A 72,089-nucleotide genomic window follows, 5' to 3' on the forward strand; every position below is an offset into this window, starting at 1 on the left:
CACAACATATTACTCAAACGACTGGAGAACTGGACAGGTCTTTCAGGAACTGTACTAAACTGGTTCAAAACATACGTAGAAAACAGGAAATACTTTGTATCAATAGGTAACTTCACATCTGAGCAGACAAGTATCACATGTGGAGTTCCCCAAGGTTCCATCTTGGGACCCCTTCTGTTTAACATCTACATGCTCCCACTGGCACAGATTATAAACAACAACAAAATAAACTATCACAGCTATGCAGATGACACACAAATATATATCACAATGTCACCAGGAGACCGAGGCCCTGTACAGGCTCTTGGTAAATGCATTGAGGAAATCAATGACTGGTTGTGCCACAATTTTCTCCAGCTAAACAAAAACAAAACTGAGGTAATAGTCTTTGGCGCCAAAGAAAAACGATTACAGGTCACCAGAGAACTTCAATCTATACATCTAAAAACCACAAACCAGGCGAGAAATTTGGGTGTAGTGATGGATGCAGACCTAAACTTAGAAAAACACATTAAGACAATAACAAAATCAGCTTACTATCACCTCAAGAATATATCAAGGATAAAAGATCTGATGTCTCAACAGGACCTGGAAAAACTAGTCCATGCATTCATCTTTAGTAGGCTTGATTACTGTAACAGCATCTTTACAGGTCTACCTAAAAAATCAGTCAGACAACTACAGCTCATTCAGAACTCTGCTGCTCGAGTCCTCACTAAGACCAAAAAAGTGGACCACATCAGTCCAGCTCTGAGGTCCTTACACTGGCTGCCTGTCCGTCAGAGGATAGACTTTAAAGTTCTGATGCTGGCCTATAAAGCTCTGAATGGTTTAGGACCAAAATACATCAATGACCTCCTGACCCAGTATGAACCATCCAGATCCCTCAGGTCATCTGGATCCGGTCTTTTATCAGTTCCCAGAGTCAGAACCAGACACGGAGAAGCTGCATTCAGCTTTTATGCTCCTTATATCTGGAACAAACTCCCAGAAAGCCTCAGATCAGCTGAAACACTCAGTTTATTTAAATCCAGGTTGAAGACTCACCTGTTCTCAGCTGCATTTGAATAAAGCACCAAATCCACACTTTAAGCTTAAATTTCAAAACTTACATTTAACTACTGATTTTATCTACTGTTCTGATTTTATCTGTTTTGATTTTATATACTGTTTTGTTTGTTTGTTTGTTTGTTAATTAGTTAGTTAGTTTATTTGCTTGTTTTAATCAATTTTAAATCATGCTTTTTATTTGTTCTTGTTTCTAATGTCTCTGTAAAGCACTTTGAATCACCTTGTTGTTGAATTGTGCTATACAAAAAAACTTGCCTTGCCTTGCCTTACTGCTCTAACTGCATTGAACTGAACTGAAGGATGTTTAGACCTGCAGCTGAAGATGAGGCACTGAAATGGTTTATTATGAGAAACACGGAAAGGTCACTAGGCTAATCGGTCACTAACTAACATTTCCTTATGTTAAACCCAAATAATTGTTTCAATTTAATAATTATATAGACTATCTCAGGGGTCCCCTATTAAAATAGCTGGAGGTCCACTACTTCCGCCATCCAATCAATCTGGGGTCCAAACATTTTAAATGAACCGACAAAAATATTTTTGTTCATTTTTGCTTAACATTTAATTAATAATATAGACATTTGTCTTGTAACTACTGATCAATTATTCATATGCCAATTAAATCATTTGCTGAACAGAAAAGAAGAGACCATGTACTATTTAACACTACTGGCTTGGACAACTGAAGGAACTCTAAATATAACCAGAGCAAAGCATGGGAAGAATGACAATAAGAACAATAAAATGTAAGTAGAGGAAAGAAATTACAATGAAATTGTGGAAAATTTAGTACAGATTCAAGAGAAATTAAATTTTCTGTTACAGTACACTTAAACTTAGGTGTCAGAAGGATGAAAATTTCCATAACACATTTGGGAGCTTTGAATCTTACTAAGACGATCAAGTAAAGAAGTACAGTTGTAGCTGATCAATTTGGATAAACTCCAACACCACAAACACTGAGAGAAGGTTGTGAGACTTAAATTAGCATAGGTATCATTAGAGGCCAAATACAATTTTTATTCCAGTGTGTGCTTTTTAATACTGCAAGGATTTTTAGACATGCGAGCCAAAAGTACTGACGCATTTTGGAGCCAGCTTCGTGTAGCTATTTAAGGAATGTTTGGAACCTTTCTTTGGCCTGAGGGTTGCTGCTTGATCACACCTTATATTGCCTCAATCCCCAGTGTATTTGATCTTCTATTTCCTGTAGCGCCACCTTTTTAAAAAATTATTTATAGCTACAAACAAGACCTACCACAAATCGTTTTACTTCCTTAACACAAATGAATAAGCCATGGCTTTAGTGTAATGTTACCAAAGCAGTGACTCATTTTCTGCTCAAACCTGCCACAGTTTCCCTGTGGTATTAACATTAAGTAGAGTCTTGAAGCGAAATGTGTTAAAGCTCTTCTTTCTTCTTCAAGATTATTTGCCGCACCATTTCAGCAATTTTAGGGCGAATTTCTTTGACAGAGACTTTTGGTCCCCATGCATCCACCACTTTGCCGTTAACGTCAATTAGATACTTCCAGAAATTCCAGTCAGGCTCCTTTCCAGATGCCTCTGTAAAAGATTAAATGACATAGATGTATGAATAACAGGTTCGTGTAAGCTTGTAACCTTTTAAAAAAAACATTATTTGTTTTAAGTTTTGCTTCAAAGGTTTCTATTTTTCCCCTCTCTTTTTTCTACACCGCACACGACTGCTCTCTCATAACCCCCCCCCAAAGAGGCAGTTACTCACCAAGAAGGTACTTGTAGACATTGTTGGCTCCAGTGCCAACAACAGCAATTTTGCTGAACAGAGGAAAGGAGACTGCGTAGACTCTGCGCACAAAGCTGTCAATCTCCTTGTCACTGCCAGGCTCCTGCTGTCCAAATTGGTTACAGGGGAAGGCTAGCACATTGAAGTGATATGGACCAAAGTCCCGCTGGAGCTGCTGCAGTTGATTGTAGTGTTCCTCAGTGAAGCCACATTCACTAGCTACGTTTACCACCAGGGAAACCTAAAGCCACCAGAAAACACTGTAAAAACACCACAAAAGCTTTCCTAGCTTAATATGTGTCAGTATATATGTTTCTTTAAACATGCATAATTAAATGAACTACTTGCAGTTTTATTTGCATGTAGTTCACATAAAGTTGGCAACCACTGGATTGAATCACCCCACTGTACAGTATATGTTGGATCTATAAAGCTATATGTGTTAGTTAAAGGTTGCCATTGACCAATTTTACAAGGCTGCTGAGGATGACACATTCAGTGAAGAGGCCACCTGCTATAACTGAAACAGATATGGATATTTTTTCATTAATTTATGTTAAATAACGGTTACTTTCACTGAGACCATATCTGATGTAAAATTGTTTGTTTAGTTGTCTCTTTTTAGACTATTTTTGTCTTTATTGCACTGTGACAGTGAAGATGGACAGCAAAGTGGAGAAGGCACTAGGGCTGGGCGATATGACCCAAAATTCATATCTTGATATTTTTTAGCTGGATGGCGATATACAATATATATCTCGATATTTTTTTAAGCCATAAGGTAAGAACAAAAAGAGAGTTCTTAGTCAAAGCTGTGTCCCAGATGTCACACAGGCACTTTTATTAACATACAGCGTAGATGTACATGAAGAAATTACTCAAAAATAAATTATCAGCATTTATTATATAATAATGCTCCATAAATAAAAGAAAACAATGATGTTTTTGTGCATAACAAAAAGCTCACAATTGTGCAGTCAAAATGTAAACTAAAAGACGCTGAGCATAACAAAGACAGATTTCACAGCTGCTCTTTTCCCAAGTTGTACTGCGTGACTGACAGCCTGGAGTTTGAAATCTGCTTTGTAACCGTGTCTCTTAACAGGTGCCATTTATGGTGCTTATACACACACAATACGGTAATATTACGTTGAAGCACAGTACGTATCACTCCGCGAGGCTCCGGAATACGGTAGCCTACTGCTCCGACAATCCATCAAGCGGTGCAGCTCCGTAGCTTTCCAAAGTGGAACTAAAACATTTCTTGACAGATTGCTGAGCGCCGTGTACCACATAAAATCGGTTCGCGGTCAGTAGGCACAACCAGAATTCATACATACAGAAAATGAAAGGATTTTAGGCCATGCATGTCGTTAGCGCGGTTAGCTCGCTAACACGTTGACGCCGTCCAGCCTCACACACGGGGCGATCCGCGGTAACTCGTTAACGGAGATTTGCCGTGTCCAGCTTGCCGTTGCCTGCAGGTGAAGCGATGGGGGAGGGGGGAGTTGTGTTCAGTGAAGGAGAGGCGAGGCCGAGTAACGTTGCAGAGAGACAAAAGTGGACGAAAGAAAGGCAAACTTGCGACTCCACGAGTATAATTATAACATAACATATACTATATCGATATAAACGATATTGTCACATCTTATATCTCGTACGAAAATATATCGATTTTTTTTTTTTTAAACTTGATATATCGCCCAGTCCTAGAAGGCTCACAGGCCAGACAAAGACTCCCCAGCCACAGCCCTAAAACATGACTGATCTAGAGCAGCGGACCCCAACCCTTGGGCCACGGACCAGTACCGGACCATGAGTTGTTTGGTTCCGGACTTGAGGCTTGGGTGTGAATTTTTTTTATGGTTTTTTTTGGTCTTTATCATTGTTTTTTATTGTTTTTATTGTTAACTCTGTTTCCCTGGGTGTTTTCCCGTGTGTTAAGAATTAATTTTTTTTTTTTTGGTACTGCTACTGGTTTTATTTTGTTGTATTTATCCACGACATCTTGCAGTCCGTGAAAATATTGTCGGACATAAACCATCGCGCAAAAAAGGTTGGGGACTGCTGCTCTAGAGGAGATCTACACGGAGGAATAAGCCACAATAGCAGCAACAGTGTGTGAAAACCTTGAAGACTTGCAGAAAACATTTGGCCTCTGTCATTGCAAACAAAGGGTATGTAACAAAGTATTGAGATGAACTTTTATTATTGACCAAATACTTATTTTCCACCACAATCTGCAAAGAAATTCTTTAAAAATCATACAATGTGATTTTCTGGATATTTTTTTCTCATTTTGTCTGTCATAGTTGAGGTATATCTATGATGAAAATTACAGGCCTCTGTCATCTTTTATATATATACACACACACACACACACACATATTGCCCCACTGTGTACAGACAGACAGGCTCCTTCTTCAAAAAAAGCAAAAGTGAAGTCTGGCCGTCCCACTGATTGACTAATTATTTGAACCACAGATAACTGTGATTTAGGCCTTTACATGTTACAGACGCCATTCACAGATACAGAGACTAATAAGTATCCTAATACACATTAATACATGTCACAGCTTCATACTTTAACTCGCAGTTAAACTACAGAAGATCATCACTGCAGAAGTATGGCTTCCTGAGAAAGCAGTGTGTAATCTTATCATCTAGTGACATCTGGTGTCAAGATAATACAATTGCAAGTCTGACATATATGACATGGGATACTGAAAATATCCACATCTCTAATAAATTAAGCTCTTTATGTGTCTGGTACCATATCTCAAAGACAGTTAATATGATTAACTTCAAACTTAGTGGGTGTAATGCTGAGAAGGTAGCGTATGGGGTCATTGGATGACTCCCATTTTTTGAATTAAAGTTACTGGTAGGGCTGCTGTTTTGGCAGTCCTTGATGCCTTTTATACAGTGGCCCTGAGAGGTCAAGAAAACACCAGCAAATAGAAATGCACCCCAAAATCACACAAAGCACAACTCTAGTTAAAATAAAACAAAACAAACAAAAAACTCGAACAAAATACAAGAAACCACAGTTACACTACAGTATGATCAAGGACTATAATCAGCATGCTGGAATCTGCGACAGTGGAGTGGGAGTTCATCCACAGAATGTGGATCTCACTGAAGAAGCAGCTGGTGTTGATTTATTAGTCACAAAGTACAAAGTCACAAAGTGCCGATATCTTATTTTTATAACTTAATAATAATGTGTGACACACATGCATATAGAATGAGAAGAGGGTGTGAAAAGAGTGAGGTGAGGTGAGGTAGGATGGAGGAGGGGAGACGGAAAACACAATAACCCATTAAATGAGAGTGACTCTGTTCGACTGTTTTCAACTATGGGATGTGCACAAGGACATCAAGGGAAAATGGTTCAAACAAGTCCTTGACATTATACTGCTGCAGATGTTATGTAGAAGTGCTTACCCTAATTATTAGGGTTATTTTTCTAATATTAAATGGTCTTTGCCTTGTAATATAAAGTGTCTTGAGGTGGCTTTTGTTGTGATTTAACACTATAAATACAACTGAACTGAAACTGAATATAACATTTTGAAGTGAGATGCAGTGAATAACTATCATGCTGTGCTACTGTTGTCTTCAACTGGTTCAAAGATCACCCATTTTTTGGACTCACTGAAAAAGAATGCAGGTTTAAAAGCATTTCCCACTGGCTTCACTTTTTAGACTATAGCTTTGCTTGTCTTTGGTATCCAGTACGTATTACTGAACATCTTTGAATGTCAGTGTGTGAGCAAGTGTCTTATCTTAATGGTTGTTTGTCTAATCTACAAGGCAGCACAGCAGGTCCAGCAAAGTTCTCATGTGTAATGGAACACCAGTTTTCAGTCTTGCTTTTACATTTAATTATTCCTTGCTGACATGAAATGTAAATTGGAACTTTACGTACACTCAACCCATTTAGGCACTGTACTAGTTACAGTAACTCTTCCTTAAAAAGTGCACCGCTACAGCTCTGTGGTGTACAAACTGTGTTCATTCACCTGTAGTGTGTGAAAGATTTATAGTCTAATTTGTCTGTTTGTGTTTATGGTTAAAACAAAATCCAGAGAGTCTTTCACCTTATTACAAAAAGGATATCTTTTTGAAAGATACCGTCTATAATAATCATTTAAAGCTCCATGATTAAGAATTTGGAAGCAAATAAAGTCAAAGACAGCTAAGTCAAAAAAGATGCAGTTTGTCTTATTATTATCATTTTATATGACGGATCTGATGACGGATAGAGTGAAGATAGAGTGAAGTCTTCAGACAGATTAGGGCTAACGCGGTCTGGTGATCCGTAACTTGTTTGAATGAAATCTCAGCACTTTCTGCAGCTTCAGGGGCTGCAGGCCTGCCACGTAGGCTATCCGGGCTACGTGACGGGACATCCCCACCAGCAGCCCACAATCAAACTGATTCTCATCACTGCTGTGTTAGTTATATCTACAAACAACATTTCATGGAGAGAAGTAAAAGAAAGAAAGAAGCCAACATTCCCATGCAACATTCATTCAAGCAAAGGGCTGGCGTGCCGAGAAACTGCGCTCTAACATCTGTAGTTTAAGCTGCTGTGAGTCGTACTTACCGAACCCCGATATTTCTCCAGAGATACCAGCTTACCCCTGCTATTCACAACTTTAAAAGTATAAAAGTCTTTCTGTTTGCTTTCAGCGAGGCTGAAGAAAGTCAGTAACACTGTGAGCACTGCAGGAAACATCTTTGCAGTCAAACCACCAGCGGAACCAAGATAAACTCCTGCAGTCTTTCTCCGTCCGCCCCGCAGTCACCAGCAGTCTGCGCACCTCCTCTGCACTCAAGCTACACACAGCGATCAGCGTTTCCTGGGCAGGAAGCGCTTAACAAAAATAAAAGTCTTATTGGTCTTCGGTTGTATTCGGTATGAGCAGAAACTAGCAATTTAGCCTGTAAACTCGTGAGGAAAGTGTGTCTTGATGTCTCAGAATAACGGACCTGAGGCCCAGTTTAGGGTGCATTCCAGTTTTATTCAGGAAGGTTCCGTGAGAGCAGTGACCCAGAAGTATCTGTGTGGCGCCTTGGAGCAGTTCTAATTGTCCAAATACTACCAAATACTAAGGAAATAGTTGCTTTATCGCCACTTTTAGTATAAACTGGGATCATCCTTTATGAAAAGAGAGGAAAAAATGCCATTTCATAATTCATAGCAATGGACCATACATTCCTCCAACAAAGTTGACAAAGTGACACAGATCATTATCATTTATAGCTATATTTTACAATTCTGACTCGTGCCCAGTTGTTACCTTGCATGAAAAACACAGATTTTCATGAACTCTCGGTGTAGATCATGAACTGCGTGAACTGAGAAGTGTATTAAAAGCTCTGTAAGATTAAGGTTTGTCATATATATATATATATATATATATATATATATATATATATATATATTTTTTTTTTTTTTACATATGTGTGTGTGTGTGTGTGTGTGTGTGTGTGTGTGTGTGTGATTTTGTGTTTTTCTTTGTGTCAGTTGGGATAATGAATGGAGGGAATTTTATTTTAGCCACAGACATCCTGAAGTAGGATGTCTATGGCTGTGATACAATGTAGCTATTTTATTTTAGAGGCTATGGGACAGGTTTATTAAGCAAAGCAAATGACTGTGATGCTGCAATCACAGTGTGATCTATTAACAGTGTTCTTTAATTTATATATAAAGACCAGCCAGTGCATTTCAGCAATTAGTAACCAGCATTATACCAAGAGCAGCGCAAATTATTGACTCAGAAACCTGCTAACCTGATGAGGGAGGATTAGGGCAAGTATGACGTAGGCCTATCAACAAAAATAATATAGCATAAGTTCAGCATTTACTCTTTAGGTGTTTCTTGCTGAAAACAGAGCAAAAATTCAGATGATTGAGAGGAGGATGAATGAGAATTTATATGTTTCTGATTCAGGGATAACTATTCTAAGGGAAATTGCTGGGCACTGTGCTTTAGGTACTTAAGTGAAGGGCAGTTATCCAGAGGAAAACTGCATTATTATATACTATTCCACCATATGAGCATGTGAAACTCAAATTGCACTTCTTTTCCTTATAGATCTTGGATCCAGATCTGGGATCTCCTTCCAGGTCTGGACAAGTGCATCAGCTAGACCAGGTCCTGGACAGTCTGACGTGTAACCAGGTGGAGTGAGATGGACCTAAACACAATGTGCCAGAGTTGTTCTATCGGTGTTCTATTAGGTCAGGCAAGCTTTGGTGCCTGTAAATGGAATCAATTCCTTGATCCACCAGAAACTATTTGCATACTCTTGCCATGTGATGCCAAGCACCAAGAGAAACTAAGATTCAGTGTACCAATGTAGGGTTTGACACTGGGTTCAAGGATTTCATCCAGATACCAAATAGCAGTCATTTGGTATCTGGCATGTAGAGTTCTATGTGTCCCTCCATGGATATGTCAGTGACCCACTACCAAACTGATCATGCTGAATGATGCTACAAGCAACATAACACTCTTCACAGCTTCTCCAGACACTAATATATATATATATATATATATATATATATATATATATATATATATATATATATATATATATATATATATATATATATATATATATATAGATATAGCGAGAGAGGGGGGGAGAGGGAGAGAGAGAAAGGGTGTTGTATACAAAACAAGGACCTTCCTAGTAGTACATGAACGCGGCACGAAACACGCCCCTCTTCATCATCACTGGCACTCCCACAATGCAGCGGGGTAATGTATTAACATGGCGTCAATGCTTGCTGTTTTGACCAGGGCCGTGGGATTTGAAAACATTATGTAGACCAGAACCATGGAGATAGCTAAACAATAATTTCGAATCAACTTAAGAGTTCGAAAGTAAGTCAGTGCGTGCTCTGTTGTGTTGCAATGGTTTAAGCGTCTCCTTTGTGTTTTTTATGACTTGCGGCTGTGTAGTAAGTGAGTACCAGTATTATTTATTTCCCGTAGCTAGCTCAGGCGGACGACCGGGCATCGCAGCTAACCTCAGTAACATTACGGAGAGGGCTAACAACGTACTCTGCAGAGCAAAGCAACCCCAGGAAGTAAGCGTGAAGCATTCCCATAACGTAAGACGGTACATTTAACCTTTAATGGTAAGCTTTTTAAGTTAATTCTATTTTAACGCATTTTTTTTCTCTGCCTGATGGCATCTTCCTCCCTTATTTGTTGCTCGGAAGTTTAGCTAACTGTGTGTGTTAGCTTTCGGTGTTGTGTTTAAGTTTGTTTTTCTCTAAACTGAAACACACGGAAGCCCCAGTGAGTAGTAATGTCTGCAACCCCCAACCTGTGGTTTACTGTAAAACGAAATTAATCTCCAACTGCGATAGTGGAGGTGGATTTCCAGGAACAGACCTGGGGGGAAAGCAATCAGGGTGGTAAACTGTCTATTTGGCATTTGTGTTTGATCTAAAAACGCTAGTTTGATTACGTTGGAACTACGATGCTAACTTTTGTTTGATTAATTTCGGCATTTTATAGACAAATTGGTCTGTTGCTTTATGACGAATGAAAATGATCATTAGCAGCAGTGTGGATCTCTGTGCTAAACGATTTTTGTTTTAACTGAGAATATTACAAACGAGCTTTATAAATTGTACTGTATGTGCACATCTGTCATAGTTTTTGTTTAGTGTGCTCACAAGATATTTTAGTTTGATTTCATAAAAACTTATTGATGTGCTCACTTGGTAACTTGGCTCTGGGATTTTCTGTGTTCAGCGTGGACAATGCATAATAAAAATGATCTGTTTGAACTCTAAAGACAAAGTTAAAGTTGCTCTGTAACGCCCCCCGCTCATCTTTATTACTTTTAAACAATGATAAATCCTTTAAACAAAATAGTAAAAGGTAAAGATCTGACCCAAAATTAACTCAACACTTCCTTATTTATTTATAACTTGATTATTCACCTTTTTAATGAGTCAAAGTCAACTCTTTTAAAAAATAAAGGGAAAAAATCTGTTATTAAAAAAAAAGTTTTAAATAAACAAACTAACAATTATGAACTAAAGATTTTTCTCTAAGTTACTCATTCAAAGTTTACATATGCATTCGGCTGAATTGTTAAAACAATGCACAACACATTATTTCACTGCAGATACAATTTATTTTTTCTTCTTTTCCTAGACTTTGGGTGGCCTGCCTCCCTGGCCATCTTCAGTGTGGTGTTGACTCCACCAGGAATAAGAGCAGAAGAAACAAAGGGATGGATGAGTCCTTGACTCCAGTAAAGACAGTCAAACAGTCTCAGCTCAGAGGAGCTAAAGCTTTATCCACTGAGAAATCAAATAAAGAGACTCTTGTGCAGAGAGAGGGTCATAAGTCTGCAAGCCGCAGCAAAGAAAACAGCACGACTGCCAAGGATGAACATAATATAGGCAGCCAGGTTAGCCGTGGGCAGGGCAAGACTTCTACAGATACTCCCCAGGACAAGAGAAGAGGTCGGCCATCCAGATTGAGTAGGCTGACTGGAAGAACGGGTTCTGGGGAGAGAGGCAAAGGAAAAGGGGCAAGCTTACAGCAGCACCTGGTGCCACAGGCTTCTGAGTCCAGAACATCTCTTTCTGCAGACAGCAGCCCCTCAGCAAACAAAGAGAGCAGGTCTTCTGTAGTGCCTGTTACCCCTGACAAAGGGCTTACAGAGCAGGCTAGGAGCTCTACTAGAGCCCTGGCAAAAGAAAAATCCCAAGGTGGGTTGTAAAGCATTTTTCCTGAAATGAAGAAGTCTTCTTCATCAAATAGAGCTCCAGTAAAGTGCTTTGTGTTTGCTGTTTTTTTTAGTGTTGAAAGCCGCAACACTGATGAATCAGTCTGTGCAAGAGGGCCCAGAGGTGAGGCCCACTGTGGAGGAAGGACCTCTCACAGAGCAACAGCTGGGCCTCCGACAGGCAGAGGAGCGTCTCCGCAGAGACTACATCTACCGACTGCTGAAAGTGAGAAAACCACTCAGTATAACCTTTGTATACCAAATTTTAATAATATGTATGTAATAGGTCCAGAGTTGCTAAATTACTTGACAGTGCAATAATTTTTTTTAATTTGCATTTTTCCACATGTGGCTTTTTAAAATTTTTATACATCTTAATTAGAATGTGTTCATAACTTTATTTTTGAGATACATCGATTTTTATGATACACTTATTTTCATAAACAGCAGCACAAATGAAAATATCCAAATGGAATGGCTCTTCTGTAAATAAAGGGTTAACTAAAGCTTGAGGACATTTTGGCAGTAAGGTCTTGCCTTTACATTGGAATAAATCAGCTTACAATTTAGCTATAAAGCAGATTGCTACTGTACTATAATAATTATCTAATTGTCTAGTTAAATTAAACATGGGAAAAAATAGTAGCACACAGGCAGATCATGTGTTAAATCTCATTTTCATTTTTGGTGCTAACCTAAATGTGATCATTCTAATTAAACATTGATGCACTGATCATTGATGGCTAATCATTTCTGTCTCATATAAATGGGGAAAAAAGACTAAAAGGCTCATTCTAATAGAAAAGTCTGAGTAAACTCAAGATTGAGCTCAGTTTAAACTGGACGCATTATCGTATTTTTCTACCATTTGGACCATGGTGAAGCCCCTCAGTTCATCTAATTGGCTGCTCCTCTTTAAAATACAAACCAAACCCAAACTGTTCACTGTCTCTAAGATCATACTTAGCAAAGACGGCCTGAAACACATTCTAGAGTAGTCGGAAGGTTTTGGCTGATGGGAATTTCCTGTACATAAGCTGAGCTTATTTTTATGAAGCCCTGATAATGTTTGATATGAACATTCAGTTTTTAAACAGGATGTATAACAGGATCTGTTCTTCCTAATTTTCGCTATTTCATTCTTCTGTTACCTTGAGTCATTTTCAGAATGTGTGTTTTTGGTTTTTTTTGTACTGGGCACTTTTTTTTTTTTTTTTTAAATCTCCACCCAGCATGGCAAGGTGAGATCCACTGTTTAATTATAAGCTGGAGGATCCAAATAACAAATCCCCCACATGTAGAGAACATAAATTGATTGCCTATGTCTTTGTTTTTACAGCAGTCCCCTGAGTACCCAAACTACCAGTACATATGCAAGCTGTGCTCTGTGCACATTGAGAACATTCAAGGAGCACACAAACACATCAAGGAAAAGAGACACAAAAAAAACATAATGGTAAGTACTTGTGATATACTGGTGTTTATCTGAGTGGACTGATAGGAAGATTTTAAAATAGTTTACACATTCTGCTTGTGACATGTTAGGAGAAACAAGAGGAAAACGAGCTGCGTGCCCTGCCACCTCCTTCTGCTGCTCAGCTGTGGGCTGTCAATGCCGCTGTCCTAGAAACTGCCAGGCAGCAAGGGATATCAGATGAAGACTTTGAGATTCGAAAGACAGTGGTCAGCAGGATGGAGATCATTATACAGAAACACCTCACAGGTTGTATGATGTGATCGCATCCAGTCAATTCCTTGATTTTATCTTTATTGACAGTTGGCAGTCTTTCTGTGAGAGTTATTCTGCGTAGACTATAGATCTGCCTGACGTTGATTCTTTGGTTTCCAGCTTGTTCACTCCGTCTCTATGGTTCGTGTCTTACCCGTTTTGCCTTCAAGACAAGTGATATCAACATTGATGTCACCTACCCTCCCTCAGTAAGTCTGCTGCTAATAGTTTGCAATCCATTTACTCTTAACACAAAAGCACAATGACAGCAGTGACCTTTTCTTATGTCTGTTCAGATGACACAACCTGAAGTCTTAATTCAGGTGCTGGAAATCCTCAAAAACAGTCGTAAGTTTTCTCAGTTGCATTTTATATTAAGTTGATGTGCTGGTTATTAAGCTGTATATAACTCCAGATTAGCTGAATGCTGTTTCGGGTCCCCCCCCCCCCCCCATCTGCATTTTTTGTTTTCAATTTGGCTGAAACCCATCATTTAAAAAAACAAAACAAACAGTAATTGATTGTTTTCTCCCTAGCCGAGTTTTCTGAGGTGGAGTCAGACTTCCATGCCAAAGTACCTATCGTGTTCTGTCGGGATGTTAGCAGGTGAGCATTAGCAGGATCTCTTTTTGTCCCTCCATGTTGTATGTCTATGACACAGCATTATCTTCAGTGACAGAATAAGTTAAATGTAAGGCTAGGGAGTATAGGGCTGCTCGATTATGGCAAAAATGATAATCACGATTATTTTCACTGAAATTGAGATCTCGATTATTTGACAATATTTATTTAACCCTTTAAGACCTACTGTAGAACCAAGTCTGCCAGAGCTTATATTATTATTTTTTTTTACATGTTGTAGTGCCATTTGTGGGAACATTTCAAGTTGCTATACATCAATACAACTGTTAATGCATACATATTATTAAAATATGGGCTATAAGTCCATAGTAACTACATTAATTGCAAAAAAAAGTTCAATAAACTACAAAAAAAATTTAAAATCGTTTTTGTTTTGTTTTTTTACATATATTTCTACTTGGAGAAATATAAGAGGTTTATCCCTCAAAAGTTTAAATACAAAAAAGTTGCAAAAAATAGTTTACAACAACAGGAAATTTATTTTGAGTGTCTTCATAGTTTTATTTTGGAGATACAGCAATTTTTATATACTGCAGGAAAAACAAAAAAACAATCCTATGATGCAAATTTGCAAAGAAAACAGCACGTGCATTAAAATAAACTATTTCCAGCAGTGCAATTCGAGTTCTAAGCATCCCAGCAACTATTCAGAAAAGTCAAACATGACTTATAAAAACACCAGTATAGGCTTTTAAGGCCTACAAGTAAAAAAACTACATTTTCCGCGAAAATGACGCCACTTCCGGTTTTGGGCAGGAAATGGCGGACATGCGAACTACCTGTTTCAATGTGCGAAGTGTTACGAACAGCTGATCGGATCGGCAAAGCCTGTTGTGGAATATTATGTTTTTGTTCCTGCAAGCGCTTTTTATGCAATTTTTATACACACAGGCTTAAATACAGTCCCGATCAAAAGTTTAAGACTACCTCAAAAATGGCAAATCATATTTTGCATGGTTGGGTCTTAACAAGGTTCCAAGTAGAGCTCCAACATGCAACAAGAAGAAATGGGAGAGAGAGATAAAAAAAAAAAATTTTTAGAGCATGCAATTTATTGAAAACGCTTAAACTAAAAAAGGCAGTTTTACACCTGATCAAAAGTTTAGGACCACATGCCTTTAAATGGCCAAATCTGTGCAAAAATATGGAGTCATTGTCTGTCAGGTAGTCACTGATGGCAAAGACAAAAAAAAATGTTCCACTTTTCTAATGTAGTCGGGTTGTTGAACTGCATAAGCAGGGTCTTTCACAGCACGCCATCGCTGCTGACGTGGGGCTCAATAAAACAGTCATTTGGAATTTCTTAAATCAGCGGTCCCCAACCTTTTTTGCGCCACGGACCGGTTTATGCCCGACAATATTTTCATGGACCGACCTTTAAGGTGTCGCGAATAAATACAACAAAATAAAACTAGTACCGGTACCGAAAACAAGAAAATTTATTCATAACACACATGAAAAGACCAAGGAAAACAGAGTAAACGATAACAAAATAACGCTGAAAACCGATAAAAACCCCGAAAACTATACATTTCACACCTGAGCCTCAACTCTCGTGGCCCGGTACCAAACGACTCACGGACCGGTACCGGTCCGAGGCCCGGGGGTTGGGGACCGCTGTCTTAAATGATCCTGAGGATTATGGAACAAAAACATCAGGTGGAAGACCCCCCCACCCCCCCCCCCCCCCAAAAAAAAAAAAAAAAAAAATTCACCAGCAGTGAGCCTGATGATCCTGTTGGCTGTCCTTGAAGAAACTGGACGATCCTCGATCAGCGTTACTGGGGCTGCAGTCGGCACCGGTGTTACTGGTGCTGACTGGAGCCCCATAACTATCAGACGGCATCTGAGACTGAAGGGCTTCAAAAACAAAAAATGTCTTCAGGGACCTCATCTCCTTGAACGCCACAGAACTGGCCATTTGGACTTTCCAAGAGAGCACCAAACATAGAATTTTTAAAGGTGGAAGAAAGTTTAAGTGTTTGATGCGAAAAAAAAAAAATTAACCTTCATGGTCTGATGGATCCCACTTGCAATGTTTTCTATGCACCACAGTGGAGGGGGGGCCATAATGGAATGGGATGCCTTTTCCTTCAGTGGAGCAATTGAGGGTTCTGGAGGTGCAGGAATGTCAAACGGCTGTTGGCTATGTCCAGATGTTTCAGAGAGCATCTTTCGTGACTGAGGGCCCTCCTCTGTGTGGTTACGACTGGGTTTTTCAACAGGACAATGCTACAGTACACAATGCCCGCAGGACAAGGGACTTCTTCCAGGAGAATCACAGGTTTTTTGGAGGTGTGGTCCTAAACTCGAACAGCTGTAAAACATCCTGTTTGAGTTCAAGCATTGTTTTAATCTCCCAAGACCCGAACTCTTTCATGGCTTGCATTTTTAATTTTTCTTTGATATTTGGGCTGATTGTTTTTACATTCATCCGGTCCCAAAGAATTACGAGATTGTTTTTTTGTTTACCTAGTTTTATGTTTCTGAGAAAAATGAGAGCCACATTCGTTTTAAATTTTGATAGAACAGTGGCAGTATAATGTCCTCGTAAGTGGATATCAGGCCCTTGTAGAAAAAAAATTAAGTATTTTGGTCTAGACAACCCAAAATGTGATGTCCACATATGTGGATGCCAGGTCCTAGGAGGCTTAAAAAACAAATGTTTTGCTCACTCCCATTTCTTCTTGTTGAATGTTAAGGGTCTACTTGGAACCTTGTTAAGATCAAACTATACAGTAAATTACTTTTTTTTTGCTTGCTATTTTTCAAGTGGTCTTAAACTTTGGATCAGCACTGTATACACATCCAGCCCAGTAACATTTAGATAAATGTCGCTTTAACAAGTTGCACCTTGACCAGATGGTTTTGGTAGCCATCAACAAGCATCTGAGATAATTTTGACTCTATATTTGACTGTTCTCCTTGGCAGAATTGGTACCTGGCTTTTAAGCACAGCTGTAGGTAAATAAAAGCAATCCCAAATCATAAGCAATGCTTCACCGTGCCTGTGATGCACTTTTGATAGAAGTTTTTCCATTCCTCCCACTCACACTTACCTTTCAGAATTGTGTTTTTTTTTTTTTTTTTTTTATCAGATTGGAACACATTTTCTCTCATGCCTTTTGGAGAGTTGATGCATTTCTTTGTAAGCTGTAACCAGTTTTTTGTTTGCTTTTATCCACTTTGATGTATATGATATATCTAATGCTTTGTAAGTGGTTTTTAAAAAACAAAAAACTGACTAATACCTTTCGACCGCTAGACTTTGATGCTTTTTAGGCTCTTAGCAAACCATGACTTCTGCTGTAGCAGAAAACAGTGAAGATCGGGACAGCAGCTGAACTCTATTTGGGGTTAATCAGAGTCTCTTAATTGATGGCAGGCATGTTCCCAGGAAGTCTGTTGTAACACCTTTTGATTTATCACAGTATTAGTTTAAGGATGTGGACACTTATGCAACTAGCTTAATTTTTTTGAATATATTTTTTCCTAACAACTTTGTTTTTCAGTTGAATTGTAAAGGCTTCTAGGTCACATTAAGAATGGGAAAAGTGTATACACTGTTTATGTCCACTGTATATATTACAAAAATAAATATGAAAATTCTAAAGTAAGTTGTGAATTATCAAAATGTATTAAGTGCCCAGCCTATATAAAGCCTGTGTGTGGGAAATCACTGAGGCCTGCAGTCTGGTATTGTTTTTTGTTTTTTAATGTGACCTCTTTTTCAGATCATGAGCCAGTGAGACATTATGACAGTTAGAATTTGGTCCAGCTAATTGTCATCTTCCCCCACCTCTGTTTCTTCACAGCGGTCTGATGTGTAAAGTGAGTGCAGGAAATGATGTTGCTTGTCTTACGACCAATCATCTGGCAGCCCTGTCTAAACTGGAGCCCAGACTGATTTCACTGGTGTTGGCCTTCCGCTACTGGGCAAGGGTAAGCCTGTTTCGGACACTCAGAATGCATACACCTAATACATGTGTCCTTTGTTTAGTTCTCAGCATGTTGCAAAAGTATCTTTGTGTCATGATACTTGATAATTAATGTGTTTATGAAATGGCACAAAGGATATAGTGGATGTTTTGGATATGAAAACTGACGGACCAGAAATAATGATGATGTAATGGAAGTGGGTTTTTGTTTTTGTTTTTTTAAATCTCTTGTTAAAAGAGTTATTTTCAACCTCATTTGTGTGCAAATATAAAACTTATATGCCCAAATGGCAAACACAGATGATCTGTTGGTCTGTATGATGTATTGTTTGGACCAAATTTTGCTTTGATGTTTTGCTGAAAGCAAAAATAGATTTTTTTTTTCTTTTATGTATTTATCCACACAGTTGTGTCACATTGACTGTCAGGCTGAAGGTGGCATCCCTTCATACTCCTTTGCCCTCATGGTGATCTTCTTCCTGCAGCAGAGAAAAGACCCTATCCTCCCTGTCTACCTGGGCCCCTGGGTAAGTTACTGAGAAAGGGCCACTCTGTATCTGTGCTCCTTGGCAAATAACCAACGTTAAACAAAATTATTTTTAAATCCCTTTCTTTATATTTTAGAACCTGGAATAGAGTTGGGAGATATAGTCTCAAAATTGTATCTGAGATTTCTGAGAGTATTTCCATAAAGTTTGCGACAATGAGATTTTTGAGAGTATAGGGAAAAAAAATACAGAACAATGATTGGAGCATAAAGCTTCTGAGCAGCAGCAGTTATAAGTACAAGTGAATGAAGGGCATTTACCACCTTCATCTTCAGAGAGTTACTGTCGTTAGTGACACTTTACCTATTTCAAAGTGTGAACTGTATTGACGCAGCAGCATCAGCATTATAGTGCAGTAGTAGTGATGCAATATTATACCAAGTGACACAGCATACCTCAAATATGAACACAAAGGTAACCACCGTGGCGTTTTTCAATTCAGTTCAATTCAATTTTATTTATATAGCGCCAAATCACAACAACAGTTGCCTCAAGGCGCTTTACATTGTAAGGTAGACCAAACGATAATACATCAGAGAAAAACCCAACAATCAAATGACCCCCCTATGAGCAAGCACTTTGGCGACAGTGGGAAGGAAAAACTCCCTTTTAACAGGAAGAAACCTCCGGCAGAACCAGTCTCAGGGAGGGGCGGCCATCTGCTGCGACCGGTTGGGGTGAGAGAAGGAAGACAGGAAAGAAGACATGCTGTGGAAGAGAGACAGAGGTTAATAACAAGTACGATTCAATGCAGAGAGGTCTATTGACACATAGTGAGTGAAAAAGGTGACTGAAAAGGAGAAACTCAATGCATCATGGGAATCTCTCAGCAGCCTATGCCTGTTGCAGCAGAACTAAGGGAGGATTCAGGGTCACCTTATCCAGCCCAAACTATATGCTTTAGCAAAAAGGAAAGTTTTAAGCCTAATCTTAAAAGTAGAGATAGTGTCTGTCTCCCGAATCCAAACTGGAAGCTGGTTCCACAGAAGAGGGGCCTGAAAACTGAAGGCTCTCCCTCCAGCCTAGAAGTAATAGATTTTCAGTGGAAATCTTAAGTAAACATATAACTGCTTAACCTTTTAGTTAAGAACAGTTAAGAATAACTAAAGTAACTTAACTGTGTAATGCTTCAGAAGCCTGTACAGCAGTGTAATATATTAAAACTAGTGGTGCAACGGATCACGGTTGATCCGTAATCCGAACCGATCCCACTCCACGGTTCGGCACGCACGTGATCCGAAGATTCGAAAAAGAAGGAAAAAAGGTATGTGTATGGTGCGCGTGGTCAGTCTGTCAAGCGATATTTATGGTCAGCGCTAGCGGTCCAAGTGGAGGAGCAGAGGAGTTTGCGGTATTTAAGCAGCCCTTTGCTGCCCAATCCGACCGGGCTAAAGCTATTACAAAAGCTACTGGAGTGTTTAGCTGCAGACGGGAGGCCGTATTCCCTTGTGCAAAACAAGGGGTTTAAACTATGATGAACGTGCTTGAGCCACACTATGATATCCCGTTGCGCGTCCACTTCAGTGACAGGATCGTACCCAGGCATGTATGAGCAGGAAAAGTTTAACGTTATGGCTGAACTGTCCCAGGCATCTTTTGTTGCCCAACTACAAACGGGTGGACCTCCAGGTCAACGGAAAGCTACGTGACCGCTCATTATATCACAGCGGAGTGGTAGATATAAAGCCCTGTACTGCCCTATTTTGCACCTTAATTTGTTTTTATATAATTGCGTGGAATAAGTCTTGAGTTGAATGTTTTTAATAGGCAAAAAATACTTAAAAAGTTAATAGGTAAATGTTAAATTTTTTCTTTTTTGCTGATCTGAAAATTGATCCGATCCGTGACTTAAAACCGTGATCCGAACCGAACCGTGAGATTTTTGATCCGTTGCACCACTAATTAAAACTGAAAAATGTTCAGTCTTGGGTTCAGTTTTTTAACCCGCTGTGGTAAGCGGTAAACCCACCATGTAACCACATCAACAATTTCCATCCACTGTTTGCACTCTGCAAGTGCAACTTGCAAGTAAGGTTACAAATTAGAGAACACAAATGCATAGTGTTACTAGAGCAACAACAAATTTTGACATCATATGACACTTTCACATCATGTCAAAGTAGGGCTGCTCAATTAATCGAATTTTAATCACGATTACGATCTGGGCTTTCAACGATCATTAAAAATGAATGAGCCGATTATTAGCCCCTCCCTCATTTATCCGCGACACCTTAAAGGCCGGTCCGTGAAAATATTGTCGGGCATAAACCGGTTCGTGGCGCAAAAAAGGTTGGAGACCGCTGATTAAGAGGACCCGAGGGAAGCTCGGAAAGTTATTTGGAGAGGAGAGTGACTGCCGTTGGTTGAAAAGAGAGGTAAAAAAAAAACTTCAGTGGTGTTGCACACTATTTTATATTATTTTTTAAAGTCATTATTCAATACATTGTTATTGTTAACCCTTTAAATCTGGTCAGAGCAGCACACTCCGTTTTGCGTAACTATTTTTAAATCCCTGTAGAACCTGAACCGTGTAAGCTAGCGCAATAATTGGTTTTGCATATGAAACCAGAGGAGTTGTACTTACATCTTATGCCATCAGCTTGTCCTTGGTCACGGTTTCCTTCCACATAAAGCTTTGCAAAAATTGCATAAAAAGCGCTTGCAGGAACAAAAACATAATATTCCAGAAACACGCTTTGCCGATCCGATCAGCTGTTCGTAACACTTCCCACTTTGAAAAAGACGTCAGCGCGAACTATCACATGTCCGCCATTTCCTGGCCGAAACCGGAAGTGATGTCATTTTCGCGGAAAATGTAGTTTTTTACTCGTAGGCCTTAAAAACCTATACTGGAGTTTTTATAAGTAATGTTTGACTTTTCTGAATAGTTTCTGGGATGCTTAGAACTCGAATTGCACTGCTGGAAATAGTTTATTTTGATGCACGTGCTGTTTTCTTTGCAAATTTGCATCATAGGATTGTTTTTTCGTTTTTCCTGCAGTATATATAAAAATTGGTGTATCTCCAAAATAAAACTATGAAGACACTTAAAATTTCCTGTTGTTGTAAACTATTTTTTGCAACTTTTTTGTATTTAAAGTTTTGAGGGATAAGCCTCTTAAATTTCTCCAAGTAGAAATATATGTAAAAAAACAAAACAAAAACGATTTTCAATTTTTTTGTAGTTTATTGCACTTTTTTGCAATTAATGTAGTTACTATGGACTTAATGCATACATATTATTAAAATATGGGCTATAACAGTTGTATAGCAACTTGAAATGCTCCCACAAATGGCACTACAACATGTAAAAAAAATAATATAAGCTCTGGCGGACTTGGTTCGATAGTAGGTCTTAAAGGGTTAAATAAATATCGTCAAATAATCGAGATCTCAATTTCAGTGAAAATAATCGTGATTATCATTTTTGCCATAATCGAGCAGCCCTATGTCAAAGGTTTTACCAGTGGTAGCAGGGCCCAGACAGTGTAATGTTGACAGTGTCTGAGCATCTAATGGACAAAATGACCCACATTTTCTGTCTGTGTGTCTTCAGGATAGTTTGGTTAAAAAAAACAATCCCACATGGCTCGAGTCTCTATTTGGAAACTAGGTGTAAATACAAGACGTTGATGGAAAATTGTATCATTCTTGTCACGAATGGACACATTGATGCAAAAGTACAACACTAAAAATATCCCGTGTTGTTGCTTAGATTATCTCATCAGACTTTTTGAGCACTATGCTGTATGCTCTGCCTGTGTAATAACGAAAACTCTTCTGATGCTATAAATCATTAGTTTTCTTTAAAGATGCCTACCTATATTATATCTATGCATTTATCAGAAGGTAATGATAAACTCACTGTTTATGAAATGTTTAGCAGATCTTTTTTCCTGTTAGTTTTTAAAAAGATAAATTAAACAAATAAAATAGGTTTTATGAGACTTGTTGCAGTTTTCCACATGGTTACAAATGTGGATGACACAGGGTGAAGAACAGAAATGATTTCATTACAAACTTGATCTAATGTTGCTCACTGAGATTCATTGCTTTTAAATAGTGTAAGGTCTAAAAACATCCCCTGCAGAACAGGATATGAGAAGGTGTCAATTCTAGTGGCAGTAGCTTCTCTATGTGAGTGACGGAGCTACTTGTTGTGCTGGTTGAACAAGTAATGCCACTCTAATGATGCACACCTGCTACAATGACATTGAGTAACATACAGAGGTTTTATAGCTTTTTCACACTTAAGTTGTAATCTGTCAAATTTTAATTTGATCCGGCATCCAATCACCTGAATCACCCGAGAAGCTTCTTCAGTTCTAAAAGTAAAGAAGCTTCTCGAATGAGAGGTGAAACCTCTTCAAGGAAACTTGAAGTCCAGACATTTTACTTTTCAAGCTCCTTAGACAGGAAGAAGAGTAGTTCTTATATACCCGTCAAACCAAACTGTTTGTGGATCGTTTTGTGTAAACGGAAAAACATTTCTTGGAAAGGATGTTGGTTATGAATATTTTAAAAGTATTTTTGATGCTTTAAGCACATGATCTCTATAGCTCATGTTTCCAAAACTGGGCAGCTAACAATCTAGAGTGAGAAGTGGCATGGCAGGCTAGAAAAATATACATTTACATATACATTTAATCTGCAGTTAGGTGATCTTTTAAGGCTGCAAAGCTGCCATATTTCTGCTTTGCAGCCTTAAAAGATCTTAAAAGAAAGTGTTTTTTGGGGATTTAAACATACAGTACTGTGCAAAGGTTTTAGGCCACCTTTTATTTCTTTATATTTTGCTAGGAAATTGTAAAAAGATATAGTGATTTATTAAAATGTGCAAATATACAACATTAAAAAAACCCCTATAGTTTCTCTGTCTGAATTAGGTGATGAGTTTGGGGAAAAACTACAGGTTTACAATGGTTTGGTTGGTTTTCACATAGAGAAAAATTCAAGTGAACTCCGAGCCAATCAAAATGTGTCAGTCTGCTTATTAGGCAGATGTATCTGGGGTGGGAGCAATAAAAGTAATACAGGAAGAAAGTGCTGTGTGAGAAAAGTGAGAATTTACATTCATTTCACAGCTAGTTGCAAGACCTTACAGAGCTTTTACATTTATAGTAGAGATGGCACGATACCACTTTTTTATGTCCGATACCGATACCGATATCATAAATTTGGATATCTGCCGATACCGATATGAATCCGATATAGTGTTTTTTAATCAACAAAACTGTTTTTTAAATATCTTGCTGCATTTTGTAGAAGTTCATACTCAAGTTTAAAACAACAACTACACTAAAGCTATTCTGTGATACCTGTATGCAAAAAAAAAAATTTCATAGTTCAGCAATACTGATCAATCTAATAAACTTGAACCACCATTCTCCCTATTCTGGTATTTTAAAGAGTACTTAGCATAAATATTAAGCAACCTAACTAATAGCGTTCCAACTCCCAGCAACAACAAAAATAAATAAATAAAAAATAGGGAACCACCCTTCACGCGCCACCTCATGATGCTTAATCGACATAATCAACCTTAATTTGATGCAGTGTGAAAAAAATGCAGAGAAATCAATTATTTTTCAAGAAATATTAAATAGATTCAACATCTTTCTTCAACAAAATTGCAGACTGCACAGATGGTACCTTCCCAAAGGAAAAAGTACTATAGCTTACTAGGGTATGTGTGTATATATATATATATATATATATTAGGGGTGCAACGATACACAAAATTCACGGTTCGGTTCGATACTTTGGTGTCACGGTTCGATATTTTTTCGATACAAAAAAAATGTTCATGCCTTTTTAATTTGTCATTTATTAAAATTATAAATATATATTTTAACTCAAAAGTACAGTTTTTAAATTTAACCCTAACCCTTGTGCGTGTTTTTTATTTTGACAGCGAATGCGCACCTGCGGACCACTTATGTGCAGCCCTGGTTATTTAGCTCGTCATATCGCAGCCACAGAAATGATTTTGTCCATGAAACCATAAAGCTGCACTTTCTTTTTGCCTTATAGTCTGATTTGTCATAACTTCTCCTGCTGCTTTTACACACGCACTCACATAAGCTCAGCGATTCTCTGCGCGATCAACCTCTCACATGTTTAAGCTTGCTGCAGGAGATTTCACTTGTCATGTTTGCATAGTAAGCTAACGATTAATAAGACGATGTCAGAGGAATTGGTGCACAAATTATCATCACTCACAGATCAGTGCTGTCGCTCTCTATACACAGTTCGCACGATTGCAAAGTGAAAGCAAAAAAACAAGCACAAATTCAAACGCGACTTCAATATGTCACATATTGACAGTGGCTCACCGATGCCAATGACATAATTACCCAGCTACATTTCTGAAAGAATGCAAAAGCATTGACATATATTTTTCCTACAATAGCCTGACGGGCAGGGAAGAGATAGATTTTGGTAGCCCGACTGAAAAAATCGCTAGCTTCGGGACGTCGGGCTAGCGATATTGCAAGCCCTGTATCTGATTGAGGAATCACTCATCTTTGGAAAAGGGAGTTTATTACAGAGAAATGGCTCTTTCCAAAATAAAAGCTATACTATCCGCTTCTTCTGGGCTATATTCTCAGCAGCATAAGGAGAATCATGTGCTAACAGCTGTCTAAATGACTCGGCTAAAGTTAGTAGCATGCTTGCTTGTTGTTTTGGTCTTTGCACTAGGATGATGTCGGCGTAAATGTGCAGTCATATTCGTTGTGTTCCCACTAGTGCTTTCAGGTTAATCTCGTTGAAATGACCTTAACGCCACAACACGGCAAATCTCCGTTAACGAGCTACCGCCGATCGCCCCGTGCATGGGGCTAGACGGCCAACACGTTAACGAGCTAACTGCGCTAACACACTAGTTCACACCAATGTAATTGAGCATTGCATGGCACATCCAACATACTGTTTTACTTTAGTCCATGACTGGCTTACCTTCAGGGTCATACGTCACATGAAAACCAAAATAATTCCAAACGCCAGATCTGAATGAGAGTGGGGGAGGTCCATCTTGCTGAGAGCTTAACTTCTGTCTCGCTAGCTTGCCCTGTGCTCTTCCTCCTGACTATGCTGTCTGTGTGGAGCGCTCAGTGGATCTGCGCTCGACAGTGCAGCCTAGGCGGAGTAGTCGAACACAGATTCACTGAGCGCTCAACACAGACAGCATCGTCAGAAGGAAAATTGATAAAATAAATTACAAATGTTGTATTGTTCGATACATATGCGTACCGAACCGAAAGCACTGTATCGAACGGTTCAATATCGATACGAATATCGTTGCACCCCTAATATATATATATATATATTAGGGGTGCAACGATACACAAAATTCACGGTTCGGTTCGGTTCGATACTTTGGTGTCACGGTTCGATATTTTTTCGATACAAAAAAATGTTCATGCCTTTTTTAATTTGTAATTTATTAAGATTATAAATATTTATTTTAACTCAAAAATACAGTTTTTAAATGAAATGTTGCTGAAACAACAAAATAATAAAAGAATAAAAGAGTTTGGAAACGAGTTTATTTCAGAGAAATGTCCTTTTCCAAAATAAAAGCTATGCTATACCCTTCTTCTGGGGTAAATTCTCAGGAGCATATTGAACATATCAGGTCCCCATAAAATGAACCACTCTCTGATGGACCTCACCTCACACACATCTTCTGGAGTGCTAGCACTTAGCTGCATATACAACAAAAACAACTTAAATAAAAATGTATTGCACAGAAAGGCCTTCCTAAATATATTTTTAAACATTTGAAATGTTCTAAAAACAAGATATCAACCACATACAGTTCTGCATTGTTTGGGAATCCCTGATGGTATTTTCTATTCTTGGCAGAATATAAAACAAACACACCCAATCCCTGACATGAAAAAAATTTTTTAGAACCATGTTCTATAGTGTACAGAAAACACATGAAAACTTAAATCTGGTAAAGCTATACTTCACATATTTCTGTTGTGCAGACTTGGCACCATGTAAAACAAACAAACAAAAAAAACACCATGTAAAGAATAAAAAATAAATACAAATAAAAGCTATTCTATACCCTTCTTCTGGGGTATATTCTCAGCAGCATATATAACAAATCAGGTACCCATAAAATGAATCACTCTTTAATGGACCTCCCCTAACACTCATCTTCTGGAGTGCTAGCACTTAGCTGCTTATACAGCATAAACAACTTAAATAAACGGTCCTGTTAAATACAAACCAAAACATAGTTTACTCAATTTCCATGTTCTTCTTCAGAAAAATTAGGATGTCCACATGTTCTGCTGACAGTACAGATCTGCTTGCTGTGACAATGTCACCTGCTGTGGAAAACACCCTCTCACTTGGGACAGAGGTTCCAGGTACAACCAAGTAACACTGTGCCAACTTGGAAAGATGAGGGTACAAGCTGTGATGTTCCTTCCACCATCTCGGTGGGTTATCATCTGTGGGAATGCAGTCTGCTAACCTGTACAAGTTAATTTCCTCCTCTGCCACTTCGGCTGCAGACCTGGTCCTTGGCTCCTGTGACATGAACAGTTCTCCAAACAACTCCTTCATGGCTGACTTTTTCTCTGGTGGAGATGCTGATGGTGAATCTGAAGAGTTTGCTGCTTGAGTCTCTGCGGAGGTCGCAGTTTCTGTGGTGCCTGCGGCTTGGTCTTGAGGAAATATAAACAACCAAACTGTTAATTGTATTTGTTTAAATAATATTTATAAATGAAGCAGTAGCTAAATAAAATTTCAAAAATAAAAAAAAAGAACACCTACTTGTTCAATGCTCAAGACAAGTTCTGTGGCGAGTGCTCCATAGACTCTCAGCTGAGTGACATTATCCAAGTGTCGCAGGGACTTGAATCGAGGATCTAAAGCTGTGCACTTGTGTAGGTAATTCTGAAGGGCAGGATCAGCGTATCTCTTCTCCAGGTCCTCCCTGATGTTTTTTTTTTTTTACATCTCTCACTGCTGGGCTGTCATCACCAGACTGCGCCATAGAGTTCAGGATGTTCATTTTAAGTGGCAGGATCATGGATGCTGTTGGAGATGATGCTTCACACATCATGACTGTCACAGTTTTTAGGGTTTTCATGACTGTAACAAGATTTTCAGCCAGTGCATGTTCTTCCTGAGTTAGATTCTGAATGTTCTTCATACTCTTCTTCACAGTATTGTCGGCCATAGCAGCATACACTGCAGCTTGCTGTTCAAGGTATCTTTCCATCATATCATGAGAGGAGTTCCACCTAGTTGGAACATCTTGAATCAGTTTTTTTCCACTAAGCTGCAGCAGTTGCTGTTTTTTCATAAACACATTGCATCCTGTTGTGCTTCTGTGAAAGAAGGAGACAATTCTTCTCATCTTTGCTAGGAGATGGGAAACCTTCTGCACTGCCATTCCTTTCTGAGCAGCTATATTAATTGTATGTGCAAAACATCCGATTTGTGGCCCCAGCCCAGCAGCTGTGACAGCATTAACTATGTTCTTCGCATTGTCAGTAGTTACAGATATTGTCACATTTGGTCGCACTAACTTCCAGTCTTCCACAGCTTCAGAGAGACCTTTGGCTAAGTCGTCAGTGGCGTGACTTTCGACCAGGCGTGTCTGCAAAACACAGTTTTTCATCTGCCATTCCGGATCAATGTAATGCGCGGTGACAGTGAGGTAGCTCTGCGTAGCTCTTGACGTCCAGCCGTCTGAGGTCAGAGCAACAGCGGGTGCTGCTGACACTGCCGTCTCTAATTTAGCTTTTGTCTCCTTGTACAAAGCAGGAACTGCGATATCGGTGAAATGGGTTCGTGAAGGAATACTGTAACGGGGCTCAAGTACTCTCAGCATTTCCCGAAACCCGGTGTTTTCTACAACAGAAAAGGGTCGCATGTCGACAGCAATAAAAGTAGCAATTGCCCTGTCGATTTCTTTTGCCCTCTTAGAATCATGCGCTAACGGCTGTCTAAATGACTCCGACAAAGTTTGTAGCATGTGTGTTTGTTGTTGTTTTTGGCTGCCTTCACTCGTCTTTGCACTAGGGTGATGTCGGCGTAAATGTGCATTCATATTTGTTGTGTTCCCACCGATGTAATTAATCATGGCATGGCACATCCGACATACTGTTGTAGTTTTGTCCACAACGCGCTTACCATCAGGGTGATACTTCACACGAAAGCCAAAAAAGTTCCAAACGCCAGATTTCAATGACGGTGGAGGAGGTTCGACTTCAGGAGGCACTGAGGCAGTTGCCATGTTGCAATGAGCTTAGCTTCTGTCTCGCTAGCTTGATTGAATGCATGTGGTTGGAGCTCAGTGGATCTGTGCTCGACAGTGCAGCCTAGGCGGAGTAGTCGAACGCAGATTCACTGAGCGCTCAACACAGACAGCATCGTCAGAAGAAAAGTTGATAAAATAAATTAAAAAATATATATTGTTCGATACATATGCGTACCGAACCGAAAGCACTGTATCGAACGGTTCAATTTCGATACGAATATCGTTGCACCCCTAATGTATGTGTGTGTGTGTGTGTGTGTGTGTGTGTGTGTGTATATATATATATACATACATATGTATATATATACATGTGTATATATATACATATGTATATATGTGTATATATATGTGTATATGTATATGTATATATGTGTATATATATGTGTATATATATTAGACTTAATAGTTACTATATACAGTAATGGACTTCTACTCATTTTGCATCAAATTAAAACTTTGGGTGTCAGATAATTATTTATTAAAAGCTAGACATTTGAGAATGAGACAAATGAGAATAAGAAAGAAAAGTATGTCTTTGTGCCCCCTTTTCCCTGTTAATGCCCTATCGGCCCCCCTGGCTAAACTTTGCTAGATCCGCCCCTGCACAGTTACCAGCGTCAGCTACTAGAAAAAGATCCTCGAGTAGAAAGTAATATTAAATAAATTCTAACAACAGCTGATCAAGCTTAAACGTGCTGCTGTTGTTCAGCCGCTGGTTTCCTCTTTCTGGTGCAAAGTGGGCCAAAAGCAAACTAGAGACATGGACTCGCTACAGAAAAGCCGATCAGCTGATCATTAAGCAGTTTCATGATTGAAGTAGCAGCAAGAAGAGGCAGTCGCTCCATATATCACTTGTTAAGCTTAACGCAGGAATGCTTTACAAACATTCAGAGATGGACTTACACACTTGCTTTACTTCTCTCGGGATAACTTTGTCGGAGATGAAATGCCGGGTTGCTAGCGAAGCTCCAAATGCTATCCAGACCACCGACAGGTCCTGCATGCCACAGCCGCTCTATCACGTAATGCATACTGCTCCGACGTGCTAACGTTCTGAGGTGAGTTACGGCGTGTTGCAAGTTTTGTGAGGTGCTTTCGTGATATTTAATGGATCGGATTACATTTTTTATTTTTCTCCGATATCCGATCCAGTAATTTAGGTCAGTATCGGACCGATACCGATACGTAATATCGGATCGGTCCATCTCTAATTTATAGTGCAGAGCATTTTCCCACATTGAGAATAAACAGCATATTTTGCTACAGGACACTTTCTTAGCTCGGGCTGGGGTCACTTTCACGCCACAAACAAACCACTCAAGTTCATTTGGAACTGTAGTGAGATCACCCCCTCCAAAGTGTCTCTGTGCGGTTGCTTTGGTCGACACCCAAGTGTGATTACTGTGTTTACACCTAAACAAATACACCACACCAAGGGGAAAATGAACAGGGTTTGATTTAGGCTACGTCCACACTAATGCGTTTTCGTTTGGCCTCCTGTCCACACTGAGACGGCGTTTTCCTCAAGGAAAAACGCAGCGTTTTGAAAACGCTCTCGAAAACACATACATTTCAAAACGGAGCTGTCCCGCCGCAGTGTGGAGACTCGAAAACGCAGACTTTCTAAAACGATGACACATTTTAGTCATGTGATGCAGTCATGTGACCAATTAAACAAAGATAGCGGAGGGCATTATACAGCAGTTGTTTTCATTGCTCTCAATTTTGACAGTCCTAAAAATGATTAATATCAGCTTGTACATGCTCCAGATAGCTTTTCTTCAAATTCTTTAATTCTCACTTGCTTTGGCGCATGCGCATTATTGGAATATAAGCGTTTTGGGCCGTTTCAATGTGGACGCACAACTCTGTGAAAACGATGGAAAACGCTAGTGTGGACGCGAAGCGTTTTCAGGCGAAAACGCCGTTTTCAAATCTATCTGGGCTAGTGTGGATGTAGCCTTAAACTGACCAAACCGGTGTGAAAACATTCTAAGAGAAGCTTGCTTTGTTTTGCTACCTGTTATGATCCCACAGCACCTCAATAATGTTGGGATCTGGCTCTGTGGGGACATTCCATGACTGGCAGTGTTCCATTATGTGTTTTTCTATCTGTATGAATTGACTGCATTGGTTTTTTGTGTCATTATCATGCTGAAAATGAAATTGTTGCCAAACTCTTCCAGATGGTACTGAAATCTGACAGTATTTTTAGTGTTCATAATTCCATTAGTTTTGACAAAATTCAAACACCACTAGCTGGAATGCAGCCACAAATCATGACGGGGCCTCCGCTGTGTTTTACTGTAGACACTCCCGTGTTGACAATGATTTGAATCACAAATTTAAAAATCAGATTCATCACTCCATAAGACCACAGATTTTCAGTCAGGCTTCTGCCTTTTGACCTTCTTTGCGATGTATCAAAAGTACGACAGTAGTAAATATTAGTAAAAATATAGCTGTGATATCAGATTCTACAGGCTAAAATGGCTATTAAAAACAAGCTAGTGATCTCTTTGCTAACTGTTTTACTTTGCTTCTACTCTCTGTTATGTTTGGCTTTGCTTTTCTCCTGCAGATTGAAGGCTTTGATGTCAAACATGTGGATGAATATCATTTGACTGGAATTACAATGGACATGTATGTCCAGTGGGAGCATAGACCTCCGACCTCTACCGAAGGACGGGGAGAGAACAGAAACGAGGCCAGGGGAGAAGGCAGAGCCAAACCTCAACACCGCAATGATGCCCCTAACTCAGAGGGTTTGGTAAGATTTGTTTTACCTAACTCAGTGACAGTGTTGATACTCTCGCTTTTGCCCCTGGGCTTTGCACTAACCATAGCTGCTTTCACCTAAAGATCCGCCTAACCTTCAACGTGGGTAAAGATGTTGCGCTGGGCCAGTTATGGTTGGAGCTTTTACGTTTCTACACACTGGAATTTGCACTTGAAGAATATATCATCAGCATCCGCTTAAAGGACCTCCTCTCTAGGGAAGTGAAGAACTGGCCTCGTCGCAGGCTTGCTATCGAAGGTAAGAGATAGTTCTATTGCAAAACTCACTTTCCAAGCATAGAGAAATGGAGAAATTCATTCATTCTTATATTCCTAGATCCATTTGCCTTGAAGAGGAACGTTGCTCGAAGCTTGAACAGCCAGATGGTCTTTGAGTACATCCAAGAGCGTTTCAGAACAGCTTACAAGTACTTTGCTTGCCCTCAGAAAAAGGGCACCGGAGGACACCAAACAAAGAAGAAAGCAAGGGCACAGGGTGTAAAATTGGAAGAAGCTGGGAAGAAAGAGCCTTCATCTACAAACAAGGATGAGAATAACATCAAAGCAGAAAAAAGCCAGAGTGTTCAAAGAGGGCACCAGGGATCAAAGGAGGACGAAGAGCCTGACAGTGATGATGAAGATGGTTCAGATCCATCCAAAGAAAGAAATGAGAGCACTTTAGACACCCGCCTCATGGACATGCTTCTCAGTGAGGGAAACACACTTTCCTCCTCCCCCAATGGCCTGCTGGACAGTGACAGGGAAGAAGAAGAGGAAGAGGAGGATAACGGAGTTTCAGAGGATGACGGGCCTGTTGCACCAGATGATCTGCACTATGTGTTTGACAAGATGATTTTCACTTGTGGAAAGGTAAATAGTAATTAATGTCATCCATCCATTGGATAAATATTTGTAAATGCCTTAGCAAGGCACAACATTTTGTATGTAATGTAGTTTGAGATAAGGCTTCTGACCTGTTTATAATAGAGATCCATTAAACTTGTTGCTGTAGTATAGAAGAAGCATCATCTTAGATGCTCATGCTACATAACTGTGTGGTTTGCGTGTTCTCCCTGTAGCTTTGTGGGTTATTTTCCACTTACTCCGGCTTCCTCAAACACATGCATGCTAAGTTAATTAGTGATTGTGAATGAGAGTGTGAGCGGTTGTCTGTCTCAGTGTTAGCCTTGTGGTAGACTTGTCCCCACCTCTTTCCCTTTGACAGCTGGGAAAGCTTCAGAATAGGATAAGAAAGTGAATGAATCGATCGGTGGATGGATGAGTTGGTGGGTCAGTAGTTTTAAATTGGTTTATTTATTTGAAAATCATGTGAATGTAATAACTTGAGAACAAGGCAATGTAGGATTTTGAAGTTGATAACGTAGGTGTGTCTACTTAGAGGCTGAGGGGTAGCACTGGCAGTTTCAAGTATTTTTAAGATTGCGACAATATGACTTGCTTCAGTATTTAGACACATTAAAGCAAACATAAGGAAATATTTTCAAGCTTTGCAATATGTGACATTCGGAACTCTTACATAACATTAAAGCTGTTCCTGGACATCGTTAATTTTCCTGTTCCAGCCTCCAACTGTCGTATGCAGCATTTGCAAACGAGATGGTCACCTGAAGGACGAGTGCCCTGAAGACTTTAAGAAAATCGAGCTGAAGCCTCTGCCCCCTATGAATGACCGCTTCAGAGAGATCCTCGATGGCCTCTGCAAACTATGTTACTGTATGTAGCGAACATTGCACTTCTAACTTGTTTCACTTTAGCATTTTCCTGCAAGGAATCATTTTGCTTGTATAGCCATTATCTTTGAGTACTGTATTTTCACGACCATAAGACGCACTGTACTAAAAGGCGCAGTCTCAGTTATGTGTGCCATTACTGTATTTAACACACACATAAGGCGCACTGGATTATAGGGCGCATACAAGTACCGTATTTAAAAATAAAGCGGGAGCAAACCTGAGTTCGGTACCTTACTCACATTTCTATTACCGGTAATCGTCATCATCAACAACACACAAGCATACAAGTGTGCATATTTAAAAATAAAGCAGGAGCAAAACTGAGTTTGGTACTCACATTTTTATTACCAGTAATCGTCATCATCAACAACACACAAGCATACAAGTGTGCATATTTAAAAATAAAGCAGGAGCAAAACTGAGTTTGGTACTCACATTTTTATTACCAGTAATCGTCATCATCAACAACACACAAGCATACAAGTGTGCGTATTTAAAAATGAAGCAGGAGCAAAACAAAGTTTGGTACTCACTTTTCCTTATAATCCGCTGGAAGTTTCTGCGCTACCGTAGTCCTGGTCCGGATGGAAAAATGGCACCGTTTCATAAAACGAAAGCACCAAGACGGACCTCCTTGGAAATGTTCAATGTTCATCTCTTCAGCTAGTGAAACTGCTTTTAGCCGAATGGTGACCGTCGAAATGCTTCTCCCACTCGTTCTTTGCTCGATGATCCACCGCTCGAGTCTTTCCTCCAACTCGGGCCACCTCGCCTTATGTCCGCGGAAACTCAGCTGCGTTTTCTTGACCTGCCGGAGCTTGTTTTCTGCCTTCCTCCATTTGCGAACCATCGATTCGTTAATCTTAAATTCTCTCGCGGCTGCTCGATTTCCATGTTCCTCCGCATAGCTGATGGCCTTCAGTTTAAACTGTGCTTCATAAGCGTGTCTCTTTGCCATTTTCAGGGTTGTTAAAACAACGATGTTCCACATAATGCACATACCTGTCCTTTTATACAGGTATGTGCGATTGTCCGGTATATACGATCAACGCCCACACTTCACCCTTTAGCGTTCTCATGGTGTTCTCTACTACGTCCTCCTTACAACACACAGGGCGCACTGCGCTATAGGGCGCGCCGTACTTTTTGAAGAAAATCTAAGACTTTTAAGTGCGCCTTATGGTTGTGAAAATACGGTAAAATAAAAACCCATCTTCTCTTCAGCATATGGTGGGCAGCTGGCAAATACCTTATGATTATATTTGATCAAAATGTAAAGACTCTACAAAGCTTGAGGAAACATATCAAAAATTCCTTTAATACACGAGAAAACAAATGGCATCAAAAGCAGATAATTCTCATATTGTGCAGTCTGAAACCAGTATTTCAGCAGTTGTTAAAAAAGAAAAAACTTCAATAATTAAGGCATCGTTGTTTCTTTCTGTGTGTGTGTGTGTGTGTGTGTGTGTGTGTGTGTGTGTGTGTGTGTGTGTGTGTGTGTGTGTGTCTGTCATCTGCTGTGGTAGATGAATTGTCACCTACACATGCTGAACAGCAGAGGAGGGAGCAGATCCTTGCTAGCCTGGAGAGGTTTATAAGGAAGGAATACAATGGTGAGCCTGAAACAATCTACTGCAAACAAAAGTCTCAAACATTTCTCTCCATTTCCTTGGTAACTTTGCTGTGTAGTGTTACTGTGTGTTTTGCACAATTTAAGTTAAAAGCTGTCGAGCAGTTGACAAGACACAATATACTGAGGAATACATTCAATGTGAAGCGACTGTTGAGTTCCATGAACTTAATGAGTATTAGCAGATTTTGTAGAATTGATAGAAATGAGTTTAGAGAGCTCCTCCTTGAATCGCTACCTTATCGTGGTGGATGGGTTTGTGTGTCCCAGGGATCCCAGGGGCTATGTTGTCTGGGGGCTTTTGCCCCCTGGTAGGGTCTCCCATGGCAAATTGGTCCTGGGTGAGGGACCAGACAAAGAGCGATTCAGAAGAGAACATCGAGGGAACAGTTTATCCTGCCCGGGATAGGATTACCGGGGCCCCGCCCTGGAGCCAGGCCCAGGGAGGGTGCCCGAGGGCGAGCGTCTGGTGGCCGGGCCTTAGTCCATGGGGCCCGGCCGGGCACAGTCCGAAGAGGAGGCATGGGCCCATCCTCCCGCAGGCCCACCACCCGCAGGAGGCGCCATAGGGGTCGGGTGCATTGTGTGCCGGGTGGCGGCCAGGAGCGGAGGCCCTGGCGGACTGACCCCCGGCTGCCAAGACTGGCAATAGGGACATGGAATGTCACCTCTCTGGTGGGGAAGGAGCCTGAGTTAGTGCGTGAGGTTGAGAGGTACCGGCTAGATATAGTCGGGCTCACCTCTACGCATGGCTTGGGCTCTGGAACCAGTCTCCTGGAGAGGGGCTGGACTCTGTCTCAGTCTGGAGTTGCCCCTGGTGAGAGGCGGCGGGCTGGGGTGGGTATTCTAATATCTCCTCGGCTTGCTGCCGGTACGTTGGGGTTTTTCCCGGTGGACGAGAGGGTTTGTTCCCTGCGCCTTAGGGTCGGGGAACGGGTCCTGACTGTCATCTGCGCTTATGCGCCGAGTGGCAGTTCGGAGTACCCAGCCTTCTTAGAGTCCCTGGGGGGGGGGGTGCTCCACCTGGAGACTCTGTTATCCTGCTGGGAGACTTCAATACTCACGTGGGTAATGACAGTGAGACCTGGAGGGGCGTGATTGGGAGGAACGGCCTCCCTGATCTGAACCCGAGCGGTGCTTTGTTCAAATTCAAATTCTAATTTTATTTGTCACGTACACAGTCATACACAGTACGATATGTAGTGAAATGCTTGGACAACTGCTCGTGACCTAAAGAAAACAAAAAAGGAAAAGGCTATGAATAAGATAGGAAATAAATATGAAAAATTAAAAAGGGTAAATTTAACTAGGAAGGAATAAAATATAAATTAAGGTTAAAAATGAAATAACTGTACAACACAAATTAGAATGAAGGGTAAATTTAACTGGGAGAATAAGATAAAATATATAAATTAAAGTTGAAAATAAAATAACTGTACAACAAAATACACAATATAGAACTATATAAGAATGTATGAAGAAATCTAAATATAAATAAATATATACACAATAACAGCAGCTGTACAAGTATTAACCGGAAATGAAGAATATAGTGACCAGTGTTGTGCAAAAACAAAGTCCAGAAAGTCCAGTGTGTGTGTAAGAACCATATGTGTGGGTCAGTACTGTGTGGTGGTGTGATTGAGAGACCGTATCGCCTGCGGGAAGAAGCTCCTCCTCAGTCTCTCTGTGTTGGTCTTCAGGGAGCGGAATCGCTTTCCTGACCTCAACAGAGAGAACAGTCTGTTGTTGGGATGGCTGAGGTCCTTCACCATCTTCCTGGCCTTGGTCCAGCACCGCCTGCTGTAGATTGAGTGCAGGTCAGGGAGCTCGGAGCGGATGGTGCGCTCAGCTGACCGCACAACCCTCTGTAGAGCTCGTCTGTCCTGCATGGTGCTGTTCCCGAACCAGGTTAAGATGTTTCCCGCCAGGATGCTCTCTATGGTGCACGAGTAAAAGTTCCTGAGCACCTTGGGGGGCAGTTGGAAGTCTCTCAAGCGTCTGAGGTGGTAGAGACGCTGTCGGGCCTTTTTCACCACGGTGTTGATGTGACAGGACCATGACAGGTCCTGCGTGATGTGAACTCCGAGGTATTTGAAGCTGTCCACTCTCTCCACTGGGCATTCGTTGATGACGGGGGTCTGGTAGTTCCTCTCCTGCTTAGTGCTGAAGTCCACTATCAGCTCCTTTGTCTTACTGACGTTTAGAAGGAGGTTGTTCCTCTGGCACCAGTTCTCCAGATTCCTAATCTCCTTCAGGTAGGCCGTCTCGTTGTTATCAGAGATCAGGCCCACCACGACGGTGTCGTCAGCAAACTTGATGATGGTGGTGGAGCTGGTAGTGGCCACACAGTCATATGTGTACAAAGAGTACAGCAGGGGCTCAGAACACACCCCTGGGGGGCTCCAGTGCTGAGAGTGGTGGAGGCTGAGACATGTCCGCCCATCCTTACTGCCTGTGGTCTGCCAGTTAGGAAGTTGGAGATCCACTGACACATAGATGAGCTGAGTCCCAGATGCTCCAGCTTGGTGGTGAGTGTGGAGGGAATTATGGTGTTAAATGCAGAGCTGTAGTCTATGAAGAGCATTTTAACATAATTCCCCCTTCTAGTGTCCAAGTGAGTGAGTGATGTGTGGAGGAGATGAGAGATGGCATCGTCTGTGGAACGATTTGGACGGTAAGCGAACTGTAGTGGGTCCATCGTGTCTGGTAGTGAAGAAATGATGAAGTCTCTGACCAGGCGTTCAAAGCACTTCATCACTACTGAGGTGAGGGCTACAGGGCGATAGTCATTGAGAGAAGCAGGGTGGGGTTTCTTCGGGACAGGAACAATGATGGACTCTTTGAAGCATGTGGGGATCACCGACTGAGATAAAGAGATGTTGAATATCTCAGTGAACACAGGAGCTTTGTTATTGGACTTCTGTGCTAATCACAGTTTGGCCATAACGAACACCCTGTTCGAACATAAGAGTGTCCATAAGTGCACGTGGCACCAGGACGCTCTAGGCCGTAGGTCGATGATCGATTCTGTAATCTTATCACCAGACCTGCGACCATATGTTCTGGACACTCTGGTAAAGAGAGGGGCTGAGCTGTCAACTGATCACCACCTGGTGGTGAGTTGGATCAGGTGGCGGGGGAGGACGCTGGACAGACCTGGTGCACCTAAACGCGTAGTGAGGGTGTGCTGGGAACGTCTAGCAGAGGCCCCAGTCCGCGAGATCTTCAACGCACACCTCCGGCAGAGCTTCAACAGCATTCCGAGGGAGACTGGGGGACATTGAGTCCGAATGGACCATGTTCAGCGTCTCCATTGCCAAAGCTGTTGCATTGAGCTGCGGCCGCAAGGTGGTTGGTGCCTGCCGTGGTGGTAATCCCCGAACCAAATGGTGGACACCAGAGGTGAAGGGAGCCACCAGGCTGAAGAAGGAGTCCTATCGGGCTTGGTTAGCCTGTGGGACTCCGGAGGCAGCCGACAGGTATCGACAGGCCAAGCGGAATGCGGCTCGGGCAGTGGCTGAAGCAAAAACTCAGGTGTGGGAGGAGTTCGGAGAGGCCATGGAAAAAGACTTTTGGACTGCCTCGAAGAGATTCTGGCAAATTGTCAGGCGTCTCAGGAGGGGAAAGCGGTGCTCTACCTGCACTGTGTATAGTGCTGGTGGAGCACTGCTGACGTCGACTGAGAAAATTGTCAGGTGGTGGAAGGAATACTTCGAGGACCTCCTTAATCCCACTGACACGTCTTCCGAGGAGGAAGCAGAGTCTGGGGTTGAGGGGAATGACCCGCCAATTTCCGGGGGCGAGGTCACTGAGGCAGTTAAACAACTCCTTGGTGGCAGAGCCCCTGGTGTTGATGAGGTCCGCCCCGGGTTCCTGAAGGCTCTGGACGTTGTAGGGCTGTCCTGGTTGACACGCCTCTGCAATGTTGCGTGGAGATCAGGGGCAGTACCTGTGGACTGGCAGACCGGGGTGGTGGTCCCCATCTTTAAGAAGGGGGACCGGAGGGTGTGTTCCAACTACAGGGGGATCACACTCCTCAGCCTCCCTGGGAAAGTCTATGCCAGGGTGCTGGAAAGGAGAGTTCGTCCGCTAGTTGAACCTCGGATACAGGAGGAACAATGCGGTTTTCGTCCTGGTCGCAGAACACTGGACCAGCTCTTTATCCTCTCAAGGATACTTGAGGGTGCATGGGAGTTTGCCCAACCAGTCTACATGTGTTTTGTGGACTTGGAGAAGGCATTCGACCGTGTCCCTCGGGGTGTCCTGTGGGAGGTGTTGCGGGAGTATGGGGTGTCTGGCCCATTGCTACGGGCCATTCGATCCCTATACAACCGTTGCAAGAGCTTGGTTCGCATTGCCGGCAATAAGTCGGACTCGTTCCCGGTGGGTGATGGGCTCCGCCAGGGCTGCCCCTTGTCTCCGGTTCTGTTCATAATTTTTATGGACAGGATTTCTAGGCGCAGCCAAGTGGCGGAGGGGTTTCGCTTTGGTGGCCTCAGAATCTCATCTCTGATTTTTGCGGATGATGTGGTTCTGTTGGCTTCATCGGGTGAGGGCCTCCAGCTCGCACTGAAACGGTTCGCAGCCAAGTGTGAAGCAGCGGGAATGAGGATCAGCACCTCCAAATCTGAGGCCATGGTTCTCAGCCGGAAAAGGGTGGAGTGCCCACTCCGGGTCGGGGATGAGTTCCTGCCCCAAGTGGAGGAGTTCAAGTATCTCGGGGTCTTGTTCGCGAGTGATGGGAGAAGGGAGCCGGAGATCGACAGACAGATTGGGGCTGCAGCTGCAGTAATGCAGGCGCTGCACCGGTCCGTCGTGGTGAAGAGGGAGCTGAGTGTAAAAGCGAAGCTCTCAATTTACCGGTCGATCTACGTCCCTACCCTCACCTATGGCCACGAGCTGTGGGTAGTGACCGAAAGAACGAGATCGCGGATACAAGCGGTAGAAATGAGCTTCCTCCGAAGGGTGGCTGGCCTCTCCCTTAGAGATAGGGTGAGAAGTTCGGCCATCCGGGAGGGGCTCAGAGTAGAGCCGCTGCTGCTCCACATCGAAAGGAGCCAGCTGAGGTGGTTCGGGCATCTGACAAGGATGCCCCCTGGGCGCCTCCTGGGTGAGGTGTTCCAGGCATGTCCCACCGGGAGGAGGCCCCGGGGCAGACCCAGGACACACTGGAGAGATTATATCTCTTGGCTGGCCTGGGAACGCCTTGGTATTCCCCCGGATAAGCTGGAGGAGGTGGCTGGGGAGAGGGAGGTCTGGGCCTCTTTGCTTAGGCTGCTGCCCCCGCGACCCGGCCCCGGATAAAGCGGATGAAGATGGATGGATGGATGGATGGATGGAGTTTAGAGAGTACAACATCACTGTGAGAACACTTTAAAAGACTGATGTGCCTTGTTTTGGTTTTCTTTTTAAAACGTCCATGTTTCCACAGAAAAAGCCCAGCTTTGCTTGTTTGGATCTTCCAAAAATGGCTTTGGATTCCGTGACAGTGACCTTGACATCTGCATGACTCTGGAGGGCCACGAAACTGCAGAGGTTAGCAGACAAAACATCCAGATGCACTCACTTGAATAAACACATGATCATTATTTCATATGATCAGTGTTTAATTTATTTTTTTGGATCTGTCTGAACAGAAGCTGAACTGCAAAGAAATCATTGAAGGCCTTGCAAAAGTGCTCAAGAAGCATACAGGTCAGTTAAAGTGTTCCTATTATTTCCCCCTGAATAATTTGGTAGGAGACTCCTGTCTGTGTGGAAAAACTGACTTTAATCTCATAATTTCCATCATCTCAGGTTTGAGGAACATCTTACCTATCACCACAGCTAAAGTGCCTATAGTGAAGTTTGAACACAAACAGAGTGGTTTGGAGGGGGATATCAGCCTTTATAACACACTGGTGAGTGGAAGATGCCCTCATTATGACTGTTGTCATGTAATGTTATAAGAGATGTTTTATATTGTCAAATATGTTGCATTATAAATGAATTTGGAGGATTCTTCTTTCTAGGCTCAACACAACACCAGGATGCTAGCTACATATGCGGCTCTGGATCCACGTGTGCAGTTTCTGGGATACACAATGAAGGTCTTTGCAAAGGTATGTGAAAATTGACAATCTGGGTTTGTAACCAGAGTACTCAGGCTGAGTATTCAGTAATCTACGATCCTTCTTGGGTGTTTTCAAAGAAGCACAAATTCAGTATTTGCAAGTGATCTCCCACCCCATACCAGTGGGAGTAACAGAACCAACACAGCAAGTAAATGAAAGCTGTATAAAGACTCAACAGCATTGAGGCCAGTGCATAAACAAAACCAAAAATAAGGAATATTAAAGTGCAGTTATATAAAAGATGGTATGTATACAATGATGCTCAGTATACAAATAAACGTATATCCACCTGCATGTTTTCAAACATACATGAGCTTATTCTTCTGATGTCTGCACTTGAATTTGGGAACGGGTTTTACAACAAATGTTAGCAGGGTTTTCTTCCCAAAAAAAATTGGAAATCTCACTGCAAGCATAACACATGTATGTTAGTGTGTTTTTATTTACCTTTATTTAACGTTGAAATCAAATCTCTTTTACAAGGAAGAAAATGCAACAGAAAATACAAGATCTATAACATGATTTAGTGTGCCCTCTTACAAAAAGCCTTCACCACGAGTGTCGTCTCTTCCTGTAACTAACCCACTTTTTGTCCTCACAGCGCTGTGACATCGGTGACGCTTCCAGAGGGAGCCTCTCTTCTTATGCTTACATCCTGATGGTGCTTTACTTTCTGCAGCAGAGGCAGCCACCTGTCATTCCTGTCCTGCAGGAGGTATTTACCACTGATTAACTCAGTCAAGTGCTGTGCCTGAAACTTGAAGAGGCTTTTTTTAAAATTATTTTTGCATTGAATTTCATGAAGTAAATAGCTCTAAATGATACGTGATGTCTTTTTAGATCTTTGATGGGAATACTGTTCCTCAGCGGTTGGTAGATGGCTGGAACGCTTTCTTTTTTGATGACCTTGAGGATCTGGTGAGTTGGAAAAACAAAAGAGTTTTGCAGCTTAGCAACCACGTTAAAATGTCTTATGGCAATTATGTAGGAAAATTATTTAAAAGCATTACCTAAGTTAACTTTAGTCTCAGCGTTCCCTGGGGTGTAAAAAAACCACGTATCTCGAATAATCAGTCAAATCTAATTAAACAACACACACACACACACACACACACACACACACACACACACACACACACACACACACACACACAAAAAAGCAGCAAGTACAGTTTGTCTTGTAATGACTCTGGAATTAGTTTCCTCTGTTCTCACAGCGTCGTCATCACTTAGAGAATCAGCAGAACACAGAGTCTGTGGGAGAGCTGTGGCTGGGACTTCTACGCTTTTACACTGAAGAGTTTGACTTCAAAGAGCACGTGATCAGCATTCGCCAAAGGAAACGCCTCACCACGTTTGAAAAACAGTGGACCAGCAAATGCATCGCTATTGAAGGTGCTAACATGGCTCTGCATCTCTGTAAACTTGATTTGCTTCCAGATTCACAGTTGTTTTCATCCCACTGATATGCTCTTCTTCTTAGATCCCTTTGATTTGAATCATAACCTCGGTGCTGGAGTTTCTCGTAAAAGTAAGTGCCTGCCATACCTGATACAAAAAATATCTTATTGATGCATTCTGTAGACTTTGAAAACTTGTCTTTGGTTATGATAAAGTTTCCTAAAACCTCTGTCAAGTTATGGTGTAATTTTGGTGGTTGAACAATCTTAGACAATTCTTGGGTTTTATTTCCTTTTTTCATGTCAGTTTAGCCTCCTACTGGGTTCAAACAACTCTGAAAAAATTGAGTAGCCAGTCTTACCTTGTGCTATAAAGGCTCACCCTCTACATCATTCTCATCCTCTTATTATCTTTTATGTGGATCTTAGCAGCATTTTTTTTCATTTAGTCTCCCCTTCTGCAGTTGTTGCCTGTAAAAGCAGGCAACAGTCAGCAACAGTCTTTGGACACCAATGCTCTAATATGTACACCGTGCACACATTGCTTGCAGCTTTTCATTTCCATTGTAGATTAGCCCAGAGGATGAGGCTGGTTGAATATTTGTACACCTGCACCCACACTTACAGTTGTTCACCTGTTGAAGTCATTGTACTTTGATGCTTGAAAATGAACAGAAGAAGGACAAATTGTGATGGTTTAGAGACTAGATCAAAACAGCAGGTCCTGTCAGGTTATGATAGTAATGTAAATACACACAAAATCACAGTGTAGCAGCATGTGTGGTTGCAGGACGATCTGATATCCTCGTGTTGGTGTTTTTCCCTCATCATCATAAATAATGTTGTTCCAGGTTCAACATTGCAAGTGACCAATCACCTTCTCGTGACGTCATCCGCCACCTCGAAAAAAACAAACGCCTTCAAAAAAATCTACTTCACTTGCGAGAAGAGAAACCGCCTCTGTAAGGACAATATGTATAATGCTTACTGTTTATTAAACAAAAGTATCCGGAAATTCAAAGAATTCAAGTTCCTGGATCGGCGGACCGAAGCGGTTTCTCTTCTCGCAAGTGAAGTAGACTTTTTTTAAGGCGGCATTTTTCAAAGGCACAAAAGGGGGATGTCACAACAATGTGATTGGTCACTTGCAATGTTGAACCTGGAACAACATTTATTATGATGATGTGGGAACAACACCGACACGTGGATATCAGATCATCCGTGGTTGCACATCAGCAGATCAGGCAGAATGCTATTCTGATTCCCGTCCATTGTTGAAAACAAATTTAATGGGCACCAAAACCATAGACTATATGTGAAACATAAGTTTTGTCATTGTGATGTCAGCCATTGCTTTCCAGTCCTGAAGTCTCAACATTAGTGCTTATATAAAGTTGTTACTTGTGAATCCACTGTGCGTTTAGTGAAAATGAGCCGTAGCAAATAGTGCCACCTACAGTGTCAGGACACTTGTCAAAGTGGCCACACTCCATCCAAACGAATATTAAAAATAAACAAATAACCCACCGTACAGTTGTTATGAAGGGGAAATATGTAGACAAATGTCAGGATTCTATGTAAATCGATTCAGAACTGCTCTGGGCCTGGGTACGTCTGCAGAAGCTTGCTTTGAAACTGTGAAAATGCCCTGTTACTTATGCTGCCTCTCATTCCTCCACCAGTGACAAACTTCATCATGAAGGCATTTATAAATGGGAGAAAGCTGTTTGGAACTCCCTTTTATCCCGTCCCGGGCACTGAAGTGGTAGGTCATTCATGTAACACAGTTGAATGTTCAGACTTTGACTGCTGTGTGCTGTGTATCCCAGCCTAATGGTGTTTTGTGTTTTGAATGTCTTCTGTTCTGTTGCAGGAATACTTTTTTGACTCTAAGGTGCTGACAGATGGTGAATTGGCTCCTAATGACCGGTGCTGCAGGATCTGCGGAAAGATTGGACACTACATGAAGGACTGTCCAAAGAGACGCAGGTGGTCCCCTCTTAAGTCACAGAGATTTATCTCTCAGTTGGCTAGATTTCCGAGAAAAAAATCAATATGCTCAAATACGAAGAACTTCTCTCAGTTGTTTTATCTCACATCTTAAAAAATACAACTAAAGCTGTGGAGGGAACTGTCCAAAAGAATGTGATCTTGACAGCCACCCATCCACTGAGACCATTTCTCATGAGAGTTCCATGAACAATAGAATAATCAAGAGAATGGCCAGTTGTATCTCTCAGGAAAATTCCAGTTTTTTTTTTTGTTTTTTTTGGTAAGCAACTTCTTTTGTTCTCTACTTGTCCAGTTTCCTCAGGTTTTTTCTAATGGGTACATTGCACACCCCAGCATATGCCAAGTTTTTGGCTAACAGCATGCTGGGATTCACCTTGTTGGTGCAAACATTGTATTTGTGGTTGTCAAACTGTGTTAACTTTGGTATATTTTTGTAGGTTAAAGTAAACAAATGGGAACTAATGCTGTGTTTTGGGACAGGCCAGTATTACCAAAGTACCCAAAGGTACAATTTAAAATTGGTTCTTGTCTGTCATCTGTTATGTGTAGACATCACACTGGTTCATCCGTTGCTTTAAGCTTCTTTTTAACTGTTGACCGAGAAAGGGGCTTAACATACTAAAAAACATTTCTCTGAAAATGATCAGGTACAAGGACAAGACCAAAGATGAGTCTCAAAGCAGCCATTGTCCTAAAACCTTTGAAAGACCTTCAGGAAGCGTGGAGACCATTGTTCAGGATACCTTACAAGAAAGGCAGGCTCACTGACAACAAAATGTAAAGAAGAGAGCGGTGGCTCAAGGCTTTTGCACAGCACTGTACAGTACAGAATATAATATCATAACTTTGGGGCCTAACATTTTTCTATTCAATCAACCAGCCATGGATGTTAAAGTACGAAGTCAGTGCACTGGACGTAAATTAATTTCAACTATCAAACTTCAGATATATATTTTCAGTCAAAGTTGTTTTTATTTGACTTGTACTAAATCTGGCATGTTTTCCATACCTTCTTGTGGTGACATGATTTTTTTTTTTTTTTTTTTTGAAATTTTTTTGTCAGAATAAAAAAGAAGGAAAATGAGAAAGATGAGGACATCAAAGAGGAGGAACGAGAGCCAAAGGATCGGCGTTGCTTCCAGTGTGGGGACATGGGGCATGTACGGCGAGACTGCCCTGAATATCGTCACCTCAAACAAAGAGCTGCCGGAGCACCAGGTCAGCACAAAAAAAAGCTTCTTTTTTTCCCTTTGAAGTTGTGTATGAAAATGAATATTTGTCAGGATGGTGTTTCCGTTTTGCATAACTATTTTTAAGTCCCGGTAGAATTGCTACCACATAAGCTAGCGCAATAATTTTTTTTGCATAGGAAACCGGAGGAGTACGTACTTCTTACGCATTCAGCTTGTCCTAAGTCACGGTTTCCTTCCACATATAGCTTTGCAAAAATAGCATAAAAAGCACTTGCAGCAACAAAAGCATAGTATTCCAGAAACATGCTTTGCCGATCAGCTGTTTATAGCACTTTCTACGTTGGAAAAGACATCAGCGCGAACTATTGCATGTCTGCCATTGCCTGCCAAAATCGGAAGTGATGTCATATTTTGTGGGAAACATAGTTTTTACCTTCAGGGCCTTTAAAAGCCTATAATGGTGTTTTTAAAAGTCATGTTTGACTTTATTCTTTTCTGTATAGTTTCTGAGATGCTTGGAACTCAAATTGCACTGTTGGAAAAAGTTTAGTTTTTTTTTTTTTTTTAAGTTACATAATAATATTTATTTTCGTTTTTCATGCTGTATATAAAAATTGGTGTATGGCAAAAATAACACTATGAAGACACTCAAAGTAAATTTTCTTTGGTTGGAAACTATTTTGTGCAACTTTTTTGTATTTACAGTTTTGAGGTATATACCTCTGAAATTTCTGTAACTAGAAATATGTGTTAAAAAAAAAAAACAAAAAACGAGTTTCCTTTTTTTTTTTTTTTTGTAGTTTATTGCACATTTTTGCAATTTATGCAGTTACTATGGACTTAATGCATACATTTATAAAATTTTGGGATATAACAGTTCTATTGATGTAGAGCTGGGCGATAGAACGATAACGATATGTATCGCGATATAACTTTTACTCGATAGAGAAATTAAACTATCGTGATAGACTTCGCCGCTCTTGTCCTCTTAAAAAAAAAAAAAAAAAAAAAAAAAAAAAAAAGGTCAGCCAATCCAAATTAAGTAGCGCAGAGCCGAACCAATCACAGCCGCAGCGTCACGTCGCGTGACTTGTTACGTACAGCACAAGTGCCAAGCCGCACGTGTGTTTGTTTGGGAAGCAGCCAGCGGGTAATGGAGCCAGCGCTTAATGGAGGAAATGAGTGTGCCGACTAGAAAAATCAACCGAGCGTGACCGAAGAGAAAACAGATGATGGTTCCAATGCCGGAGAGATTGTCGAACAGAAGAGCCATAGAAGTTCCGTAGTGTGAAGGTATTTCGGCTATTTCAAGTCTGACAAAAAACAGAGTAGCGTGCACTGTAAATTGTGCCGAAAGCAAGTCTGGAAATACAATAAACTGGTGCATGCGTCACACTGTGCGCCACGTTATTGTTTCGGTGAAATGAATTTCTACAATACTGTTACTGTTAATTCTACTCTCTGCAGTGTTTAAATGCTTACATATACACACAGTTACTGTCCCTCCACACATACGACTCGGTTCTGCTTCTATGCCCCAGCTTTGTTTACTTTTTCCCACCGAGGCTTCTAGACTTCTGATTGGCCAACATTTCTGCACGGTTAGGAATCTAGCGCCACCTGCTGCTTTGGCATGTTCATAGCAGCGTTTTCCTTCATTTCTGCCTTTATGTGTGGACGGGATTATTTTTTAAAACGAAAACGGAAAATCTCAGTTTTCAAAAATACCCGTGTACGTGTGGACGTAGCCTCAGTCTCTGACTGGAAGCGCTAATTCGTCATTCGGCTTTTGTCAGACTAAAGTAACTGTTAAAACTGTTTGAAAAGCTAAGCTATACAACAAGGAGAGATTGAGAATTTCCTTTTAGTTCTCAGTTTATTTGATATTGACAAAAGTTAGTCAGTTTTGTCTGTTCTTCTGTAAAACAAACTAAGATTTATTTTTAGAATTAATATTTTGTTTCTAAGTGGAATTGACAATTTAGTCTGTTTCGTTTGTTCTATTTTGAAACTTAAACGCTTTAGCGGCTTCCTTTTGTGTAGTTTGTAATATTTGCCTTTATTTATCTGAAAAAGTCTCATGTTCCTTAAGTACATCTACCCTGTTGAACTTATTATGGGAAATAAATATTTAAATAAAAACAAGCTGCTGATTATTTCACATTTTACTTGTGAGCAACGGCACATTTAAATCTTACAAATATAGTTATTTGGCTTATATCGTGATATATATCGTTATCGCCTGAAATGAAAAAAACATATCGTGATATGAAAAAATCTCATATCGCCCAGCTCTATATTGATGTATAGCAACTTGAAATACTCCCCAAAATAGGACTACAGCATGTAAAAATATAACGATAAGCTCGGGCGGACTTGGTTCTATGGTAGGTCTTAAAGGGTTACCGGTAATATTGAAACAAACATATAAAGAAGGTAAATTATTCCCTCTAAACAAAATGTATAATTTCTAAACGTGCTAATCAGTGTTTGCGTGATTGCTCTGCCCATCAAAAAGTCATCTGCGTGAATATCATTGTTATTGGAGTGGCAATTGTCAGTTGGGAGATTTTTACATATCGCCCAACCTTATTATGAGTCTCTTTAAAATCTTAAATATCAATGTATGTAAATGCCCTAACAATTATTGATTTTGAGTTATAATTATCAGATGTGGGACACATCAGATATTCTCTGCAGTGGGAACTCAAAAGATAGCTTATATGGCTTTTTATTCTTTTACAGCTTCTCACATGGTGCGAACTATAGTGAGCTCTCAGTCCATCCCTATTCCCCAGACAGCTGCAGACTGTCCTGGAAGGACCAGACAGGCCTCAGAATGTGTAAGTACAACAGTTAACCTTCCACACACACTACGCTTTCAAAATAATCACTGACACTGGCTAGCACAGATGTGACAGAAGTTCATAAGTGATGCATATTCAACACTGAGATGTGATTTTCTTTTCTTTTCTTTTCTTTTCTTTTTTTTCTTGGTACCAATTCCAGTTCTGAGAACTATAAATGGCAGCATGTAACAACATGTGATCCGCTTTTCTTCAGTGTAGTTTTAGTTTTCATAATGAAGGAAGTTATTAAACTTTGCAATGTCTCTCAAACTACTGTAGGTCATAGGATCTTCTCTCACTTAAACAACTGAAAATTAAGTGCATGCTTCTGGAAAGAGATGCAAATAATTAACAGAAAATAAGTTTACTGGGCATATTCAGTTCAGTTTCATTTATACAGCGCCAAATCACAATAACAGTTGAATCAAGGCAGTTTATATTGTAGGTAAAGAACCTACAATAATCCCAATGATTACATTTTGCCATAAAAATAAAAAAGATTGTAGTTAGTGTGATTTATGAATGAATTTAAGAAAACATGGTCTAAAGAGTCGTCACTTTTATATGTGAATCCAAAAATAACGAACAAATAAAATTAGAACTTATTTGCACATCACTTGTTCAGATTGCTGATTTTTAACTTCTTCCTTTTTTCTTCCTTTCTTTCTTTCTAATAGTCTGATAGTCGTCAGACTCCACCCTACTCACCACAGCCCACTGCTGTTCCCCCAAGTTCCACCCACTCCAGTTCTACTCAGCCCTCCCACACTAAGACCAATTCTGCTGGTCCCCACAAGCAGTCTGCACATCCCCAGGTCCCGCTCTCTCTCCTTAGCTTTCCTACCTCCCACCCAGGCCAGTATCACCCAAGTGCACTCACTGCACTGGGACTTCTTCCCACCCACCAGCACCAGTCACACCAGTCCCAGGGACAGTCTACTCACCCAGTCCACCTTCCCTCCACCTCCTGGCCTATCCATGGACCAGTCCTCACCTCGTCCTCTCCCACTGCCCCCTCTCCGCCTGGCATGAAATTCGCCCTGCGTTCAGCGTCTGGGAACGGGAGTCCCACAGGTTCAGGTGGAAACCCCAGCACCATGAATCTGAATGACCCCAGCATAATCTTCGCCCAGCCGGCGGGGAGACAGCTGGGCATCAGCGGGCCAGGACGGGAAGGACACTGGCACAACCACTTGGCACAACCTGGGTCACTCATGGGCAATGGCACTGTAGTCAAGTCAGGTATTCACTGGGTGATTTGGGGTCACCATCTGTCTGTGTGGGATTCTGTCTCTATCTTTAGCTTTAAATAAAAGCATCAAACCATTTCTTATTTTATTACACAATCACCTGACTCTAGTGCTCAGGTATAGCTGCTTTAGAGTCTGCACTTTCTTTACAGAGAAAATCAAGGAATTCTTTCATTCAGAAGTAAATCTGGAGTTTTTGTTCCAGGATGATGTTTCGGATTTAGGTTGTGTATGTCTTAGGAAACTGCAGATCTCAATCACAGCTAGGAGAGGCTAAAGAAAATGGTGCAAATGTAGAGGAAATGTTACCAAACCCTCATGAGTTTGCAGTTGTCAAAAAGATTGTGCATGAGACCGAGGATTGTTTCTTGACCCTAACAATTTAAAAATGTTAGTGAAAAGAACGAGGTACACAGGAGCGACAGTCTACCCGAGCTCTGAGGCTTGTCAGTGTCAGTTTCATACACTTAGCTGTTTTAGTTTGTATTTAGTTGGGGTTTTTTTTGGTTTGTTTGGGTTTTTTTTAAATTTTCTATGATATTATTATAGTCATAAGCATTTCACAAGTTTTAATGATTTAATTTGTAAATAAATCAAATTTATGCAAGTAGTCAGCATTTTCAGTGTTGACCCTTCTGCAGTTCCCTGTGGCATGCTGATTTCAGCTTGTTAGTCTAATCCTGATTACTACCTTATGGGTGCTGCACCCACAAAACACCATTTGATTTGCAAAATCTGCACTAGGATTAAAATTCTTACCGGTACCAATTGTCTCTTTTTGACAGTTACAGAAAGATTTTTTTTTCCCCTTTGTCTACAGAGTCTGGCCACCCGGCTTCATTTGTAGCTGTGAGCCAAGGCTCTCGGTTATGGGAGCACAATAAAACCCCTCAGTACACTCTGTCTCCATCCTGGCCCTACAGAATGCCCCAGAACTTCATCCAGCAGGGCAACGGAGGCTACCACCATGGTAAACCCTTTGTGGCCCAAGGTTAGATATGATGAACAGCAATGCTTTTTTATTACTTTTGGAAAAGAGACATTATTTTTCTAAGGGATTTCTTTTCTCTTTGTTTAGGTTCTATGATGCATCCGAATCCCAACTTCCCACTGGTCCCTCATGTCCGGCATCCAGTGAATCTGAATTTCATCCAACAGAAGAAGTAAACTGGCATCTTTTTTTAATCAGGCTTATGGTCAGTAAAACAACGCATAAAGCATCATTTGATCACAAGACGATTTTTAAAATGAATTTTATCATTTTTGTACAGTTTTTAAGTTTTACTTTTTGTGTCATTACATTGATTTGTGATACAAATGTCAAATATTTTAATACCCCCGTTTTTGAGGGGGTCCAAAAAAGTGTTTTTATTTTATGTGTAAAGTAAGGAGGACAAATGTAAACCTTTATTTTTATTAGCTTTATTCATACTTTGCTTGCCACAAGATGAAGGCTTTGAATAGATGTTTGTTTTAAAAACAATCTAACATGTCACCCTAAGTATGTAGTGCCAAAAGCATTGATAGCAAGAAAAAAGGGGAAAAGTCTTAAATAATAATGGAAAAAAAAGCTATAAAAAAATAAACAAAAAAGCAAACCGCTTCACTGTGTCCTGTGTGTTTATGTCTCTTACCAACACTCCAGCATAATATGTATGATCTAGTTTGCATTTGTGCTTTGGTCATTAGAACTCAGACTACAAGCAATGATGTTTGAGCAGGTTGTGACTGCATTGAGTCCATGTGGAGAACAGATGGAAGGAAATTGAATATTTCAATTTCCTTCCATCTAGGAAGGAATATTTCCTTCCATCTAGGTACACTGGCTCCACTGAAAGCCCCCCAAAACGTTTGCACCCAGATGCTTAGTGGACTAGTGCACATTGTAACATTAAGATTGAGACTTCTTTTATCTTTCTAATCAGCTGCGCTGATGTTTCTTGAGATACTATAGAGAGTGGAAGCAGTAATGTGTACAACGTATATTAAAGATGCCAGTTGAAGAGATTTCTGTAGTCGAGTACAGATGTGCATTCTTTCTAATGGCAAGAAGAAAGCAATGGTGCTGTTTTCACAAATGGGAACATGGTCCTCAGTGTTTTAGAACAATTTCACAACAGCACTTTACAGCTGTTACAGTTGATTCAGTGAGCAGACCCTGCCTCTAAAGGCATGCACAACCAACCACAGCAGCACTGTGATCTAATCTAGCATTAATGTGATAAGTCCCATTTGATTTGAGATCGAACGCTGCTCTGAATCACTTTTGAAACATTAGCATTCCGAGTAGCGATTTCTTCTCTCCTTTTTGTGGTCACAGCTCTGATGCACTTCTCTGTTCTGTGTCGATATAATCTAATAGGGAGGGAGCCAAATCCTTGTAAGTTATAATACAACATGGAAAAAATAAACAAAGAAAAAGGCAAAAATTATAATTGCAATGTGTCGATCCACAGTATTCGGCTGTGGTTAATGCTCTGGTGTTTCTTTATTGTAATTTAAAATGGTTTGGATGAATTGGAGACAGATGCATAACACAGCAGGGATACATTGGGAATAAGAAGACAGTGGAAGTAAGACTCATCACAAGAAATAATAATAATGGATTGGATTTATATAGCGCTTTTCAAGGCACCCAAAGTGCTTTACAACGCCACTATTCATTCACTCTCGCATTCACACACTGGTGAAGGCAAGCTACGGTTGTAGCCACAGCTGCCCTGGGGCAGACTGACAGAAGCGAGGCTGCCATATCGCGCCATCGGCCCCTCTGGCCAACACCAGTAGGCGGTAGGGTAAAGTGTCTTGCCCAAGGACACAATGACCAGGACAGAGAGCCTGGAGATCGAACCAGCAACCTTCCGGTTACAGATGCGCTTCCCAACCCCCTGAGCCACGGTCGCCCCAGACAAGAGGCCACCAAACTAAAACCCAGACTAAGCATGAGAGCTATTTAAATTGATTTTACACACAGTGCCTCTAGGTGAATACAGCGCAGGGTCAGTGCTAAGTAAAGTGCTAACAGCATGTGCCCACCAGCTCACCCTAATCTTTACCAGAATATTCAACCTCTCACTGGATGAAGCAGCCATCCCATCCTGTCTAAAATCAGCCACAATCATCCCAGTGCCAAAGAAGTCTCCCATCACCAGCCTGAACTATTATCGCCCTGTGGCCCTCACGCCGGTAATCATGAAATGCTTTGAAAGACTAGTCCTTCAGCACACCAAGGATTACCTCCCCCCAGAATTCAACCCCCACCAGTTTGCATACCACACAAACGGGTCCACAGAAGACTCCATCGCCCTCCACTCTGTGCTGAGTGACCTAGAACAGCGGCAGAGCTATGTCCGAATGCTCTTCGTGGACTACAGCTCAGCCTTTAGTACAATCATCCCAGACATCCTCTGCTGACCTTCCAGCACTCGCCCATTGAGAGCCTGCTAACTTACTGCATCACGGTATGGTACGGAAGCTGCACTAAGGCGGATAGAGCCCTCCCCCTGCATGTTTGCACTGAGTAGGAGATGCTCTGTATCTCACTGTACAACTGTATAGTGACAATAAAGGTATTCTATTCTATTCTATTCTAAAACTTGGGTTAATTACTATAAACAGAGGAACCCAAACTGATGAAAAATGCCAAATATTTTTTTTTCAAATTACTATTATTAGTGGACAGAATGTTAAAAGAAGTTACTTTTAGTCGCTCTAAGCTGGGCATTGTGTTCTTTGGCTATTCAAAGCCATGGAACTTTAGACTTTCCAAGCAAATAATGATGGCCATACTGATGTTCTATTCAGTACATGTTACTTTATGTTCATTTTCAATTTTATGATGTTTCCATTTTTACATAATTCATCCCACATAGCAAAATTGGTATGGCCCGGATCTGTCCCACACAATGTGCTTACACATGGCCCACATACCGCAAAGAATGACGTACCTTTGGTGGCCCAGATCTGGTTTACCAGAGGTAAACCCACACATGGGCCAGCACATGGCCAGTTGCAGACACACTGCTGGCCCTGTGCTGGTCCAGAACAGTTTCAGCTCTGGCCCCAGATGTCAGCCTAATGTGTACCTTAATCAAGCCATGTAATAACAACATGTGCCGGAACATAGTAGTGCAAAAGTAACATGACGTAACTCTGTTCAGACAGTGAATAGACTGATTCTTAAATAGTGCTTTTCTACTCTCCCATTGTAAACGACCACGGCAGATCCTGGTGCACGTTCATGCTTTGCAGCATACTTTATTAACACTTTCACGGTTGCTGTACATCCGCACCCAGAGCTGCAGCTCTCCCACTGCCAGCTCAACATAATAACCACAACAACAACGCCAACCACAGGAACCAGTACAATATTTAATTCGACGGGGCGTGATTGCGGATGCCGTGCAGGTGTGTCCGCCTCCTCTGCACGGCACCGCAGGCCACGCCCCGCCACACCCATATTACTCAAAGTGCTCCATACAACACGTCACATTCACCCAATCACACACTTTCTCTAAACTGAGTGTTTGCTAACTACATTCACACTCTTGACACGCAGACTGGAGGAGCCAGGGATAAAACCACTAACCTTCTGATCAGTAGGTGACCTGCTCTACCTCCTGAGCTACAACCACCCAGTGGTAAATATGAGTAAACCCTCACTAGGTTTTGGATAAAATGTACAGTCACAAACTTGTCAAACCTGCATTTGAAACGTTGGCCACCATAGCAGTATAGTATTGCAAAATGGCATTTGTATCTTCTAACTAAAATAGGAAAATAGGAACATAAATATTGCCATCATTGCCAGACCTGGCCCACATCTGGTTGACATACACCCTGCCATGATACCAGTCAGTTAGAAGTGCCAGCTTGATGCCGGAACCGGGCCAGACCTGTTTTCTATGAGCCTGGGCCATATACACCAAACCACAATCAGGCCAGATGTGGCATGCTATTACATAAACAGTATATTAATTAATTTAATATTAATTTCACAGTACTCGATATAGTTATAGATCCAGAGGGCAGATTCTTAATCATTAAACTATCTATACTTGATAAAAAGCTATGTATTGTAAGTGTATATGGTCCAAATGTTGATGATCCCTCATTCTTTCACGGTTTTTTCAGTGCACTCTCTGAACACTTAGATGGCACACTTGTTCTTGGAGGCGACCTCAACCTTGGACTAAATGAAGAAATGGATAGGCTCAATACAGCAGGAACTCAGCATAATTGGCAGTCCACAAATATAATCAAACAGACTTTGGCCTTTGCGATGCATGGCGCTCTCTTCACCCCAACAGTAAGGAATATACTTTTTTCTCACATGTTCATCACTCCTACTCTCGTCTGGATTATTTTTTGGTCAGCAGCTCATTGCTGAGTGACATTTCAGACACTGAGATTCACCCTGTAGCTGTCAGCGATCATGCTCCTGTATCTTTAACACTAATGCACAAGAATAACACTACGCCAAGTAATAACTGGAGATTTAATATATCACTGCTTAAAGATGAAGACTTTATTAAATATTTAAAAAAAGAATGGACTCTATATTTAGACTATAATGACACTCCCGGAATATCTGCCTCTGTTCTATGGGAAGCAGGGAAAGCTGTGATGAGAGGTAAAATAATTTCTTTCTCATCACATAAAAAGAAAGAAGAAAACAAAAATATTTAGGAATTAGAAAAAAAACATCAAATCACTAGAAGAAGCTTATGTGTCACACCAAGATCAGGAAACATTGAACAAAATACGCGAAACAAAACTAGAATTAAATGAGATAATTGATAAAAAAACAAAATTCTTAGTACAAAGACTACGCTTACAAAATTATGAACATGGTAATAAATCTGGTCAATTTCTAGCAAACCAGTAAAAATAAATAAAGAAAAAACAACTATATGTGCTGTTCAAGATTCATCTGGGAACACAATATATGACCCGAAACAAATAAACAACATTTTCAGGGATTTCTATAAAACGTTGTATGCACCACAAATAAACCCATCTAAAAAAGAAATTGATCAGTTTTTGGACAACATAACTCTTCCAAAATTATTGGACACTCAAGCAATGGCACTGGATTCACCACTGACACCAGGTGAACTCCAGGAAGCCCTGATAAGTATGCCCAATAATAAGGCTCCAGGTCCAGACGGCTTTCCTGCAGAATTCTACAAAGAATTCTGGACGATTCTAGCACTATTTTTTTACAGAACGTTGTTGGAAATCAAAGAAAGGGGCAGACTTCCATCAAATATGAATTCTGCAAACATTAATCTCCTGCTAAAACCAGGCAAAGACCCTGTATATCCCTCAAGCTATCGTCCAATATCCCTTATAAATGTAGACCTTAAAATAATCTGCAAAGAGATTAGAGAAAATAACCCCCCTCTTAATTCGTCCTGACCAAACTGGTTTCATAAAAGGTAGGCACTCATCAACAAATACACGTAGATTACTTAATTTGATAGACTACTCATGCAGTTAAAAACATCGAAACTACAATATTTTCCAAATTCCTTTGGAAAGATAAACCCCCACGTATAAGCTTAAAAACACTACAAAAGACCAAGGATAGAGGAGGATTAGAACTACCTAAGTTTCAGCACTACTTCTTAGCCAACAGGCTTCAATTTATCTCAGGATGGCTAAAACATACCCTCTTAGACGAACCTTGGCTAAATGTAGAACAAGCACTTTGCAATAATCTAGAGATTTCAGATCTACCATTTATCAGCTCAAACATCCAACGACATGAATGCTTCAAAAGCATCAACATCAGCTTCTCTCTGACAGCATGGTGGGAGTTTCTAAAATTGACGGAGTCTTCATTAATCCCATGCAAACGTACGCCTATCTGGAACAACCCTGACATATTACAAAACAATAATATGATAAACTTTCCATATTGGAGTGGTAAAGGAATCAAATACTTAGAACATATATTAGAAGGAACAAAATTTATTCCATTAGACAGACTAGTTCCACAATATGGGGATCAACAAGAAAAGATTTTTAGAATATCAACAAATTAAATCCATAGTAAAAAAGAAATTTAAACCGGGTCAAGTCGAACTACAAACACCACCAAGTGTGGTACAATTTCTTACTCTTAAAACCCCCAAATTACTTTCCAAAATATACAGCAGCGGTGCTGCTGAACTGGGCCCCGGTCCGGATGGGCCTGGGCCCCCTTTCCCTGGCGGGTTGCAGAGTGTAGGGGTGCCTACTGGGGTCAGCGGTGGAGCTGGCCCCAGGGAGGGGTCACTTGCCCCTCCCTTCCTTCCCTCCCCATCTCCAGCTGCCTCCCTCTTCCCGCTCCACCACAATCACCCACACATGCAGGGCCTTGGGGTAAAGGTGTGTCACCAGGGTGCAGGGGAGGCATCCTCCCCTCTGTCCCCTTCTGGCTGCCTGTGCGTCAATTTTATCCCACAACTTAGACATTCACATTACTCACACTCTCATAACACATACATATAGGATCTTGGGGGTGGGCACGATACACAGACTCCAAATTACCATCAGGGTGTACAACCCACCCCTGGCGTCGTTGCCCACCTCTCAATTTTAAATACACGTAGACATTGAGGGCTAGCAGGAGGGGCTATGCGCTTACCTGCTGCTCTCTGGCAGGTAGCTCCATGCCCTCCTGGGTTTTAAATGCACCTTAGAACACACATGCATCAACACTACATATGGGCTAGGAGGAGGAGTTGGCTGTCCGATTGGGGTCTGGAGTGTGGGGCCTCCCTGCTGCTGCTGAGTCGGGGTGGTCTGCTTCTCTCCACACCAGGGGAAAGGGTAACACCACCTGGGTCTGGGTGCAGTTTGAAAAAAGTAATCAGTAACTAATTACTGATTACTTCCCCCAAAAAGTAATCCCGTTACTTTACTGATTACTTATTTTCAAAAGTAATTAATTACTTAGTTACTTTTTAAAAACACGATTTACAACCTGAATAGGTAATAAAGCAATAGATCTTTCAGCCCAATTCTACTTTTTCTGCATAATCCATCATACAAAATGTAATCAAATGGAAAAGTCTCTTTTTTTTAAACTTGTTTTATCAGTTTTAATCTTTTAACTTTATGCATCAAGCAAAAATTAAATTATATGCTCCATTCTCTGACTGGAAGAAATTAGTTTAACATTTAAATCTATTTTCTGCAAATTCCAGCACATAAAATAAAATATTTTTTGTGTTTACACTCAGTCTTTCAAATAGATGCAAGTAAAACACAGCAGAAAATAAATAAAGTCACAGACTAGCGGTCCTTTTGCTCTATTTTCACCTGTATAGCAGGAGTGGTGTAGGCGGAGGTGTGCGTGGTGCAGGTGTGCCGCGGTCAATGGAAGAATCCGCGAGTTTCTCTGTGAATTTCCCATTACGTCGTAGCGCACTCGGTGCTTGCTCGGAAGTTTAGGGGTTTTTTTCGCTGTAAAAAGAAGTTTTCTTCCCACGCACAACGGACACTAATGTTTTTGTCACTTTTTATGGAATCAAACTCAAAGTAAGGTCAGTACTTCCACGCTTTAAACGCTGCACGCTCATACTCTCTCCCGCACTCGATATATGATCCACTGTTGATCTGCACACAGCTGTTGTCACGAACGTCGCACTCGCTTACATCATTGTCATGAGACATTCTCGCAAAAAAATCACGGTTTTAGTAACGCAGTAATGCAGCGTTCCTACGGGAAAGTAACGGTAATCTAATTACCGTTTTCGCGATAGTAATCCCTTACTTTACTCGTTACTTTTAAAAAGTAATCAGATTACAGTAATGCGTTACTCTCTGATTGTAACTGACTGTAAAAAGTCAGCACAACAAAAATAAACTCCACCTAAACTTGGTTTATATCTGACCCAGATAGACTGCAGGTCATAACTTCTTACCTGAATTTCAGTACACCTGACCTGCGGCCACCTCAGGTCTCTCCTCCTGCCTCACCTTTCCCTCATCCACCTGCTGGCCTCTGTGGAAGCTCCATAGCCACCACCAAACAACTGAATTATTTTTACAGATCGACCAGCATCTGGCCAATCCACCACCTTTCATTGTTTATACCGTTACAAAAAAAAAAAAAAAACAGCCCATAAAAACGAAAAATCACCATCGGCCCACCGGGCATTTGCCCTGTATATCCCTCAAGCTATCGTCCAATATCCCTTATAAATGTAGACCTTAAAATAATCTGCAAAGAGATTAGAGAAAATAACCCCCCTCTTAATTCGTCCTGACCAAACTGGTTTCATAAAAGGTAGGCACTCATCAACAAATACACGTAGATTACTTAATTTGATAGACTACTCATGCAGTTAAAAACATCGAAACTACAATATTTTCCAAATTCCTTTGGAAAGATAAACCCCCACGTATAAGCTTAAAAACACTACAAAAGACCAAGGATAGAGGAGGATTAGAACTACCTAAGTTTCAGCACTACTTCTTAGCCAACAGGCTTCAATTTATCTCAGGATGGCTAAAACATACCCTCTTAGACGAACCTTGGCTAAATGTAGAACAAGCACTTTGCAATAATCTAGAGATTTCAGATCTACCATTTATCAGCTCAAATATCCAACGACATGAATGCTTCAAAAGCATCAACATCAGCTTCTCTCTGACAGCATGGTGGGAGTTTCTAAAATTGACGGAGTCTTCATTAATCCCATGCAAACGTACACCTATCTGGAACAACCCTGACATATTACAAAACAATAATATGATAAACTTTCCATATTGGAGTGGTAAAGGAATCAAATACTTAGAACATATATTAGAAGGAACAAAATTTATTCCATTAGCCAGTCCAGCTATGCTTTCAGACAAGAAAAATCTAGTCATCTAGCAACAGTCCAGTTTGGCAGTATGAATCCATTGTGTGGAGCACAGACAATGCAGCAATGAAATAGCACTTTTGGAATTTGACTTTATCCACATCCACCAGAGGACAATAAAACATTTAAATTCTGTGTTTTACAGACGAACCTGCTCTGTTATATCCACTTCAACTGTTCTGGATGCAGTGAGCAATCACCAGAGGGCGCCATCACACACAGCCTGTTGGAAACATGGCGACGGTCACTGTTAGTGAAGCCAAGCCTCAGTGTATCTGCTTTTGGAGCATACACATTACTAAAATACCAGCATGGTTGAACGAGTCTATGTATGTATGTATATATGTATATATATATATGTATATATATGTATATATATATATGTATATGTATGTATATATATATATGTATATGTATATATATATATATATGTATATGTATATATATATATATATATATATATATATGTATATGTATATATATATGTATATGTATATATGTATATATATATATACATATATATATATACATATACATATATATACATAAACAAAAAAAAAAAAAACACCCAGCACGCCCCTGCGGGCGGTTTATCCTTCAAGCTCGGGTCCTCTACCAGAGGCCTGGGAGCTTGAGGGTCCTGCGCAGTATCTTAGCTGTTCCCAGGACTGCGCTCTTCTGGACAGAGATCTCCGATGTTATTCCCGGGATCTGCTGGAGCCACTCGCCTATCTTGGGAGTCACCGCACCTAGTGCTCCGATTACCACGGGGACCACCGTTACCTTCACCCTCCACATCCTCTCGAGCTCTTCTCTGAGCCCTTGGTATTTCTCCAGCTTCTCGTGTTCCTTCTTCCTGATATTGCTGTCATTCGGAACCGCTACATCGATCACTACGGCCGTCTTCTTCTGTTTGTCTACCACCACTATGTCCGGTTGGTTAGCCACCACCATTTTGTCCGTCTGTATCTGGAAGTCCCACAGGATCTTAGCTCGGTCATTCTCCACCACCCTTGGGGGCATCTCCCATTTTGACCTCGGGACTTCTAGGTTATACTCGGCACAGATGTTCCTGTACACTATGCCGGCCACTTGGTTATGGCGTTCCATGTATGCCTTGCCTGCTAGCATCTTGCACCCTGCTGTTATGTGCTGGATTGTCTCTGGATTGTCTATATATATATATATATATATATATATATATATATATATATATATACACACACACACATATGTTATTGATTTTAACTGTCTTGTTAGGCTGGCCAAACTTTAAGATATCAGTGAGTGCTTTGAAACAGGATATTTGTTTTAAAAATCTCTGCAAGTGAAATGCTCCTATTCTCTTGGCAGATTTTGTCTAATTTGATGAATAGTTTCAGCAGAATTGTACTTCTGCTGAAAGCTTACCATAAGAGAGCAGATGTCTTAAAAACTAGTGAAGCTTTTGACAGATAAAATCAAGCTGGCCCAGTCCTGAAAAAAGAGGAGAGCACTGTTATAAGAGACTCATGTTGTCCTTGAGTTTCTCAAAAAAAGGATACTACTTTATGCATTTATTCTACTACATTTCATGGAAAAAATTTTTATTTGCACTCCACCATCTACTCGGCATGTTAGATGTTGACTATACCTTCTGAAATATCATAGTAAACAAAAAAATTTTCATAATCCCCATTTGCCTAACAAAATCATTTCAGACAGTTTATTAACTGTACTTAAACTCAAATGATGCCCATGTGATCTTTTCTTTCTGTGGCACACCAAATGAAACCTTAAATGAAGTGTGCGTACATCTGCACAGAGCAGATTTTGTGCTCTTCTTTGAATTGGATTAACACACGTCGAGTTTCAGAGTTTCACTGATTTTAAAAAGTCCATCTTTTACTTTGTCCATTTCTTTGAGAATAGTACCACCTTCATCCCTCAGTTCTTCCTCAGTTTTATGTACTGTTTTATTTTGTTATTTTCTATTGATAATTCTGAAAATAGGTCAGTCAAAGAGCACAAATGTAGATAATATGATTCAACATATGCTAAATTACAAAGCACGTATAACATAACTGCAGCAGGTACTGCAAGAGAGGATCATTTCTCGTGTTATATAAGTTCACTGACATTTAGGGAGTAACTTTATCCAGTGAGCCGGTGGCTAAGGAGAAGCTCGACCTGATTACATGACATACACACACTATGCACATTTTTTTCCAAACTGCACCGGAGCCTTGGAGGTAAGTTCAACCGGTAGTTCATCTCACCCCAAGTTAAAAATTTGGCATTTGAATTTCTGTTGCATCCATTTACTGCACATAAAAGACACACCCCTTCTAGTGATCAGCTAGTCATCATTTCTGACAAGATCCTCCAAGTGTTCTTGAACACAGCATAAGGTTCACTTTGGAAACTGTGGCCACTATAAGTGGGTTAGGTGTGAAAGTGTGTTGCTCACTAAAAATACACTCACTCTGGCACAAAATAAACAAACAAAAACAAAATATGACAAAGAAGACCACAAACTGAAATTAATTTAACATTTAGTTTAATAATTTATTTAAATCTCTTTGAAATAGGTGAAGCTTATAAGCTGGCCTGTGCAATTGTTACTTCCAGGCTAGACTATTCTAATTCAATGGTATCAGGCCCGAAAAGTTGCTAATTAATCCAAAGTTCTGCAACATGAGTAGTATCAGAGACTAGAAAAAGATTTGTCCTATATTAGCTTTTCCCTGTTGAATCCAAAATTGAATCTAAAACTCCTCTCCTCACATCTAAGGTGTTAAATAATCAGTCCCCGTCAAAGAGACTACAGTAGTATCAAATTATTCCAGCAGAGCATTTTGTTTTAGACTGCAGGTTTACTTGTTTGCAGCGTTTCTAAAAGTAGAATGGGAAGGACAGCCTTTGGCTATCAGGCTCCTCTCCTATGGAACCAGTTCCCAGTTTTAATTCAGAAAAAAGACACTCTCCATTTTTGAAATTAGCCTTCAAGGTTTCCTTTTGAAAAAGTTATAACCAGGATTCAATTCAATTCAATTCAATAAAACTTTAGTGATATATATATATATATATATATATATATATATATATATATATATATATATATATATATATATATATATACAGTATATACAGTATATATAGTATATATATACAGTTATTTTGTCCTTGGCTGCTTTTGTCTTTTCTTTCCTGAGACCAAAAGAAAGTTTTGATTATGTTAGAACTGGGAATTTTTTTTATTTTTTTAAAAATTCAAAATGCCCTGAAATCAAAAACTTACAGTTTTTTGTTTTTGCCACTACATTTTCTCAGATGGAAATTTTAAAGAAAATTGTGTGGGACTTAAGTGGTTAATACAAAACTCCCAACTATTCTTTTTATATACTTCTTCAGTTAACAAGGGAATCATCTGACTGAAGTTAATTTTATTTTTACAAAATCTCTAATTAAAACAATTTTTCTAATTAAATTTCCAGAAGTGATAAAGAAACAGCTTTGATAAAAGGCCTAAGCAGAGATACAGTGCCTAATTACATTAATTACTCCAATACCTGGAGGAGTCAATAAGTCCTGCAACCCTCTAATCTTTTCGTAGAATAAGGAGGAGGTGGACCACTGTACAGACTGAGTCTAAGCCAGGCACACTGCCAGGTACAGCCACAGGAGATCAGTGTCTCTCTGTTTGATTTGCAGGAATTAATTTATTAAACGGTCTTAATAAGTGTGAAAATGGCTGCTTATTCTGACATTGTCAGTTTCTACATATCACAGACCCTTTTAAACGTCCTGCTACAGCTGAAGTGTGAAAGTCAAACACAATGTCCGGATCTGTATGATCGAGCAAGCAGCAACAAAGCAGCTGTAAAAGGTTTGCTGCCATGAGTAGAGAGGCATCCTCACCAATCTGAGAGCTATGAAATTGTGTCTTCTCATTCTGAGCCTTTGTGCTGCTTACAAATGTTAACAGCACACCTTTAGAAAAAAAAGTAAGAGCACAGCCTGTTAGAAGCAACCAGGAGTTGTGTTACAATCTTTTAAAACACTGGTGTTAATACCCCCCCCCCCCCCCCCCCCAAAAAAAAATAACATAAAAAATACAACAACAAAAAACAAAACCCGACAACATATAAATATTTGACTAAAATGCAAAGACAACATCTGATCTATTGATCTAAAAGTGATGAGCACATCAATAAAAGCAGAGGCGACACAAGCTAAGAAGCTTTGGGAATATTTTGGGCATAGATGCTAAAATTAACAAATAAAAAAATTGACTCTGCAAGCAGCAGCTGACTCACAACAGCCATGCATATGCCATGCAGGCTGCATTTAATTTAATTGCTTGATTTGCTGTTTGGTTTAAATTTTGGTTTGAGTACACTGTTTCTACTGAATAAACTAATTTTTGACAGATAAAGTTTTAAATGCCATAATGACTATTGGCTTTACTTTAATTTGAGCAGTCACAGCAGCATGCAGCTCTGCATATTTGATTTTCTACATTTTCATGCTACTTGCCTTTCCTGACGCAACCCCCAAGCAATTTGTGGCTCCTCCAAGCGTCAAACCAGGCATCTTTGTTTGTTAGGCAAACATGTAAGGGATCATAAGATCCTTAACTAAGTTCAAGATAAACAGAAACTTTCTGCAGACGTTCAGAAAATAATGTTTTATGTGCATGGTCAGTTTACAGCTTAATTTAAGTTGAGCTGGACAATGTGGAAGACAGGTATGTGTTCTGTTCAATAACCCTGCAGTGTCTCGCTGATCTGACCGTTGGCCTCATTTGGATACTTGGCTGAGATGACCCTTTTGCACACATGCCTTAATTGATTAGCAGCCTTATTAAAGAGCAGCAATGGGACTGACAGTAGAGAAGAAGGTGACAGAATGACTATGTCCTCTTCTCCACCAAATAATTCTGAGGTTCTAAATCAGGTTTGCCTCAGACTGATAATGGATGTCCAGGCTAACTGAAAATGCACCCAAAAGCTAGCTCAATTCCTGAGCTGAGATAAAGCAGACAAATCCACAAAGAGGAAAGTACAAGAAATAAATAAAGCAGAGCAAGTCCTGAAGGGTTTATCTGAAGTTTATAAGTGTTTCTAGATGTCTTGTGAATAACTGTGCCTCTGTGTTTTTCTTAGAGTAGTTTTATGTGATCCGTGTTGGTGAGAAAAGGACAAGAGTTTAGGTAAATTGAAGAATGATCAATTGATTATTTAATGGGTTATCTCTGTCTCGTTAACCTTTGCCTGCGTGCTAATGATGTGTTGGATTAAACAATGGGGTCTGAACATGGCAGGCACTACATCTCCTGACCGGCTGCGTGGAGAGACACATTGATCAAATCGTCACGTACAGGATCCCCAGCACTCCTGCTGTGCTCTGAGTCATCCATCACCAGTGTCTACTTTAGTTCTGATGGCAGTGTCATTTAACATTTTTATAAATGCCTTCTGCTTGGGATACCTGCTCAGGAAATATGTTACATTATGATGTCCTTCACAAGTCACCAAAGGACAAATAAACATGGGAACATGTAGCAATGTTTGAAAATGTGTGAGACTATGTTACAAGAAACAGATTAGTTGAATAGATAAGACAATGTAATGTGTTATAGTAGGTTCTTTTAGTAACGCTTAGCAAATAGGTAGTCAGCTTACATGTTTTTATAAGGTGATTAACATAAGACTATATGTTAATAAAATTGTTTAACTACCTTATTAAAACCCAACTAGTCTTCTTTTGTTGTTCTTTTGATTTAGGTATTCTTATATATTTACTTTCATATAACTATAGACTTTAAGGCACCTTGAGGCAACTGTTGATGTGATGTGACACTATGTAAATAAAAGTAAATTGAATTCAATTAGTTTAATAAATCACAAGTCATTAGCCCCTACGGTGGCCCCTAGAGACAAAGCACTTACAAACTCCAAAACACGTACAAACTCCAAAACACGTACAAACTCCAAAACACGTACAAACTCCAAAGCACGTACAAACTCCAAAACACTTGCAAACTCCAAAACACGTACAAACTCCAAAACACGTACAAACTCCAAAACACTTGCAAACTCCAAAACACGTACAAACTCCAAAACACGTACAAACTCCAAAACACTTGCAAACCCCAAAACACATGCAAATTCCAAAACACATGCAAATTCCAAAACACAACGGAAGTGCTCCAGGACACTAGGGGCAGTGTTGAGCTCGATTTGCAAAAAAACCGGCAAGTTTGTCTGTATGCGACGGTCTAGTCTCCGTCGCGCTTCCCAGGTTGCCTAGCAACCACTGGAAACGTGTCATACAACTTTGTTTGACAGAAATGAAGGAGAACATATTTTGTTTATTTGTTTGTTTGTTGCTACAAGAGCTTTGTGTGATTTGATAAGTATCTGAGGCTGAGACCACAGGACAGTAAAACATGATTTTTGGGCTTCATTTCTGTACTGGGCCCTATTTCAGGAAGCCGGTTTAGTGCAAACTCTGAGTAAGTATACCCTGAGTTAACAAAAACTCTGGGTTTTCGGTTTCACAAAGCGAGTTTAGATTAATTCCGAGTGAGTTACTATGACGACACACTCCTAAGCTAACCTGCCCCCTAGCAGGTTTACTTCAACTAACCCTGACTTTCTCCGCCTCTTTGTCGGAAACCTGACTGTAGGAAGTGTCGGACATGGCGTGCTCCTTCCTTGAAGAGCCAGTAGATGTTGAAGCCCAAATTCTCCGCAGAGCTCTCCGCCGGGAGAGAGTGATTAGAGCGCGTTTTATCATTTCCTGATGATTTTCTGTGTGAACGTTACCGTTTTTCAGCACAATCTATAATTCATTTGAATAACATCCTCAGGCGTAATATTGCTCATGTGACACATCGCGGACATTCTCTCAGTTCTGTACATATTATTTGTATTGCACTTCGGTTTTTTGCAAACGGGAGCTTTCTGTATAATATTGGTGACGCTGAGCACGTTTGCAAGGCTACCGTCTGTCGGGCAGTCAGGAATGTTACAGTTGCACTGAAACGTCTCCTGTACTCGTCTGTGGTGTTCCCCGGTCATAGACCCACAAAATTTATCAAAGAGGGATGCCACAAAATTGCAGGTATCAGGATGAACGAAACTTAATTCATGATGTGGTGATACTTGGACTACTACTTAAATTTTACATTTATTCTCACGGTTCCCAGGCGTGATTGGCTGTATACAGTGGGGCAAAAAGGTATTTAGTCAGCCACCGATTGTGCAAGTTCCCCCACTTAAAATGATGACAGAGGTCAGTAATTTGCACCAGAGGTACACTTCAACTGTGAGAGACAGAATGTGAAAAAAAAATCCATGAATTCACATGGTAGGATTTGTAAAGAATTTATTCGTAAATTAGGGTGGAAAATAAGTATTTGGTCACCTCAAACAAGGAAAATCTCTGGCTCTCACAGACCTGTAATGTCTTCTGTAAGAAGCTTTTCTGTCCCCCACTCGTTACCTGTATGAATGGCACCTGTTTGAACTCATCATCTGTATAAAAGACACCTGTCCACAGCCTCAAACAGTCAGACTCCAAACTCTGCCATGGCCAAGACCAAAGAGCTTTCGAAGGACACCAGGAAAAGTATTGTAGACCTGCACCAGACTGGGAAGAGTGAATCTACAATAGGCAAGCAGCTTGGTGTGAAAAAATCAACTGTGGGAGCAATCATCAGAAAATGGAAGACATACAAGACCACTGATAATCTCCCTCGATCTGGGGCTCCACGCAAGATCTCATCCCGTGGGGTCAAAATGATCATGAGAACGGTGAGCAAAGATCCCAGAACCACACGGGGGGACCTGGTGAATGACCTGCAGAGAGCTGGGACCAAAGTAACAAAGGTCACCATCAGTAACACACTACAACGGCAGGGAATCAAATCCCGCAGTGCCAGACGTGTTCCGCTGCTGAAGCCAGTGCATGTCCAGGCCCGTCTGAAGTTTGCCAGAGAGCACATGGATGATACAGCAGAGGATTGGGACAATGTCATGTGGTCAGATGAAACCAAAGTAGAACTTTTTGGTATAAACTCAACTCGTCGTGTTTGGAGGAAGAAGAATACTGAGTTGCATCCCAAGAACACCATACCTACTGTGAAGCATGGGGGTGGAAACATCATGCTATGGGGCTGTTTTTCTGCCAAGGGGACAGGACGACTGATCCGTGTTAAGGACAGAATGAATGGGGCCATGTATCGTGAGATTTTGAGCCAAAACCTCCTTCCATCAGTGAGAACTTTGAAGATGAAACGAGGCTGGGTCTTCCAACATGACAATGATCCAAAACACACCGCCCGGGCAACAAAGGAGTGGCTCCGTAAGAAGCATTTGAAAGTCCTGGAGTGGCCTAGCCAGTCTCCAGACCTCAACCCCATAGAAAATCTGTGGCGGGAGTTGAAAGTCCGTGTTGCTCGGCGACAGCCCCAAAACATCACTGCTCTCGAGAAGATCTGCATGGAGGAATGGGCCAAAATACCAGCTACTGTGTGTGCAAACCTGGTAAAGACCTATAGTAAACGTTTGACCTCTGTTATTGCCAACAAAGGTTATGTTACAAAGTATTGAGTTGTATTTTTATTATTGACCAAATACTTATTTTCCACCCTGATTTACGAATAAATTCTTTACAAATCCTACCATGTGGATTCATGGATTTTTTTTTTCACATTCTGTCTCTCACAGTTGAAGTGTACCTCTGGTGCAAATTACTGACCTCTGTCATCATTTTAGGTGGGGCAACTTGCACAATCGGTGGCTGACTAAATACTTTTTTGCCCCACTGTAGATGGCACTCACATTCCAATCATTGCTCCTTCAGTAAATGAAGGAGACTGTGCACTGTGAAGATCATATGTGATGCTGTCAACATTATCACAAATGTGGAAGCCAACTGCTCAGCCTCTGTGAGTGGTGGTGGTGGAGGACCCCCACCTGTTTTTCGGGCCTCCGCTTTTTTTTCTGTTGGCTATAACGGGTCACATTTGAGCATACAGAGTAAGCAAATATGTACTTGTAATGTGCTCAGATAATTTCAATAAGTGCTTACAGAAAGAAAATTAATGTAGCCTCTAACTGCAATTGATTTACATGGGACAAACAGACCAAGCACTATGGCTCACAATACAATTACACCTTACCTGTTTGGACTATATTTTTATATTTCATTTTTACTTGCTGCCAGGAACGTTTGGGACCTGTTGGGTTGCACCTGCGCTCACATCACATCACAAAATAAAATGTATAAAATAAAAAATAAAATGAAATATAATAAAATAACGTGTTAAATGGGTGGAAATCCCTAGATCAATGTTTAAATTAACACTCACGCATTGACTCTGTCGGCTTTGTTTTGCCATGCATGCTCTCTTTCTTTTGCAGCTGAGGCTGTGTTACTTTTTTCCGCAAAATTTGCATGTTATCGGCATATGCTGCCATCAGAATTTCGGCCTCAAGCGCTGTAAAATACATTGACCGCGCCTTCTTTCCCTCCGTCTCCATGGTGACTCGCTTAATCTGTGCTCCACTAATCAGGGCTTTATGTATCCTCGTGCGCGCGCTTAACTTGGGGTTAAAGCAACTCCGCGTTGACTGAACTAATTGTTATCAGCCTTTCTGAAACCGAATATTCCGAGTTGGACAGTTCGGGGTTACTCAACCCTGCGTATCGTTTTTCACTCTGAGTTTTCTAAACCGGCTTCCTGAAATAGGGCCCTGAACAGTCATTTAAGATTAGTTAGTAAATAACAATTAGCTAATGTTGTTCATGAGACTAAAGTCATATCACTTTGGTAATGTAAATATAATATGGCCAATATTATAGTTATTATATTAATCATTATTAGCTATTACAGCAGTGAACATGAACTCTGTGTCAAATACTGAGCCTCAGTACAGATTCAAGTTGCAGTTATTTATATGTCTTATCACCTTAAATCTTCACTCAAACACAAGTATCGTTGACAGTGCATATATAGGTGTATCATATATAAGAGACAAATGTTGTTCCTTCAGTATGTTGGCATTACTAAATTTGGCTCATTGCTTACATATATTTATAAAAAGAAAATGTACAAACTGTTTCTGATAAAATGAAGAGTAGACTGATATACTGAATATTCCTTTATTGGGTGAGAAAATCAGACCATGTCATAACTGCTTTAAGTCATACGGAATAGATATCAGGGCCTTAAACAGGCTGACTTCTGCTAAATGGGTCAAACTGGGCAGAAAGTATACAAACACATAACATCCTTAAAGAATATGATGTAACACTATAGATCAACTTACCTCAGAAAATATAAAGCATATAAACAATTACAGCAATACAGGGAGTGCAGAATTATTAGGCAAGTTGTATTTTTGAGGAATAATTTTATTATTGAACAACAGCCATGTTCTCAATGAACCCAAAATACTCATTAATATCAAAGCTGAATGTTTGTGGAAGTAGTTTTTAGTTTGTTTGTAGTTTTAGCTATTTTAGGGGGATATCTGTGTGTGCAGGTGACTATTACTGTGCATAATTATTAGGCAACTTAACAAAAAACAAATATATACCCATTTCAATTATTTATTTTTACCAGTGAAACCAATATAACATCTCCACATTCACAAATATACATTTCTGACATTCAAAAACAAAACAAAAACAAATCAGCGACCAATATAGCCACCTTTCTTTGCAAGGACACTCAAAAGCCTGCCATCCATGGATTCTGTCAGTGTTTTGATCTGTTCACCATCAACATTGCGTGCAGCAGCAACCACAGCCTCCCAGACACTGTTCAGAGAGGTGTACTGTTTTCCCTCCTTGTAAATCTCACATTTGATGATGGACCACAGGTTCTCAATGGGGTTCAGATCAGGTGAACGAGGTGGCCATGTCATTAGTTTTTCTTCTTTTATACCCTTTCTTGCCAGCCATGCTGTGGAGTACTTGGACGCGTGTGATGGAGCATTGTCCTGCATGAAAATCATGTTTTTCTTGAAGGATGCAGACTTCTTCCTGTACCACTGCTTGAAGAAGGTGTCTTCCAGAAACTGGCAGTAGGACTGGGAGTTGAGCTTGACTCCATCCTCAACCCGAAAAAGCCCCACAAGCTCATCTTTGATGATACCAGCCCAAACCAGTACTCCACCTCCACCTTGCTGGCGTCTGAGTCGGACTGGAGCTCTCTGCCCTTTACCAATCCAGCCACGGGCCCATCCATCTGGCCCATCAAGACTCACTCTCATTTCATCAGTCCATAAAACCTTAGAAAAATCAGTCTTGAGATATTTCTTGGCCCAGTCTTGACGTTTCAGCTTGTGTGTCTTGTTCAGTGGTGGTCGCCTTTCAGCCTTTCTTACCTTGGCCATGTCTCTGAGTATTGCACACCTTGTGCTTTTGGGCACTCCAGTGATGTTGCAGCTCTGAAATATGGCCAAACTGGGTGAATGAGGCATGTTGTATAGAGCGCTTTGAGTACTCTGGGAGAGTAGAAAAGTGCTATATAAGAATCAGTCCATTTACCATTTGATAAGCTGCAGGATTCAAACACAAGTGTAACTTTTAAATGAATGTTCATACTTTTATTACACAATCAGAGAGAAAGAAAAAGAGAGAGAGTGCAGGACAGACAGACAGGTGACAGTCTCAGGTGTATACACTGCTACAAAACAGCACAAAAGAAGGAGGATTGTGTTATTACGAAACAAGAAGAGTTCCCAGATGGTACAGTGGACACATGTGTGACTCCTGTGATTAAAGCATCTTTCTTTCAGCTTAACGAGTGAACCGTCAGCTCGTTCAAACACGTTAAAGTCCGTTTGGCTCGACACCACCGAACAGAGGCAGCAATCTAACATAGCTAACATTAACAGTGCAGTGAATCCTGCTTGTGCCGTGATATTCAGGACTGCAAACCGAGCAGCATCACTGACTTTCAGCTTGTTGTGTTTGTGGATATATGACTGACATTAATTATACATAAAATCATCACATTCTCTGTAAGATTAAGGTCAACTATTGAACGGCGTATCCCATATGGAAAAGAAATAGTAAAAACTTATATGTGATTACTCATGAAAGTGGCCACTTTCTCATTACTTTCATACATTGTTTTAGTAAGTATCCAAAACATACAAGTTTCATTATATAATTTTTCAAGGGATCTTATATCTGTTTTCACTCTTATATGCTTTTCATACAAGTTTCACACAAGACAGATACAAACTTTATAAGATTTATATATATCTTTTCCATATGGGATATTTTGAAGTAAAGGCTTTAAAACCAAGTTAGTACAAACGTCGCTAATGTCACATAAGTTTCCCAACATGTGGTCAACAGTAATGTTTTAATGTTCTTCATTATAAAAACATTTGCACATAAATAAGTGACATAATATTCAGTACTTACTTCTGAAAGTTTACTCTTCTGCCGTTTTTTCGGCAAAGTTATCCAC

At 40.5% G+C, this 72,089-nt stretch overlaps 2 protein-coding genes across 4 annotated transcripts; one reads left to right on the forward strand and one right to left on the reverse strand.

The window, feature by feature from the left end:
- Window positions 1-844: 844 nt before the first annotated feature.
- gpx7 (glutathione peroxidase 7) lies at window positions 845-7,671 on the reverse strand. The gene is made up of 3 exons (XM_085436696.1): window positions 7,455-7,671; window positions 2,822-3,083; window positions 845-2,640 (listed from the first exon to the last, which is right to left on the reverse strand). Exons 1-3 carry the CDS (start codon window positions 7,584-7,586, stop codon window positions 2,477-2,479), a joined length of 558 nt encoding a protein of 185 aa, XP_085292822.1. The 5' UTR covers window positions 7,587-7,671; the 3' UTR covers window positions 845-2,476.
- A 1,952-nt stretch (window positions 7,672-9,623) lies between these two features.
- On the forward strand, window positions 9,624-51,351 carry tut4 (terminal uridylyl transferase 4). Of its 3 annotated transcripts, XM_085437508.1 has the most exons (31): window positions 9,624-9,747; window positions 9,859-10,004; window positions 11,038-11,600; window positions 11,692-11,843; window positions 12,957-13,073; window positions 13,163-13,340; window positions 13,467-13,555; window positions 13,643-13,694; window positions 13,883-13,952; window positions 17,804-17,930; window positions 18,334-18,453; window positions 31,347-31,535; window positions 31,628-31,802; window positions 31,881-32,413; window positions 33,127-33,277; window positions 34,824-34,910; window positions 40,362-40,465; window positions 40,567-40,624; window positions 40,727-40,830; window positions 40,942-41,031; window positions 41,645-41,758; window positions 41,884-41,961; window positions 42,261-42,438; window positions 42,527-42,574; window positions 44,126-44,208; window positions 44,317-44,432; window positions 45,520-45,674; window positions 48,395-48,492; window positions 49,176-49,740; window positions 50,569-50,739; window positions 50,827-51,351. In XM_085437508.1, exons 3-31 carry the CDS (start codon window positions 11,117-11,119, stop codon window positions 50,913-50,915), a joined length of 4,575 nt encoding a protein of 1,524 aa, XP_085293634.1. In that variant the 5' UTR covers window positions 9,624-9,747; window positions 9,859-10,004; window positions 11,038-11,116; the 3' UTR covers window positions 50,916-51,351. The 3 variants fall into 3 exon arrangements, with proteins under 3 accessions (XP_085293634.1, XP_085293633.1, XP_085293635.1); XM_085437507.1 differs by having other exon boundaries at window positions 9,624-10,004; XM_085437509.1 differs by lacking the exon at window positions 9,859-10,004.
- Window positions 51,352-72,089: the final 20,738 nt, after the last annotated feature.

Source organism: Copadichromis virginalis, linkage group LG17 (assembly GCF_057382275.1).
Source record: "Copadichromis virginalis isolate Kocher_CV1m ecotype Utaka linkage group LG17, C_Virginalis_male_GT1.1, whole genome shotgun sequence".
In the NCBI taxonomy this organism is placed as follows: Eukaryota; Metazoa; Chordata; class Actinopteri; order Cichliformes; family Cichlidae; genus Copadichromis; species Copadichromis virginalis.

What these genes read in the sequence shown, in the direction of transcription:
- gpx7 (XM_085436696.1), bottom strand. Translation starts at nt 7,586, where the DNA reads ATGTTTCCTGCAGTGCTCACAGTGTTACTGACTTTCTTCAGCCTCGCT. An exon ending in TGGAGAAATATCGGGGTTCG is followed by an intron (nt 3,084 to 7,454) that starts GTAAGTACGACT and finishes TGGTGGCTTTAG; the next exon opens with GTTTCCCTGGTGGTAAACGT. An exon ending in TGTCTACAAGTACCTTCTTG is followed by an intron (nt 2,641 to 2,821) that starts GTGAGTAACTGC and finishes AATCTTTTACAG; the next exon opens with AGGCATCTGGAAAGGAGCCT.
- tut4 (XM_085437507.1), top strand. Translation starts at nt 11,117, where the DNA reads ATGGATGAGTCCTTGACTCCAGTAAAGACAGTCAAACAGTCTCAGCTC. An exon ending in AAGAGCTGCCGGAGCACCAG is followed by an intron (nt 45,675 to 48,394) that starts GTCAGCACAAAA and finishes ATTCTTTTACAG; the next exon opens with CTTCTCACATGGTGCGAACT. An exon ending in TGGCACTGTAGTCAAGTCAG is followed by an intron (nt 49,741 to 50,568) that starts GTATTCACTGGG and finishes CTTTGTCTACAG; the next exon opens with AGTCTGGCCACCCGGCTTCA.